The sequence below is a fragment of the Chlorocebus sabaeus genome, chromosome 3 (genome assembly GCF_047675955.1).
Source record: "Chlorocebus sabaeus isolate Y175 chromosome 3, mChlSab1.0.hap1, whole genome shotgun sequence".
In the NCBI taxonomy this organism is placed as follows: Eukaryota; Metazoa; Chordata; class Mammalia; order Primates; family Cercopithecidae; genus Chlorocebus; species Chlorocebus sabaeus.
The window spans coordinates 69,870,950-69,943,038 of NC_132906.1; the positions used below are offsets into that span (position 1 = coordinate 69,870,950).

A 72,089-nucleotide genomic window follows, 5' to 3' on the forward strand; every position below is an offset into this window, starting at 1 on the left:
ACGCCCAGGTGTGTATTGTCTGCTTTCATGTCTGTCTGGCTTAACCTCCAAAATCTATTTTTCCTCTTTTCTTCAAAATCACATTTCTCATATGGAAATTATTTCCTCCTCCAGTTTAATTAGCTTATATTTTTATGTTTTCACTCTTCACTACTCCTGATTCCAAGAGCAAAGCATGTTTTAAAATCAATCCAGTAAGTCTTAGATTTTCTGAGAAAAGAAATTCCTAGAGACAGAATATTCCTGCTCAGGCTTTTAAAATTGCTTTCCTAAATGTTTGCACTTAAAATAATTTTATTGACATGCTGTTTTGCCTCAATCAAAGTCGATGGATAATGATTTATAATTTAGTAGTCTCTCTTTCTATTATTTTTTTCAATGATATGATCTACTGAGCTTACGTGGCTGGAACTACAACCTGCATCTCTGAAATCTAAAACTTTAACCAGAGTTTTGGAAGTGGCTCAAACCAGGTCCCGTTTGAGATGAAGTGAGGGAGTCTGACTAAAGACGCTGTGTATGTTGCTAAAGATTATTAGCTTTAGATGTTTTCCTGTTAACCCTTAATGCGGTTACAAACTACATAAAGATTAGCAGAATGTGCAACATCTGAGCTGGCACCGTCTAGCTGACATTGGTCACACTGTGGAGTTCTCACTTGGAACTTAGCTCCCTTTGCAATTATAAATTCTAATGTGAGGTAATGGCTGAGAAGCACAGGAAAATCAGGGAAAGTTAATCCATACTTCAATGACAGAAATGCTTGTCTAATGAATTTTTGCTTGGCTTAAGTGAGCATAAAGCAGGTATCAAAATCTCCTTTTATTCAATATAATTTATATGCTAGGTAAAATTTGTTCAGCTTCGGTGGGGTCATGTTCAGTCATGAGGGACCATCGCATGCCTTAGGTCAGATCAATGTCAACTGCGGAGAACACTATTCTTGCTTATTAAGGTTTGTACAACCCACACTTAATAATTCAAGGGCTCATTAGAAACAGCACTGAACCTCTAAAAACAGCTAATCTCCCATGGATAAGCCATTGTGAAAAGCTAAATTCAAATGCAACATGACCTTCATTTTCTAAGACCTTTCACTAGTACTGTACCAGAAACTTCAATCTTATTTAGTCCCTCAATACCAGTCTTGCATATTCACAAGGCTTAATGTTAATACAGTAGTGTTAAATTAAATAAGCAGAAGTTACTAAGTATACAACTGAAACATAATTTAGGAAAATATTTTGTAACAAACAGCGAAGTTTTTGCCAGTCATGAGCAGCTGAGAATCAGTCAAGCACAGGCCACACATTGCTCAGACCATGCCCCAATAGAGCCAACACCTAGATGCATCCAATCAGGTGATGCTTCTACTTTGATTCTGTGTTCAGCCTATAAAAGCTCACCGTCCACCTCTTCTGGTTCTGAGCATTGCCCCATTCAACACATGAATTGTTCTTTGGCCAAATAAACTCTGTTAAACTTGTCTAAAGTTTTTCTTTTAACAAGAAGATACTGAGCTTTCCTGGAGAAAAGAGATTAAAAAAAGAAAGGAAAATAAATGGAAGAAAAACTATGAAACCGTACAACCCTTTTTACTTTTCTCAGGACAGAACGGCAGGAAAATGAAAGGTACAATGATGGGTGTATTACAAATAATAGTGAGTAGAGATCAGAACTTTAGTTAATGTGGCAAAATTGACCTGCTAATCTTTCATCCTTGCATTAAGTAGACTTAGTCCTGCAGTCACTAGTGCCATTGGACATCTGTACAGCTCCCCTGCAGGGGGAAAGCCAGACTCTCAACTTACCCTAGGGAGCAGCAGAGGCTGCATATGTCTTCCAAAGCAGTTGAATGCAAAAGAAGACCTAGGAGGCACTGAGTCAACCACACTCCATTTTTTTTTTTTTTTTTTTTTTTTTTTTCTTGAATGCATTAGTCAGATGTGTCTCTCCCACACATTTCTTTCCCGGGGCATGGAAGATAAAGTCAGTCCTTTCTAAGAAAGCAAGAGAAATAAGAAATAAACATTCTCGCTGTATAATTTTAATGTGGACAAAGGCTATGGTTTCTGTACTCAGTTGGTTGGTCTTTTTCATCTACTTTTAGCCAGTTATTTTGGGAAATATTTGAAAGGAGTAAATATTGTCCTCCCCAAAGCAAGCAAACATTAATTGTTCTTATTTTAGCGATTAGATTCTAACACATTTTCCAAACCTTCATCTCTTTAGAAAGCATGCCTGATTTAGCTTTAAAATAAAGTTTTCTAATAAATACAATTTGAATGTTGTTTTTATTTGGTGCTGATTGAGTAAACGGGTTAGTGATTTTTTTTTTTAACAGGGTCACTATATCTCTGAGAAAATTTGTGTTCATCCGAATGAGGTTGAGAAGTGGATTCTTTTTAATGAAATCAAAGAGATACAGGTTCCAGTTCCAGCTCCACTATGTGACTTTAGGCAATTGATGATTTCTGTGTGCTTTTATTTCACTTCTTTGAAAGGAACAATAAGAACTTCACAAGGCTATTGTCATGATTAAATGAAAAAATATATGAGAATTGCTTAATATACTGCTTGACATATTACTGAAGTAAATTTAGCGCTCTATTAATAATTATCAGCATCACTAAAGGCAAAAGGTTACTTTGTGATCTCATCTATAAACAACCTTTACATATATTATATACAGAAAAACTGATAGTTATTGAGGAGATTAATTTTTTCTCTGTCATTGTTTTCCACCTGTACAGCATATTATGGCTATTCATCACTAATCTGTTCTCCAGTGAGAAAATTTCTCCCTAAATTTATCTCTCTAGGCAGCCAAATGATAATAGTTAAAACATGTCTTCTAAGATATTGCTGCCTATTAACGTCATTGCAAAGAGTGTGAAATTCCTACATCCATATGAGCAGCTGTGTACTCAGGAATAAATGGCGCTGTGAAGAAGTATGTGCATCTCCTTGAAGATACAGTAGTAACTGTGGTGATATGAACAGGGCATGGGAAAGTGCACAATTCAGTCATAAAAATCAGAAGTAAACTCCTTTAAAGGGATAACCAGAGGATGAAAACCTTTCTATTTCCTAGTTTCCCTATGGAAACCAGAAGTAAAATTTCAGAAAGTTATTTACTGGACTGCCAATTAGATAAACTGATACTAGATAACCTTATTTTGGGTACATTTACCTGGGGACATAAGGTGGCAAATGAAGTGGAAGTTTTAGGGTCAGAGTTTTACAAAACTTCTTCCAGATATACAGGATTACAAGACAAGATGATCTTTGTCACTGCCTAAGGCCTAGATATCCCTAACAAAATATTAGTTCTAGAAAATTGTGAGTCAATGACTTCTGTGATCATTTTGAGCCTCTGGTCCAGTCAAAGGTGTTGTACTTAGTAATGAACAGATACCTTTAACACTGCTTCGGGCACTTATGGTTCTACTCAAATAAATACATGTTAGTCAAAAAGTAGAAGAACTATTTCAGAGATTTCTGTTACGATTGCTAGGACCATAACATTGGGAATATGTGTATTACCTAATTTAAGTGGATAACGTGGCTTTCCTCTCATCGTATCTGCCAATAATAGTTTATGATGAGAATGACAGTGACCCAACAACAGTGATGTTAGTGTTATTTTTCAAATCCAAAACACAAAATGCAGAATGCAAAGCCTTGCATACATGTGTAGAAAAATATTCAGTTTATGCAGATACTGTGTTTTAAGAGACCTGAATCCAATTACCATAATCTAGTATTCTTACAGAATTTCATTAGGAAAATGTAATCTTCTGTCAAGTATCCTTGAAAAGCTAGGTATTGAGATGGAACACAATGAAATTATTGTATTGTAATGAGAATGCTTCTTAATGCACACCTTTCTGAGGTTGCCCTTTTACTGAAAGAATATACTATTTTTGTCATTATTTGGCTACATATTAAACAGTGAAATTCTTGACTTGGTGTTAGGCAACGTTTATAGTTCCAAGACTTACCTAATTTTGTTTGGAATTAAGTTTCAAATACTCAGATGCAAATAACAAAGCATGTTGATAGCATTGCCTTTTAGTGGTAGTTATTATGCTAAGCAAACAAGTCATCAAAAAAAGCACTTGCTCTGGGTACAGAAAAATAGAGCAGAAACCTAGACTGTTAATTATTTTTATAAAACATCATAGAAGTATCATTCAAAAGCATTAAAAATCATATAGGAAAGAAAACAGCTCATAGTTTGCAAAACAATTTTAACCTGTGACATATATGGAATGATGTATGCTTTAGTCAATGTATTATTATTATTATTATTTTTATATAGAGTTTCACTTTTGTAGCCCAGGCTGGAGTGCAGTGGTGTGGTCTTGGTTCACTGCAACCTCCACCTTCCGAGTTCAAGCGATTCTCCTGCCTCAGCCTCCTGAGTAGCTGGGATTACAGGCATCCACCACCACACCTGACTAATTTTTATTATTTTTAGTAGAGATGGGGTTTCACCATGTTGGCCAGGCTGGTTTCAAACTCCTGACCTCAGGTGATCCACACTCCTTGGACAGGCAAATTTCTGGTATTACAGGTGTGAGCCACTCTGCCTGGCCCTAGTCAATGTATTTTTATTTTATATTCTAGCAGAATGTTTTGGTAGTAAAGCAAAGTGAAATCTCCACAGCTGATTTATTTCTTAAGATTCTGTATCAACAAATAAGGGCACAATGGAGAAAGCTATCTGCAGTGAGTGAATTTACATGTGACATTCTTAGTATTTATTTTAATACATTGGTTAGACACAGTGGGATGGCAATTTACATCAATTATTTGTTGGTTTATTTATGTACTTGGTATCAACCAATTATCTATTTTGTGCAAGTTATAAATTCTCTGCATTCTTAAAACTGGTCGAATTTTAGGTTAAAGTTAACCATACTTAATTAAAAACTGGGGAATGCAGAGGTGTCTCCGTGCCCATGTCAATGAAAGTGGAGACTGCTTAGTTCTGGACTCTCAAGTGGTTTCGGGCAGGGAAGCCAGGTTGGCCGCTCTGATCACCCAGAACACCCAGGTCATCCCAGCATAGTTCTCACAGTTTTACCCACGGCAAGATGGAAGCCCCTATCTGGCCTCTAATCATTCTGGGTGGAAAACTATTTTTACATTACTTCAAATACTGTCCCATAGGGTTTGGTTCACTGAATGAGTTGTAGTTGAACTGGTACACAAAAACATTCTGAGTATACAAATAAGCTCTAGCAATCAAGGGAAAAGGTCTCTGCTGGCTGAATTAAAAAAAAATCAAGGACAAGAGAACCTACTTGAGGTCCCAGAATTTAAACGCTGATATGGAGAAAAATATGATAGGCAAAATATCTGCAGTTAACTATCCAACTCTAACATTTACAGTTATATGTTCATCAGAGAGTTGATCATCTCTCCCCACAGGTCCTTCTCGGGAATTTCTATGAGCTTCAAGTCAATGGCCTATAGTTCAATAAATGTAGGACTATCTTCTTTATCCCTGCTTCAAAACATAGACTTTCACTTTTCCTCATGAAGACCCTTTTCCAGAAAGATGACAAATGTCATAATATGTGACAAGGCAATCTTGAAAGCAAATGGAAGAAAACTTGCAAAAATATCAAAATGAAATATCTCTTGTTTAATAATCATTGTTGAAGTATTTAACCTCAGAAAGTTGAAAAGAAAAAGAAGTGTTAGATGTAATAACCTATGATTGTTAATCACAGAAAAGATGAATTTTTTAAAAAAACTATATGGAATCTTAAAACCTTAAGGACATGATTCTCTAGTCACAGTAAAAATAAAAAAAATAATAAATCACAGTGGCACTCTTAATATCCTGCTCAAAATAACCTAAAAATATGAAAATAAAAGACAGAAAAAAATAGTTTTATGATTTTTGTACCTAGAAATAGAGTTATATAACAATTCAATCCCACAGCTATAAATGACTAGAGTTATTTTGAAAAGTTACATTTCACTTAGCATTTTAAAAAGTTTTCAGGAGAAACAGTATTAGCATTATTTTTTATTATTCATGAGATACTATATATACTCATATTTTGTCCATTGTTTTAGCACATTATTTTACTGTTATAGATAAATTATTTTTCATATGACTATTTGTATATACCAGCACTCAGTTACAATACAAATTTAATAACAATTGATCTTTGAAAACAATATACAGGAAGTAAATACCTTCATTCAGTACAGAAATTCTCTACTTACTAAGAACTTGTAAGGAAATTGATGTCTTGATTAATAATATGGGATTTAAACGGGAATGTTGTGGAATGTAATGAAGCAACAGTATACTTATCCATAATTTGGAATTAAAATACATGAAAGATTTATTCAGTGAAATAAATTTAAAGCTATACAGCAGTAAAGATCAGAATTAATTGTGAAGTACATTAAAGACTTATTCATAAGATGAAAATTAATGTTTTAAAAGGCAACTGAAGGACAGACTCCAATGTTTGCCAGGTAATTGTGAACAATGTTCTTGGAAAAAAGAGAAAATTTTTGAAAATGCATTTTGTAGGACATTCCTGAAGGACAAGGCTGCATTATCTTTCAAATAGCAGAAACCTTCAAAGTACAATATGCAGTTAAGATTTTAAAATATATTTTAATTTTTAAAATATTTAAAACTATCAAGGACATGTTTTTAAAACCTTACTTTGTCCTGAGAGCAACAGTATATTGGGGACTAAAAAACATACTGCCACCTCCATGAAACTTCTTTTCATTTATTTTGTTTTTAGATAAACCCAAAGGGAAAGAATTAATATACGTTTTCAAAATACATTTTTATGTGTATTTTCAAAATTATTCATAAAACACCTCTCATAAGGGCAATAACTTTGCCACCATCCAAAGACATTTATGTTGAGAGCAGCAAAGTATCAAATAACAGAAAAACTGTTGTGGTCCAGGAAGAAGAACATTGACACAAGTTGTAGTTAGGCTCTTCTAAATTTAAATTCAAGATCGTTTGCTTACTTTTTCTGGTACCTTAGGCAAGTTACTGAAATTCTCTTTTGACGCTGACATGAAATTTACATATAACATATGCAGATACGACTTCTCAGGTCTTCTACAAAGCCAGCTGCTGATTTGTTGTAATCCTCATCCATTGTTTTGTGATTGTGTGACCTGAGAAAAGCCGCCAGCATCTCAATCTGAAAAGTTGGAAATTGACACCGCCTTATTTGATGCCGTGAGGATTAGGTGAAGCAACATATGTAAACGTATCTAGCCCCAAAAGCATGTTCTCTCCCTGTGTCATATTCCTGCTCCTTCCCCTTTTTGCCTGTTTTTGGTTCATAATCAAAAATTCCTTCCCCTCTGCTTCATTTCATTTCTTCTTTAATCACCAAGAAAGGATGTTAAAACTAGAAAATCTGAGTGGCTTAAATGAGTCTATTGTAGAATAAATAATGTTTGTGTTGTTCTCCGTTCTGTAGGAGTAAATAATATTAAAAGGGCAAATTTTTAAAAATGTATGAATAAAGACAATTGAGTTCTAGTTTCCCCTGCCTCTGCCTTTAATCCTTAAGAGATGTGTACATTTGAGAAAGTTACATATTGTATTGAGTGGGAGAAATCTGTTTTTCTAATATATTAAAATAAACAGTTTAAGTAGGTGATCTTGAAGGCTTATTCCACCTCTAAATTTTGTATTATCATTAAATAGATCTCAACATCAGTGGCTTTCTATTTTCCTCTTCTCTACTATTTCCGACTTCTTACCTGATAACGCTGTCCTTAGTTTGGTTAGCCTGGTTAATACGATTCTGATATGAATGAAAGAAACCACATTCTGATCTTGCACAGGCCATAGCGGTGTTTGCTCCATTCCAGAAGTTACCAATAATGTATCCTTTAATGACACTGGGGGAGACCATAAAATATGAATGGATCAGCAAAAAAAGTTCCCAATTTTGGAAAAAGTACTTAGAGTGCACATTCTGCTAATATTATCTTTACTTATGTAGAACAATTGTATACTCATCATAAATAATACACAAATTTTACATCGTCGTAGTCTGTATCTTTTGAATATAACTAAGTAGTTTACACAAATTTTACATCGTCGTACTCTGTATCTTTTGAATATAACTAAGTAGTTTACACAAATTTTACATCGTCATACTCTGTATCTTTTGAATATAACTAAGTAGTTTTCTTTAAGAATATAATGACGAAAGATCTAAGATATACTGTATACACATATGCATATGTAATAAGTAAATATATTTCATATGAAGAATATTGATCACTGATGGTATACGGGTAAAATGGCCTGTGTGGGGAAAATTTAACCTTAGCATATATACCAATTTAATGTTAATACATATGTCAATTTTAGGTTAACATATAAGCATTTTTCTTCAGTGTGAATAACTAAATGAAGAGAGATAAATTCCTTTCTTCATCAACTTCAGTGCATAAATGCTGATTTGCATTTCAAGCATATACCGAGAGCATAGCTACTATTTGATTGGTATCTTTAATAACATATCTCAAGAAACTAAATGTTATAATGATTAATATTCAGATAAAGGTAGAATAATTGCATGTGATTAAAATTATCAGATTGATTGCTAGCCCCATTCTAATACAAACTGGTAAGTTTGATTTTTCTGTTGCTTGATTAGAATCTTTTGGATTTAAAAGGCCCAGAAATATAATCAGCTATTTGTCTACATTGCTAAGAATACTGTGTCTGAAAAATATAGATACTGTGTGACCTAATACAACTTTATTCCAGAATTAATGAGAAAATGTCCAGGCAAATAAGAGACTAACAATAAAAATGGAGCATGGTTTAAATGATCAAATTTGAATAATTACATTAACAATATAATTTGTTCATCCCAATAATTAAATATATATATACACACACACATATATATATATAACTCAGGAACTCTCCTAAGTTAAATGTAAATACTATTTGATCAGGGGGTTCAGATTGTTGATAGGCAACTCCCAAATCATATGTTAAATTCCTTTTGCAGAGAGTTGCAGAGATTTTATTTCAATAAAGTAGTACATAAAACTACTCAAAATAACCCTAAATAACTGAAATATCTAAGGTAAAAAGATGTATTGAGTAATGCATTGTGAGAATTCAAGAAGTGTATATGAAGAAAAAGAGGATGGTGGTCTATGTCACTAATGCAGGGCCCTGACTGAAAGCTAAATTTCCACATAGTTCTATGGAGTCCAGGCAGCTCGTATCACTCCTTTAGGAGATTTCAGGTAGGCGTCTTAGGTTTTCATTAGAATAGACTGTGCATGCTTCTTTTGCCATGAAAAGTGTGGGAGGTGATTAAAACTTGGATTACAAAGCAAATATTAAACACATATTTTCATACATATTATCTCAATTAAGCTCCATAATGAATTCATATGGGTACGCGTTATTTATCCCTTTTTAAAATATGAGGGAATAGAGGCTCTCTCGTTTGATGTGCAGCAACACAGGTAAAATTGAAATTCTAATAAGATTTCTGAATCTGAAATCCAAGGAATCTTTGCATTCTACTGACTTGTTTCATTTGACAAAGGCAGTATGTATCATCATAGAATGAAATATATGATAAGCCCCATTAAATATGTATACTGCCTGGCTTAACCAAGACTTACAAACAAAATACCTACATTGTAAAGGAATTACGTTTTTAGATAATTCAAAATAGGCTGAGTGTGGTGACTCACGCCTGTAATAACAGCACTTTGGGAGGCCAAGGTTGGTGACTCACGCCTGTAATAACAGCACTTTGGGAGGCCAAGGTAAGCGGATCACTTGATGTCAGGAGTTCAAAGCCAGCCTGGCCAACATGGTGAAACCCCGTCTCTACTAAAATTATCCAGGTGTGGTGGTGTGCACCTGTAATCCCAGCTACTCGGGAGGCTGAGGAAGGAGAACTCCTTGAACCCAGGAGGTGGAGGTTGTAGTGAGCCGAGATCATGCAACTGCACTCCAGCCTGGGTGACAGAGTGAGACTCTGTCTCAAAAATAAAATAAATAAATAAATGATACTTTTTTTCAATTTTTATTTTATTTTATTTTATTTTACTTCTGGGATACATGTGCAGAATGTGCAGGTTTGTTACATAGGTATATGTAACATGTGCCATGGTGGTTTACTTCACCTATCAACCTATCATCTAGATTTTAAGCCCTGCATGCATTAGGTATTTGTTGTAATGCTCTCCCTCCCCTTGCCCCGCCCCCCAACTGCCTGACAGGCCCCAGTGGGCAACGTTCCCCTCCCTGTGTCCATGTGTACTCATTGTTCAACTCCCACTTACAAGTGATAACATGTACTATTTGGTTTTCTGTTCCTGTGTTAGTTTGCTGAGGATGATGGCTTCCAGTTTCATCCATGTCCTGCAAAGGACATGATCTCATCCTTTTTTATGGCTGCATAGTATTCCATGGTGTATATGCTCCACATTTTCTTTATTCAATCTATCATTGATGGGCATTTGGGTTGGTTCCAAGTCTTTGCCATTGGAACTAGTGTTGCAATAAACGTAAGTGTGCATGTATCTTTATAGTAGAATAATTTATAATCCTTTGGGTATATACCCAGTAATGGGATTGCTGGGTCAAATGGTATTTCTAGTTCTAGATCCTTGAGGAATTGCCACACTGTCATCCACAATGGTTGAACTAATTTACACTTCCACCAACGGTGTAAAAGTGATCCTATTTATCCACATCCTTGCCAGCATCTGTTGTTTCCTGACTTTTTAATGATCACCATTCTATCTGGCGTGAGATGGTATCTCATTGTGGTTTTGATTTGCATTTCTCTAATGACCAGTGATTATGAGCATTTTTTCCTATGTTTCTTGGCCACATAAATGTCTTCTTTTGAGAAGTGTTTGTTCACATCCTTTGCCTTGATGGAGTTGTTGTTTTTCTTGTAAATTTTTAAAGTTCCTTATAGATTCTGGATATTAGCCATTTGTCAGATGGATAGATTGCAAAAATTTTCTCCCATCCTCTAGGTTGCCTCTTCACTCTGATGCTAGCTTCTTTTGCTGTGCAGAAGCTCTTTAATTTAATTAGATCCCATTTGTCAATTTTGGCTTTTGTTGCAACTGCTTTTGTTATTTTTATCATGAAGTCTTTGCCCATGCCTATGTCCTGAATGGTATTGCCTAGGTAAAATGATATTCTATGAAACAAAATGTTACATTTTCATTAAATGATAAACAAAAATTAAAGAATTCAATTCAGAATTTATATCTGCACACTTACTTGAAATATAAAAGTGTGCCATCAAAAGTAAATCACACAACTCGATAGCAGAAAAACAAATAATGTGTTTAAAAATATGGACAAAAGACCTGAACAGACATTTTTTTCAAGCAATTCATATACATGGCCAACAGAAATATGAAAACGTGCGCAACATCACTAATCATCAGGGAAATGCAAATTGAAATCTCTGTGATATACCACCTCACACCTCTTAGGATGGCTATTAACAAAAACACAAGAGCTAACAAATATTGGCAAAGGTGCAGAGAAAAAAAAGGAACTCTAGTAACTGTTGGTGGGACTGCAGATTGTACAATCATTATGGAAAACAATATGAAGTTTCCTAAAATTAAAGATAGAACTACCATGAACTCACCAATCCGTCTTCTGTATATGCAACGAAAGGAGATTAAACCACCATCCTGTAAAGATGCTGGTGCTCAAATGTTTATTGCAGAATTATTCACACTAGCCATTTTATAGAAACAACCCAAGCATTTATTGACTAATCAATGGATAAATAAAGTGTGGTGTATCTATACTTAATGGAATGCTATTCAGCCATAAAAATTCAGATCCTGCCATTTACCACAACATGTGTAGAACTGGGGGACAGTATGCTAAATGAAATAAGCCAGAATAGAAATAAAAATATTGCATGATCTCACTTATATGTGGAGTCCACAAAAAGTCAAGTATACAGATAGAGAATTAAACAGTTGTAACCATGAGCAGTGGGAAGAAGGGTGTGGAGAAAATGGGAGACTAGACATAGGCAAAAAGATAAAAAGCAGCAGATATCTAAAATGCATTTAGTCTAGATTTGTAATGCAGCATGAGGATGAATTAATTGAATTGCATTACATTGGGAATTTTTGTTAAATAAGTAGATCTTAGTTGCTGTTGTCACACACAAAAAAGTAACTGTATTATATGAGATGATAGATAAGTTAATTTGTTTCACTAAAGTAACCATTTTGCTAATTGTATGTATCTCATAACATCATGTCTTTAACCTAAAATATACACAAGAAAATTTATTTTTAAAAAGGTAAATAAGAGAGTAAATAAATAATATAATTGAAATGATTGAATATAGTAACTGTTATTTGATGAAACTGCCAAAATATCATATTTTTAACAAACATTGCACTGTGTTGAACATAAATAAAATGAGAATAAAATAACCATATCCAGCTTCTCCACAGAAAAACATTCATAATGAAATGGGAGAGTTCCCTTAACCACCTGGAAGAATATGCAGCGGGGGTGTGGCTAGCTCCTTTGTTGCCCCCACTGCTCAGATCTGTAGGGCAAGCATGCAGACAGGCAGGTGCAGAGGCTCTGGGAACTACTCTTGGGTTCTTGCCTCCCGCAGTGTTTAGGGAAGGGTGTCTACAACTCCTGAAAACCAAGTGGGTGTGTGTTAGAATATGCTCTTTCAACTTTGCCATGTGCAGATGGCTTGTGTTAATCAGCTCAATAGATCCTCTGCCTTATCACAAGGGCAGGGGGCCAGTGTAACAGCCTTTTCTGTATCCTGAGTTTTTGCCCAGTGTCCCAAAAGCATCAGATCATACTTGGGCTGGAAGAATGAGTGCAAGGTTTTATTGAGTGGTGGAGGTGGCTGTCAGTGAGATGAATGGGGAGTCAGAAGAGAGGGGATGGAGTGGAAAGGTGGTCGCCCCTGGAGTCAGGCTACCCAGTGACTAGACTCTTCTTTGACTGCCCTTGGACGAACTCCCCTCAGCATCCAGACATCCATCCTCTTCTCGCTTTCTCTACTGCATTGTTCCATCATCACTGTTCTGCTGATTCCAACATCCAGTCACTTGTGTCTGTGCCTGCTAAGATCTTGGGTTTATATGGGCGTAGGATGGGGGATGTGGCAGGCCAGAGTGGTCTCAGAAAATGCAACATTTGGGTGTGAAAATAGGAGTGCCTGTTCTCACTTAGACCTGTGGGCACAGGCCCGAGGGTAGAGCCCTTGCCAGGTGCCCACCTCTTCTCTACTCAGCACTTCCCTGTTCCCTTCCTATATCAATAAGTCATCCCGTTACTAGTTTTAGATAGTGCATATTTTGATACATAAATTTGCAATAAATTCAATAACATATTTTATACATATCTGGGCTTTTTGTTGTTTTAATAACTAAAGAAAAATTAAATGTGTTGGATCAATTAAGAACTCTTTAAAAATAATATAAATCAGTACAAACTCATTTGTAACTAATTTATAACTTAGTTACAATTCATAACTAAAACTGATAGTTAAAAAGAAATTGTAAGTTATAACCATTTGTAAGTAACTAGTATATAATTATACATCTATTTTTTGTTTCTTCATCTTTTTATCTTCGATGCACTCTTTTTCAAAGAAGAATGCTATTTAAATTTTTTATTAACTCTCGAAAATAAAATGAAACAAATTAAAACAAACAGATCAGGACATTTCTTCCTTGCATTATTGAAATGTACCTGAGCAAGGTGTATGCAGTTACAGTGACATCATTAACTAAATTTGTGAAATTTAGTTGCAAATTACCCCAATTATTTATTAAAATTAAAGTTGAATAAATCAACTTTGATATATCAACGGTATTCTTGATCCATAAAAAACAATGGAACTAAGTTATAGTAAATTTTCATAAAATATTTGTTTAAAGAATGAATGAATGAATGCATATATAATTGTAGAAAGTCAGCATAACTACAAATGCTAAATATATTTTTAAAAGAAAATGTGTGTGATTTTCTATTGCTTTATCAAAGTCAATTTTCATAAAATATTTTTTATGAAAGGCAGTCCCCAAGGCTAACCTACTTCAAAAATATACCTTATTAAGACAACCAAATCAGTGATCAAATGGCTCAAAATAAAAGAAAATTTCTAAGTATAGAAATTAAATATAAATTCCATGTAAAATAAATTTCTAAGCCAAAAATTTCACATAAATGTCTTTTGTGCAAATCCTAAAATCCAAAGTTTAACTGAGAATTTTATATACATGTATATTCATTTTTAAATTATATAAATAACTTTTATTAATAGTATATAATAAAAAATGGAAACTTTTAATTGGAGGGTGTCATTATTTATAAAATTGGAAAAACAAGGACAAAACCTGATGACATTATATATATATGTGTGTGTATATATATAGAGAAATATATATATAGATTACTTTGAGAATTCTTAATCCCTAGAGTGTGTGCTCACTCTGCAATAAGATATCATACACTCATAAATTTGTAATCCAAATTGGTATTTCTGTATACAGAAATTGACACTTTCATAAATAATTTAGTTTTTAGTCTTATAGTGGCAGAGTTGTTTGCACACTATGGAACGTAAATGTATTTTTTGGCACTATCCTTGATGTCAAGTTTTCTAATTTGGTTCCCAGAAAAAGACATACTTTTATAATATTCTTGGCTTATTTATGAGATAATAGTTTTGTTGATAAATTATTGTCCCAAGAATGCATGTCTATCCTAAAGAACAGATTTCTAAAACAATACAAATTTATATGTTAGTAATTTATAATTCATATTTGTTTTTTAAAGATTTCATAAAATTAGAGGTTCTTCCAGCCCTAAGTAGGAAAATCACATATCATCTAATTTTATTATTATAAATGCTCTGTTATTAATCATATACATGCCCATAACCCATATTTCTAGTAACAATTGAGGTTGCTATAAGATATGAAGAATGAACTGATGCAATGGATAATAAGTTTCAAAAGGAAAGAGGAGGCTAGATATAGTTCCCGTAGCATAATATATAGATCCTGATATTTATTGTCACAGTAATAATATAACAAAGTGTGTGTGTGTGTGTGTGTGTGTGAACAAGCCAAAAACTTAGTGACTTAAAACAATAGGCATTTATTTAACATATGACTGTGTAGATCAGCACTTTAGGCTGGTTTAGCTGAGTAGTTTATCTGTTTTCTACTAAACTCATTCACATGCTGAAAGTTAGCTGCAGAAATTAGAATGGGAGGTGACTGAGTCACATGCCTTTTATTCTCCAATGAGCTACCAGGCATATTTTCACAGAGACAGTGGAGGGAGAGGTTAAAAAAGTAATGTCCCAATATTAAAGTTCATTTAAGACTGTTTGAATTACAGTGGCCAGCATTCTATTGGCTTTAAATACACCTGATGGTGGAGCCCAAAGTCATGATGGAAGGGAACTACGAAGTTACACAACAAAGAGTGTGGAATCAGGGGCCACTGAAAAATGGAGAGTACTGAGACTATCAATATACCACAGTCTTCTAAGCTTTTAACTTAGCAAAAAGCCTATTATAAGACTTTAGGACCTATTATAGGATGTTAGGACTTATTATTATTTCAATTAGATGGGGCAAAGTACGTGTATAGGTGAAGTCTGCTGCCATTATTATCAAAAGAGAATTGAAAGATTTCAGAATTTTATGGACAGTGAAGGGTCAGGACGACTATTAAGTAAAATATGACTGAGATTTCAGTTACGGAATATGATAGCTGTATTAGTTCCCTAGGGCTTCCATAACAAAGTCCACAAACAAGAAAATAATTTTCTCCCCAATTCCTGGAGGCTGGAAATCCAAACTCAGGGTTAGTAGAGCTGTGCCCCTCTGACACCTGTAGGAGAAAATTCTTCCTTGCCTTTTCCAGCCTTTGGCATGGGCTGATAGTCCTTGGCATTCCTTGGCTTGTAGGTGCATTACTACAAGTTCTGTCCCTCTTGTCACAGGGCTGTTATTTGACTGTGTATCTTTCTCTCTTTAGATAGGGTTTCCTCTGTGTCTGGCCCCCAATTTCTCTCTTATCATAAGGACACCAGTTACATTTAATTAAGGGCCCACCCTACTCCAATACAGTTTAATCTTGACTAATTATATCTGCCACAGCTTCCCCCCTCCTCTTTTTTTTAGTACTTTTTTCTAAAGTACTGGAAGTTAAGACTTAAATATATAATTCAACGTGTAACAACAGGGTCATTAATAGAAAGAAGTCGTGGATAAGAAAAACAAGGATTTGGGGAAGGTATGAAGAAAAGATGAGGTTGAGTCAAAGAATTCTGAATTTAAGCTTTCAGAATAATATCCACAGACTTGGAAACCCAGAAAACATTTAGAAATGTAAGATTAGTTTAGAGACACAGGTGGGACTAGAGAGAAAACTATGAAACATATGCCAAGACAAACCTTTTTAATGGTAGATTGGGTGATAAATCTAAAGACCAATAGGAAAGAGTAGGCACACAATTCAAGAGGAATTTTGGAGAAGAGAGAGAAGCAGGAAGAAGTACAAAAATATGTATAATCATAAAATTAAGAAGAAAGTGTTTTACTTAGTCAAGAACCAAGTACGATACCTGAAACACACCAAACATTATAGATTGTTCAGGATGGACTTTGTAATACTTAAGCCTAGTATAATCTTAATAATTATTACTAAATTTATAAAGGAATCTAAAATTTTAAAAATCTCCATCATTACTTCCAAACGAAGGAATATTTTATTAATAAGTACAATAGTACTTAATATAATTTTAAGAGTTTCAACTAAAATTTTTATAAATAAAATTTATCAGCTTTTCTAGGAAGAATCATGAAGGACCAGGGCTAAGGAAAGCCAAGCTAACTTATGCTGATTATAGAATTCTACTTTATAGAACATATGGCCGATTTTGAAAGTTCGTAAATACTCCCTTGAACTGCCTAGTTTTAGTAAAGTATCCATTGGAACTGGAGTCGAAGATTCAAGTTAAAAAGAAACATATTTTATCATAGTTTTAAGGAAAAGAAAAAATGTTGAAAGGAGGTAACACTTTTCTGAATCTTTCAAACACCATTTTCATTACTGTTCTATCACTGGGAAGCAGATTATTCAAGGGAAATAAGAACAAGGGATTTGAAGCCAAACTATAAAAAATAATTTTAAATCCTGGAAATACTTTAAAAAATAAGGAATTAATTAAAAAGAAATCAAAGTGAGAAACAAATGACAGTTGCTCAAATGCCCATCTTTGGAAGTAATTAGCTTTTACAACTCGTCTTCCCAAGCATTCCTTAAAGATATTAATAAGCCTGTGGGTTTTGTTTTATTTCTAAGCAAATCTATTTGGAATTTTGTCACTGAAAATATGGTATTAAGGCATTAAAAAGAGCTAGTATTTTTAAAAAATAAAAATAAAAAGTAATTTAGTGGGAAAACATGAGAGTAACAGGCTACAGGAATACTAAGTTGCCTAATTTAATGTAAGCTAATGCATAGCTTTATAAAAAGAAAATACTAGAAATCTGCCTACAGTATTGCTACAAAAAGTATCTGACATGATGGGTATTAAGTGCTTGTTATTATAAAGTCAACATTTGTTAGATTTGTAAATTTTTAACTGAAAAATAGTCTCTGCTTGCCATTTTTATAACAAATACAACAAAGTTATAGAATCATATAGATAATTTTCTTTTGGGGGTGATTATTATATGAGTAGATAAAAGGCCATAATCTTCTATTTTAATTAAATTATTAGACTTCACTTTCTTTATTATTTCCACCTATGATCAATATGCCTTACATGACTGGATTTTCCCTGATAGATGCTGTTTTGTTTTCCTTTCTATTTTGTATTTATATTAGAGTTTTTATATTCTTAGGCATGCCTTTGACAGCCAACAAAGGGGGTTTGCAAAAATCATTATATCTACACCTCGAAGTAATTATATGTATTAGCGCCATATAACTTTAAAACTTAATAAACAGTTGTTTGGTTGTAAAATCATGGGTATGAAAAGTGAGGCAAGAAAGTCAAAGATTGATAGATCCCAAGAAATGAAAATGCTAGGTAAAAGGAAGCTGTATTTGCACTTGTACCAATTTACTTTAGCTAGAGGGTTTTCTGGGGATTCTGCTATTGGACAGAAGCCCAGGTCACTCTTGGCAGCTGCCCCATGACTGGGGCAGCAGCTGGTTCATATGCTTCTATATTGATTACCCTCCAGATGGAATGAAAGATGAAGTAATTATAAATTATTACAGAAAATTAGGTTTTAAATGTTGACAACATGATGAAAACACACTCCAAATCATGGTATTTCTTAATTGAAATGATTAGCATTTTATTTTCATTTAATATTAATAATGAGTATATTTTAAATAAACACCCAATCCTGTTGCATACACATTTTAGAAAACATTTATGCAGTGCTGTGATATTAAATTGAGCTCCCTGTCAATTCTTTTGAAGAGATGACAGATGCCCGTTTATATTCCTCTCAGCCTTGAAAGTTCTAGGACCCTCTCTGTGTTTGACTGGACACAGTTTTATTGCCTTAGAGTCTCACTGAGAAGGGAGGCGTTGCCTCAGATTCTCTCACAATGTAACTATTTGGCTGTGAGTCTTGATTATAACACACCTGCACAGTATTTTCTCAACAAATACATATATTATCATTGAATGGGAGCAGTACATTGGTAAATGCATACTAGCTTTGCAAATTTTAAATAGCTTATTTTCAAGGTTTCACCTGCATATGCATAGATTCAATAAATTGAGGAATAGTTGATATGTATCTAATATTAGAATACGTACAGTATTTTGGGGAGCAAAATTTAATGAAATACTCGAAGAAATTGCCTTTTTATTTTTGGAGACAAACATGCAGACATGATACAATAGGATAGTAATTACTAAACAAAACATGAACAAGAGCAGGGTAGTGTGCTGAAAACTTTTTTTCCCAGTTGCTAAAGTATCTTAGAGACCAGGATATGGCAGATTATTTGATAAGAATGTTTCAGGGAAAGAAGGCAGAGCGCGGCAAAGTAGGGAGGAGGAAATCATAAGACACTTCTCTAGTTTTATTTGAAATGTATTACACTTTCATTCAGATATTATCTAACCTGTATGAGGTTCCAAACCATTTAAATCTGTGTCCCAAAATATTAAAAAAATAAATACTACCGTTTTGTGAATATGCAGTTTTCTAAAAATCACTCATTGAGTAACTGCTGTACGAAAGAGAAGGCAGGTCCAGTAAACATAAAGGTAAATAAAACACAATCTGTCTTTGAGAAGCTCATTGTCCAATTGGTAGAAAAGCCATATAAATGATAGGTTTAGTACTAATGTTAAACTTACAAATTTAAAATTTTAAAGTATATGCATATTCATATACATGCATAACTATATGTTTAATATTGTGCATGTGTACTTATTACAAAATTATGGTGACATTGTCTTGGATATTCAAGTTACATACAAAATTGCTCAAAGTCTTGATTATAACATATTACCACCAATATTTTCTCACAATTTTTAAAATGCCGGTGAATAGAAGCAGCAATCTTACAAATGCATATCAGCTTCTCTATACAATTGTTTATGATTAGGGCATTCTTATCTTGTTGACCACATTCCAAAAGCAGGTACTACTACACGAACAAATAAAATTAGCATTCCATTATTTTATTTTTCTTTTCACATTAAAATACCTGATCAAATTTCACCAATAATAGAGAGATCACCTATTTCAACTATAGTGGATTTCTCTGTTGAGAAATAATCTTTCTTTACAAAAACAATTTCAGGACACCATTTTTTAAAAAGCCTGTATTCACATAACACCCTAATGACCATTTATAGAACTGAAACTTTACCAGAGTCTAGAGGCAGCAGATTTGTATGTGTTGAATAACCAGTTGGATGTCAGTGAAAATCATTTTGCTCCTTATGTAGACCGGATATAGCATGCTGAGGTGCTCTGTTAATACTTGTATTCTCAGAATTAAAGGTACATTAATCTAATTTTTTTTCAGGAAGCATAAACAGTATTTTAGAAGGTATATAACCTATACTTTAGCATCTTTAAAAATGATTTTAAATCTATTTGTCTATTTTCATCAGAAGCACTCATATATTGAAAGACTTTGATCAACAGAAAGATTATAAAAAGAAGCAGCTAATTAAGCTTTGTGAGCTTTATTTTTCCAAAATCTTACTCATTTTCCCTAACATAAATAAATTACACACGCTTTCCTTTTAATATGAATAAATTTCATCTATCCCAATCTAAAAACAGCCATATAATAACACTTAATATGAAATATCTATTTCTTTTTATTTTAGTACTTTAGCAAAAAATAAGACAATTCAAGGAAAACACCAAGATGACTCAAATATGTCCTGTATAATTCCAAGTGAAAAACACAAAAGACAGGTTTATAATAATAACTTATGACATTGAGATTTTATTAACCAAAACACCACTTACAATTCTAGTCAATTTAATTTTATTTTAAAGAAATATATTCGGCACTGTTTAGTAGTATTTTATAGGCTTACTTAGCAGATGTCATTTTTGTTTCATAGGTAACATTTGTTCCAAACTTTCAGATTCTACAAACATTTACCTTTCAAAGGCACGGACACTTGCAGGGGCCCTTGAAAACAGTATGCGGAGAATAGATAGGGCTCAAGGACAGTATCTCCAATTGAACTTTTAATGAACTCCCGTAGGCGCCAAGAAGGCGGACAAATAAGGAAGAGCATAGAGACAAGAAACTAAGCAGAAGGTTACATCTGGGTAAAGAAAGTTTGTTTTGCATTGTGTTCTTTCTGCTGACGTGGGGTTTATGGAGTATAAATAAAGTGAGGCGGAGGCTCTGGGCGCGGCCGCCATGTATGTCTTGTCCTGTGTTGTCTTGTGTGTTCATTCCTTTGTTTAGGAAACACGTGGACCCCAACAGACACTCCTCTTATTTTGCACACATTACAACACTTTGAACCTACAATGAAGAAGGCCCAATTCCATTAAGTGAACACTTGGACAATTTTGGTAAATTTCTAAAGAATTCATCTATATGGTATCCCTGTATTACTGATCAGTTTTTAAAAACACCTACTCTAAGCTATGCCTTTAGGATTTCCAATCTGGGTGGAAAACAATGTTTTTCTTACATATGTGATTATATGTGTTTTACGGCATTACCCCTAAGTATTGCCATCGCGATTATAGAAAATTACGTGCAATTCAGAGCTGTGCTAAATGTTAAGACAAACTTAGCTAGCTTAGATTCAAGATTTGATATTCCTAAGTCATTACTACTAATAAATTGGCTATGGTAACTAATTTTTATGAGGATATTTTATGAATGACTTGTTAGTATATTTGTCTTAGATGACCGAAGCAGTCCACTAAAGTGTTTTACTCTTTTCCTCTTGCATTTCTGCAAGGCGGCCCCTCTGTGTAGTTAAAGAAATCTTTCTCAAGTGTACTTCAAATCATGCCACACCGGGAATAAAATCAGAGACACAGCCCCAGTGCTTTAAAAGATGTAGTTCACATTTCTAATGATAGTTTACCAAGTTCTCAGCTGGCCCCATTTTCTCTGTCCATGTTTGATCTCTTGCTCCTAGAATATGAATCCATAGGAAAAAACATGAACTTTCACTGCTCTTTCCTGTCTCCGGGCCAGTGTACGTCCTTTTCTAGGCCTTTAATAATTCTCTTCCTCTTTGTTTTTTATCCTTCACAATTCAGCACACATACCACTTTTTACAAAAGTCTTCCCTCATCTTTCCAAGTCCTAAGCAGGCTTCCCACATAGACGTTCTCACACCTCCTTGTATTTTATACACTTGACTCACGGGTTAGGAGTGCTGACTCTTATGCAGTCAAAAATCAGCAAATAACTTTTGACTCATTAAAATCTTAACTACTGGGTGGGTGCGGTGCTCACGCCTGTAATCCCAGCACTTTGGGAGGCCAAGGCTGGCGGATCATGAGGTCAGGAGTTTGAGACCAATCTGCCCAACATGGTGAAACCCTGTCTCTAGTAAAGATACAAAAAGTTAGCTGGGCGTGGTGGTGCACACCTGTAATCCCAGCTACTCGGGAGGCTGAGGCAGGAGAATCGTTTGAACCCGGGAGGTGGAGGTTGCAGTGAGCCAAGATCGTGCCATTGCACTCCAGCCTGGGCAACAGGGCGAGACTTTGCCTCAAAAAAAAAAAAAAAAAAAAAAAAAAAAATCTTAGCTAGTAGTAGCCTACTGTTGACTGGAAGCCTTAAAGATAACAGTTGATCAACACATATTTTGTGTGTGATATGTTTGTTATGCTCTATTGTTATAATAAGGTAAACTAGAGAAAAATGTTATTAAAAATCGTAAAGAAGAGAAAACATGCCGGGCGCGGTGGCTCAAGCCTGTAATCCCAGCACTTTGGGAGGCCGAGACGGGCGGATCACGAGGTCAGGAGATCAAGACCATCCTGGTTAACCCGGTGAAACCCCGTTTCTACTAAAAAATACAAAAAACTAGCCGGGCGAGGTGGCGGGCGCCTGTAGTCCCAGCTACTCGAGAGGCTGAGGCAGGAGAATGGCGCGAACCCGGGAGACGGAGCTTGCAGTGAGCTGAGATCCGGCCACTGCACTCCAGCCCGGGCGACAGAGGGAGACTCCGCCTCAATAAATAAATAAATAAATAAATATAAAAATAAAGAAGAGAAAACATATTTACTATTCATTAAATGGAAGTGGATCATCAGAAAGGTTTTCATCCTCATCATCTCTACATTGATTAGGCTGAGGAGGAGGAGGAGTAAGAGGAGTTGCTCTGTCTGTCTCAGGAGTGGCAGAGGCAGAGGAAATTTTGACTATAAGTGAACCCACACAGTTCCAAGCCAAGTGGTTCGAGGGTCAACTGTACTTCTTGTTTCATTTCTTAGAAAATAAGTTCCATGAGGGCCATAGACTTGGATTTTTAAAATACCCATATCTGTATTATTAACATAGAAATACAAAATATAAGTATATGGCATATAAATTACACAGATTTTTTTAAAGCACCCCTTGTTCAGTAGGGACTCCCATGTATATTTCAAAAAAAAAAAACAAAGCAGAAGAGGGGAACAATCTTAAATCAGTGAATTTTATAATAGGAAATCTTTTTAGACATTAAAAAATCAGACTATATTTTGTATTGTAGGAGATAAAACTACAAAAATACGAGATAAAACTTTAAAAATAATTTAGAATTGGCTTGCGGGGGGGATATAGCTTCTTTTCTCTAACTGGTTGGTGGTGAAATTATACTGCTAATTGATTGTTTTAAGCCCATTTCATTGCTATTTTGACATGCTGAAAAATTTGCTGTGCCTTACAGTAAAGCATACCACACAAAATTAAATGAGGAAATAAGAGAGTAGAAAAATGAGGGCAAGGAAATATGTAAGGAGAGTCATAGTGTCCGAATACAAACTGAAAGCTGCAAAAACAATCATCATTACTTGAGGTGAGTGGAACTTTCGGTTTTCAGATTCCCAGAAGACAAAGCAGAAAGGGAATTGTTATTCGTAATAAAGATACTCAGTCCTATAAAATTCCAAGTGAAAAATGCAAATTAAAGAACTTATAATAACTTGTGACATTAAGATTTTATTAAGCATAACACCATTTAAAATTCTAGTCATATTCAATTTTCTTTTAGGAAATGTGTTTGATATAGTTTTACTAGTATTTTGTAGGCTTATTTAGCATATGTCACTTTTGTTGCATAGGTAGCATTTGACATGCTTAATTACACATATGAATTACTCAATAGCACAAGTTTTTTTGTCTAGTTTCTCATATACATTGCATGCTACTATATAGAGGAAAATATGCTCCTTGGCATGCTTGAAATAAAGACATTATGAAGTTTCAGAATTCCTTGCTTTAAAAAGTCTCTCCAAATAGGATGATGGCATAATACCAAAAGAGTTGGCTAAGTACACACCTGCAAAAAGCCTAAATAAGCAGCTCTCTTCTCTATTGCTTTGACTTAAAACAAAAATGAAATTAAAATTTGACAGCAGATGGAAGGACTATGCATCATTTTAGAATCTTCCATGAATATTGATTCTAGCAATAGAGATTTGTTAAGAACTAGATTGATTAGAGTTCAAAATACAATCTGGATTTATCAAAATATTTACATTAAGGGTATTAGCAAATTCTAAGAATAAAAGTTGTCTGGAATGGAGAACAGGGTGAGGTAATAGCATAACTTTGCCACTAATAAAGGCTAAGCAATTCTTCCTATTCCCAAACTAGCAAACAATGAACAGAAAAATGTTCATTGAATTGCTATAATTTTTAATCTAGATTTTTTTTATTTTCATAAACCCATACACATTATTCTCCAAACTGTTTAATGTCTTCTTCCACATCCATATCCTTGTTCTTGATTCTGTGTAGTTTTGTAAGTTTTTAAAAACTAAAAATTTTCTTTTTAAAGAATCATCCTTTTTAAAAATTTTTTATTACACTTTAAGTTCTAGGGTACATGTGCACAATGTGAAGGTTTGTTACATATGTATACATGTGCCTTGTTGGTGTACTGCACCCATTAACTCGTCATTTACATTAGGTATATCTCCTAATGCAATCCCTCCCCCCTCCCTCCTCCCCACAATAGGCCCTGGTGTGTGATGTTCCCCTTCCTGTGTCCAAGTGATCTCATTGTTCAGTTCCCACCTATGAGTGAGAACATGCGGTGTTATGTTTTCAGTTCTTGCAATAGTTTGCTGAGAATGATGGTTTCCAGCTGCATCCATGTCCCTACAAAGGACATGAACTCATCCTTTGTTATGGCTGCATAGTATTCCATGGTGTATATGTGCCACATTTTCTTAATCCAGTCTGTCACTGATGGACATTTGGGTCGATTCCAAGTCTTTGCTATTGTGAATAGTGCCACAATAAACATATGTGTGCATGTGTCTTTATAGCACCATGATTTATAATCCTTTGGGTATATACCCAATAATGGGATGGCTGGGTCAAATGGTATTTCTAGTTCTAGATCCTTGAGGAATTGTCACACTGTTTTCCACAATGGTTGAACTAGTTTACAGTCCCACCAACAGTGTAAAAGTGTTCCTATTTCTCCACATCCTCTCCAGTACCTGTTGTTTCCTGACTTTTTAATGATTGCCATTCTAACAGGTGTGAGATGGTATCTCATTGTGGTTTTGATTTGCATTTCTCTGATAGCGAGTGATGATTAGCATTTTTTCACGTGTCTGTTGGCTGCATAAATGTCTTCTTTTGAGAAGTGTCCGTTCATATCCTTGGCCCACTTTTTGATGAGGTTGTTTGTATTTTTTCTTGTAAATTTGTTTGAGTTCTTTGTAGGTTCTGGATATTAGCCGTTTGTCAGATGAGTAGATGGCAAAAATGTTCTCCCATTCTGTAGATTGCCTGTTCACTCTGATGGTAGTTTCTTTTGCTGTGCAGAAGCTCTTTAGTTTAACTAGATCCCATTTGTCAATTTTAGCTTTTGCTGCCGTTGCTTTTGGTGTTTTAGACATGAAGTCGTTGCCCATGCCTATGTCCTGAATGGTATTACCTAGGTTTTCTTCTAGTGTTTTTATGGTTTTAGGTCTAACATTTAAGTCTCTAATCCATCTTGAACTAATTTTCGTATAAGGAGTAAGGAAAGGATCCAGTTTCAGCTTTCTACTTAGGGCTAGCCAATTTTCCCAGCACCATCTATTAAATAAGGAATCCTTTCCCCATTTCTTGTTTTTGTCAGGTTTGTCAAAGATCAGATGGTGGTAGATGTGTGGTATTATTTCGGAGGGTTTTGTTCTGTTCTGTTCCACTGGTCTATATCTCTGTTTTGGTACCAGTACCACACTGTTTTGGTTACTATAGCCTTGTAGTATAGTTTGAAGGCAGGTAGCATGATGCCTCCAGCTTTGTTCTTTTGGCTTAGGATTGTCTTGGCAATGTGGGCTTTTTTTTGGTTCCATATGAACTTTAAATCAGTATTTTCCAATTCTGTGAAGAAAGTCATTGGTAGCTTAATGGGGATGGCATTGAATATATAAATTACCTTGGGCAGTGTGGCCATTTTCACGATATTAAAGAATCATCTTTTAAAGTTTAAATCATTTCCCTTCTTTTAGAGTTTTTATTCATATCTGCTATAACTTCTGTTCTTTTTTTCTTGCATCATGTTTCTACATTTGTTTTGATCTTTACTAAATATTGTAACTTCAGCTTATGCATTTTATTACCATTTGTTTTCAGCAAGATTTACTAATTACAGAGCTTGGTTTTATCATAGTTATAGATTGTTTTCCATTTTAAAAATACACTATTATTTACATCTCAAATTTTAAAATCAGAAATTAGGAAGTATTGCTGTTGCCCTCTAAATTTAGCTAACGTTATCACTCTTTGACTTCTCTCTGTAGATGATCATACTTTTTAAATAAAAATAGTGCCTTTAAATTGATATTTTAGATGCTTATTTAATAGTTCTTTAACTTTCATCTAAAAAGAATCTTTTCAATTTTTGTGTACTTCTTAAGGCAATTCTTTTGTTTTATTAATTCTATATTTATGCTAAAAACTTTCTATCTCTTATTTTTATTTTATTTTTGGTGAATATTCAAGGCCACACTGAATACTACATCAAACATATACATATGAAACGTTTAAAAAGTTTAAATAAGTTGTGCTCATTTTGGTAGCATATATACTAAAAAGTTTATATAAGTTGTATAATTTCTGCCACTTCTTTGAGAATTTTTAATTTTTAATTCATAAGAAAGTAACCTTTCACTGAATATGAAAATGTCACACCATATTGTTATTCAACTCTGTAGAAATATTATTTACTATGTAAATTCAAGTTGAATGTATCCTTCTCGGTAAAATTTTGTTTTACTTTATATTTATGGGGTTTTATATTTCTTTAGTTTTGGAAGTGCAAGTATTTGCTGTGATAGGTCTAGTTTCTTTCCTCAGAAATCATTCTTTCTCAATTTCTGATAATTTAATTTTCAATGTTTCTTTCACTTCTTTTTAAGAAACATGGATTATTTCTAGGTGGAAAATTCATTTTCTCTGACACATACCCAATACATGGTTCTCATAGTTGTAAATTCTATTTTTCATATTTGCACTCTAAGGAAGTTGAGCCTTCACATGTGTTTTATAAGAGTTACAGATTCTTTTGACGGTGGACACAACACAATGACACTTAGATAGATGAAAGGCAATTTTTCTTTGTTATTTTTGCCTCCAAATGAGAAAAGGCTGTCAGACCGGGTCACACAGGGAATTATACCAGGGACAGGGCAATATCAAGCTGGAATCCCCAGGAGTAGCTTGTATATGGCAAGTGAAATAAGGTTAGCTACATTTCGATGAATCCCTTTGTATGTCTCACTTAAAAAATTGTCCAGGTTCTGGGGCATAGAGCCTGTCCTCTTCTCTTGTACTTGGAAAATCAGAAAATAAGTAGAATTGTTGATGCCCTCTTAATTTAAATAAAGTTATCACACTTTAACTTCCCTCTATTGGGGATCATGCTTTAAAAATAAAACTAGTGACTTCAGATTGATGCTATTGGCTAACAGTAGGGCTGTGAGGGTGGGTGCATTGTGGAAGGTGTATGAGAGCCCAGTAAGGGAAGTGGTTGGGGTGTGAATTTCATTAGCTGGGCAAGAAGGTGAGCTGATTAACGTCTAACCAAATAATTTCTAACCTCTAACCTCATAACTGAATCAAGACAGCATTTTAAAAAAATAATATCACAGTATTACTAGGCAATAGAACAAAACCTAAATTCTGTTCTCTTCTGTTTTTAATGTGGATATGAAACTAACTAAAAATTTGGAATCTTACTAACCTCTTTTTCTATCTTGTTACACAGCTTCTGTTAGGACCTGGGGTGTGTATTTGTCTATTAATTTCTCTACCAAATTTAGCTATATTTAGGGGTAGAAAACAAAGAAAATTTTTATCACAATACTATGTGGGAGGACATGCAAAACTAGTAACATTTGAGGATGAGTTCTCTAGATAAAACCTCTAGTTAGTGAATATGGAAATTATAATTGTCCAACATTGTTATTGATAACATTTTCTTTTTAGGGAATTTTGTGACTGAGATCTTTTGTCTGAAATTAAGTTTTCGTGTTATAAGTATCATTATCTATATGTACTATTTTCTGTATCCCCCGTCACAGATCACTACTGAACATGCTATAATCAATACTCTAAATAATGAAGTGTTAGTTCATACATAAATTTCACATTTTAATGCTTTCAAAGCCAATTCAGAGTATGATAATGCATTGGTTTTATCAGAGCATTTAAGTGAACAAAATTTACTCTTTCATTGCCTATGTAGTCATGATTCAAATCATCTTCTACATATGAGCATATATTTGAGAAAATATTTTATAAACTATAAATGTACCATAAAAATGTTAGACATTATTATTCTGGTTATTTTATCTGGCATCTGGACGTGAATTAGATTTAGTAAGATTTGTACTTGGGAAATAACTTTATTATTATTTATATCAAAGGATCACAAATAAATACATGTATATACATATATACATATGTGTGTGTGTGTATATATATATACACTTTAGTCCTTCGATTGTCAGACAGTGTTCTGCTGATTTTTACAAAAAACTAGTCAGATGACTTAGGAATACTCCAGATTCCACTACTTAGCTAGTTCATTCAGTGACTCATTTATTCTCTGAGCTTTGCTCTGCTCCTCAGAGACTTGTATAATTTCAAAATTAATTAAAAACTTGTAATCACATAAACCATCTTCTTCTAAAAATCATCTTCATTTTTAAAATGATGTAACCATGACATAGAAGGCTAAATTGGACTAAACAAAATGTGACAGTATTTGTAGTTAAAGCGCTTGAATAACCCCAGTCTTTTGATCTAAGCATGTTGAACTGTATAATATGCTCTGTTTTATAGTTGCACTGAGGTAGAATATAAAAAAGTCTGGAAGCCATAACATGCTGTAGCATTTGAAGGTTTATTTATTTAATACTAATGATAGTTTGGTATTTATTTATTTATTTTTTTTAATTTATTATTATTAAACTTCAAGTTGTAGGGTACATGTGCACAACGTGCAGGTTTGCTACATATGTATACTTGTGCCATGTTGGTGTGCTGCACCCATCAACTCGTCATTTACATCAGGTATAACTCCCAATGCAATCCCTCCCCCCTCCCCCCTCCCCCCTCCCCATGATAGGCCCCGGTGTGTGATGTTCCCCTTCCCGAGTCCAAGTGATCTCATTGTTCAGTTCCCACCTACGAGTGAGAACATGTGGTGTTTGGTTTTCTGTTCTTGTGATAGTTTGCTAAGAATGATGGTTTCCAGCTGCATCCATGTCCCTACAAAGGACACAAACTCATCCTTTTTTATGGCTGCATAGTATTCCATGGTGTATATGTGCCACATTTTCTTAATCCAATCTGTCACTGATGGACATTTGGGTTGATTCCAAGTCTTTGCTATTGTGAATAGTGCTGCAATAAACATACGTGTGCATGTGTCCTTATAGCAGCATAATTTATAATCCTTTGGGTATATACCCAGTAATGGGATGGCTGGGTCATATGGTACATCTAGTTCTAGATCCTTGAGGAATCGCCATACTGTTTTCCATAATGGTTGAACTAGTTTACAATCCCACCAACAGTGTAAAAGTGTTCCTATTTCTCCACATCCTCTCCAGCACCTGTTGTTTCCTGACTTTTTAATGATCGCCATTCTAACTGGTGTGAGATGGTATCTCATTGTGGTTTTGATTTGCATTTCTCTGATGACCAGTGATGATGAGCATTTTTTCATGTGTCTGTTGGCTGTATGAATGTCTTCTTTTGAGAAATGTCTGTTCATATCCTTTGCCCACTTTTGGATGGGGTTGTTTGTTTTTTTCTTGTAAATTTGTTTGAGTTCTTTGTAGGTTCTGGATATTAGCCCTTTGTCAGATGAGTAGATTGCAAAAATTTTCTCCCATTCTGTAGGTTGCCTGCTCACTCTGATGGTAGTTTCTTTTGCTGTGCAGAAGCTCTTTAGTTTGATGAGATCCCATTTGTCAATTTTGGCTTTTGATGCCGTTGCTTTTGGTGTTTTAGACATGAAGTCTTTGCCCATGCCTATGTCCTGAATGGTACTACCTAGGTTTTCCTCTAGGATTTTTATGGTATTAGGTCTAACATTTAAGTCTCTAATCCATCTTGAATTAATTTTCGTATAAGGAGTAAGGAAAGGATCCAGTTTCAGCTTTCTACTTATGGCTAGCCAGTTTTCCCAGCACCATTTATTAAATAGGGAATCCTTTCCCCATTTCTTGTTTCTCTCAGGTTTGTCAAAGATCAGATGGCTGTAGATGTGTGGTATTATTTCTGAGGACTCTGTTCTGTTCCATTGGTCTATATCTCTGTTTTGGTACCAGTACCATGCTGTTTTGGTTACTGTAGCCTTGTAGTATAGTTTGAAGTCAGGTAGCGTGATGCCTCCAGCTTTGTTCTTTTGACTTAGGATTGTCTTGGAGATGCGGGCTCTTTTTTGGTTCCATATGAACTTTAAAGCAGTTTTTTCCAATTCTGTGAAGAAGCTCATTGGTAGCTTGATGGGGATGGCATTGAATCTATAAATTACCTTGGGCAGTATGGCCATTTTCACGATATTGATTCTTCCTATCCATGAGCATGGTATGTTCTTCCATTTGTTTGTGTCCTCTTTGATTTCACTGAGCAGTGGTTTGTAGTTCTCCTTGAAGAGGTCCTTTACATCCCTTGTAAGTTGGATTCCTAGGTATTTTATTCTCTTTGAAGCAATTGTGAATGGAAGTTCATTCCTGATTTGGCTCTCTGTTTGACTGTCACTGGTGTATAAGAATGCTTGTGATTTTTGCACATGAATTTTGTATCCTGAGACTTTGCTGAAGTTGCTGATCAGCTTAAGGAGATTTTGGGCTGAGACAATGGGGTTTTCTAAATATACAATCATGTCGTCTGCAAACAGGGACAATTTGACTTCTTCTTTTCCTAACTGAATCCCCTTGATTTCTTTCTCTTGCCTGATTGCCCTAGCCAGAACTTCCAACACTATGTTGAATAGGAGTGGTGAGAGAGGGCATCCCTGTCTTGTGCCAGTTTTCAAAGGGAATTTTTCCAGTTTTTGCCCATTCAGTATGATATTGGCTGTGGGTTTGTCATAAATAGCTCTTATTATTTTGAGGTATGTTCCATCAATACCGAATTTATTGAGCGTTTTTAGCATGAAGGGCTGTTGAATTTTGTCAAAAGCCTTTTCTGCATCTATTGAGATAATGATGTGGTTCTTGTCTTTGGTTCTGTTTATATGCTGGATTATGTTTATTGATTTGCGAATGTTGAACCAGCCTTGCATCCCAGGGATGAAGCCCACTTGATCATGGTGGATAAGCTTTTTGATGTGCTGCTGAATCCGGTTTGCCAGTATTTTATTGAGGATTTTTGCATTGATGTTCATCAGGGATATTGGTCTAAAATTCTCTTTTTTTGTTGTGTCTCTGCCAGGCTTTGGTATCAGGATGATGTTGGCCTCATAAAATGAGTTAGGGAGGATTCCCTCTTTTTCTATTGATTGGAATAGTTTCAGAAGGAATGGTACCAGCTCCTCCTTGTACCTCTGGTAGAATTCAGCTGTGAATCCATCTGGTCCTGGACTTTTTTTGGTTGGTAGGCTATTAATTATTGCCTCAATTTCAGAGCCTACTATTGGTCTATTCAGGGATTCAACTTCTTCCTGGTTTAGTCTTGGAAGAGTGTAAGTGTCCAGGAAATTATCCATTTCTTCTAGATTTTCCAGTTTATTTGCGTAGAGGTGTTTATAGTATTCTCTGATGGTAGTTTGTATTTCTGTGGGGTCAGTGGTGATATCCCCTTTATCATTTTTAATTGCGTCGATTTGATTCTTCTCTCTTTTCTTCTTTATTAGTCTTGCTAGTGGTCTGTCAATTTTGTTGATCTTTTCAAAAAACCAACTCCTGGATTCATTGATTTTTTGGAGGGTTTTTTGTGTCTCTATCTCCTTCAGTTCTGCTCTGATCTTAGTTATTTCTTGCCTTCTGCTAGCTTTCGAATGTGTTTGCTCTTGCTTCTCTAGTTCTTTTAATTGCGATGTTAGAATGTCAATTTTAGATCTTTCCTGCTTTCTCTTGTGGGCATTTAGTGCTATAAATTTCCCTCTACACACTGCTTTAAATGTGTCCCAGAGATTCTGGTATGTTGTATCTTTGTTCTCATTGGTTTCAAAGAACATCTTTATTTCTGCCTTCATTTCGTTATGTACCCAGTAGTCATTCAGGAGCAGGTTGTTCAGTTTCCATGTAGTTGAGCGGTTTTGATTGAGTTTCTTAGTCCTGAGTTCTAATTTGATTGCACTGTGGTCTGAGAGACAGTTTGTTATAATTTCTGTTCTTGTACATTTGCTGAGGAGTGCTTTACTTCCAATTACGTGGTCAATTTTGGAGTAAGTACGATGTGGTGCTGAGAAGAATGTATATTCTGTTGATTTGGGGTGGAGAGTTCTATAGATGTCTATTAGGTCTGCTTGCTGCAGAGATGAGTTCAATTCCTGGATATCCTTGTTAACTTTCTGTCTCGTTGATCTGTCTAATGTTGACAGTGGAGTGTTGAAGTCTCCCATTATTATTGTATGGGAGTCTAAGTCTCTTTGTAAGTCTCTAAGGACTTGCTTTATGAATCTGGGTGCTCCTGTATTGGGTGCATATATATTTAGGATAGTTAGCTCTTCCTGTTGAATTGATCCCTTTACCATTATGTAATGGCCTTCTTTGTCTCTTTTGATCTTTGATGGTTTAAAGTCTGTTTTATCAGAGACTAGTATTGCAATCCCCGCTTTTTTGTGTTCTCCATTTGCTTGGTAAATCTTCCACCATCCCTTTATTTTGAGCCTATGTATGTCTCTGCGTGTGAGATGGGTCTCCTGAATACAGCAGACTGATGGGTCTTGACTCTTTATCCAGTTTGCCAGTCTGTGTCTTTTAATTGGAGCATTTAGTCCATTTACATTTAAGGTTAAGATTGTTATGTGTGAACTTGATCCTGCCATTATGATATTAACTGGTTATTTTGCTCGTTAGTTGATGCAGTTTCTTCCTAGCCTTGATGGTCTTTACATTTTGGCATGTTTTTGCAATGGCTGGTACCGGTTGTTCCTTTCCATGTTTAGTGCTTCCTTCAGGGTCTCTTGTAAGGCAGGCCTAGTGGTGACAAAATCTCTAAGCATTTGCTTATCTGTAAAGGATTTTATTTCTCCTTCACTTATGAAACTTAGTTTGGCTGGATATAAAATTCTGGGTTTAAAATTCTTTTCTTTAAGAATGTTGAATATTGGCCCCCACTCTCTTCTGGCTTGAAGAGTTTCTGCCGAGAGATCTGCTGTTAGTCTGATGGGCTTCCCTTTGTGGGTAACCCGACCTTTCTCTCTGGCTGCCCTTAAGATTTTTTCCTTCATTTCAACTTTGGTGAATCTGGCAATTATGTGTCTTGGAGTTGCTCTTCTCGAGGAGTATCTTTGTGGCGTTCTCTGTATTTCCTGGATTTGAATGTTGGCCTGCCCTACTAGGTTGGGGAAGTTCTCCTGGATGATATCCTGAAGAGTGTTTTCCAACTTGGTTCCATTTTCCCCCTCACTTTCAGGCACCCCAATCAGACGTAGATTTGGTCTTTTTACATAATCCCATACTTCTTGCAGGCTTTGTTCATTTCTTTTTCTTCTTTTTTCTTTTGGTTTCTCTTCTCGCTTCATTTCATTCATTTGATCCTCCATCGCTGACATTCTTTCTTCCAGTTGATCGAGACGGTTACTGAAGCTTGTGCATTTGTCACGTATTTCTCGTGCCATGGTTTTCGTCTCTTTCATTTCGTTTGTGAGCTTCTCTGCATTAATTACTCTAGCCATCAATTCTTCCACTTTTTTTTCAAGATTTTTAGTTTCTTTGCGCTGGGTACGTAATTCCTCCTTTAGCTCTGAGAAATTTGATGGACTGAAGCCTTCTTCTCTCATTTCGTCGAAGTCATTCTCCGTCCAGCTTTGATCCGTTGCTGGCGATGAGCTGCGCTCCTTTGCCGGGGGAGATGCGCTCTTATTTTTTGAATTTCCAGCTTTTCTGCCCTGCTTTTTCCCCATCTTTGTGGTTTTATCTGCCTCTGGTCTTTGATGATGGTGATGTACTGATGGGGTTTTGGTGTAGGTGTCCTTCCTGTTTGATAGTTTTCCTTCTAACAGTCAGGATCCTCAGCTGTAGGTTGTAGCTGTAGGAGATTGCTTGAGGTCCACTCCAGACCCTGTTTGCCTGGGTATCAGCAGCAGAGGCGCAGAAGATAGAATATTTCTGAACAGCGAGTGTACCTGTCTGATTCTTGCTTTGGAATCTTCCTCTCAGTGGTGTACTCCACCCTGTGAGGTGTGGGGTGTCAGACTGCCCCTAGTGGGGGATGTCTCCCAGTTAGGCTACTCAGGGGTCAGGGACCCACTTGAGCAGGGAGTCTGTCCCTTCTCAGATCTCAACCTCCGTGTTGGGAGATCCACTGCTCTCTTCAAAGCTGTCAGACAGAGTCGTTTGCGTCTGCAGAGCTGCTGCGTTTGTTATTATTTACTGTGCCCTGTCCCCAGAGGTGGAGTCTACAGAGACAGGCAGGTTTCCTTGAGCTGCTATGAGCTCCACCCAGTTCGAGCTTCCCAGCAGCTTTGTTTACCTACTTAAGCCTCAGCAATGGCGGGTGCCCCTCCCCCAGCCTCGCTGCTGCCTTGCCGGTAGATCACAGACTGCTGTGCTAGCAATGAGGGAGGCTCCGTGGGTGTGGGACCCTCTCGGCCAGGTGTGGGATATGATCTCCTGGTGTGCCTGTCTGCTTAAAGCGCAGTATTGGGGTGGGAGTTACCCGATTTTCCAGGTGTTGTGTGTCTCAGTTCCCCTGGCTAGGAAAAGGGATTCCCTTCCCCCTTGCGCTTTCCAGGTGAGGCAATGCCTCGCCCTGCTTCAGCTCTCGCTGGTCGGGCTGCAGCAGCTGACCAGCACCGATCGTCTGGCACTCCCCAGTGAGATGAACCCAGTACCTCAGTTGAAAATGCAGAAATCGCCGGTCTTCTGTGTCGCTCGCGCTGGGAGTTGGAGACTGGAGCTGTTCCTATTCGGCCATCTTGCTCCGCCCCCCGATAGTTTGGTATTTAAATAATTTTTCCTCATGATATCATTTCTTTAGTAGTTACTGTTATTCTGATCAATCTTAGTAAAGTGAATGCTTGAAGAATATATTAACATTAACAAAATGCAAGCAAGATAAATTTTACATCACCAAATAAAGAGCAAATCCTACAAGACAAAAACAATGTCAGAGCTGTCCTGTTATCATGAATACCCTTCACCTAATGTGTTTATAGCCATGCCTGTTCATAGATAACAGCCCTAAAAACCCACCTACAACTTCCAAGGAAAGACTCCTACAGCCACTCACATACACAAATAGAGAGTGAAAAAATACCCTAAAGCTCCAAGTATAATGGGAAACACTGAATATATTTTAAAATCCCACAGACATACTTAGAATTGAATAAGAGTAAAATAGATTGTAAATTACTGATGGATAGGGTTCATTTCAAAGATGATCCTTCAGATTTTCAATGTATATTTAAAACTTTTATGGAAAGCTACAGGCTGAATATTCAGCTATAAATATCCATCTGACTTGTGTAAGGTGGTAACTGCTGATCCAATTTTTTAAAAATTGTCTTTTAACAAGCAAACCTCTTTTCTGTTGAAAAAGCATTTCTTCTAGCATGTGTTCTATATGCTTTGTTTCCTCCTTTATGCATTTCTCAACAAGAGTGACCCAGATGTGAAAGTGGTAGCATCATTTATAAACCTCAGCATAAATTAACAGTCAAATTGATATATGATTTTTATTTATTTCTCTATTTCAGTATATTTTGTGACAATCTCTTACCAAATAGATTATTAACAATTCAATTTTATAATCTGCTAGTGCTAATTATAAATCATATTTATATGTGTGTGTGACTTATCGATGTTTTGAAAATACATGTTTTATTCCAAAATTTTAAATTATTTAAACCATTTCCTAGACATAGCAAACTAAAAAAGTAAAACTTTCTGGTAGATTTTGCAGTTTAAGACCCACACAGAAACTAAAAGGCTTTAAGAGTCTTACAGGAGTTTTGAAAAAATACTTTCAATCAAAACTAATTCTACTGCTCACTACTTACCACAATAACATATGTTCAATGACTAATTCTGAATGCAACTTACATTTTCTGAATCCTAACAGGGTCCTTTGTGTTTAGAATCACTAGATAATTCAAAAGTGAAAAAGTTCATTCATCCCATAGCTACTTACACATATTTGAAAAAAAAGTAGGAGAAGTTCAAAGTATAGAATTTGTAATATATGGTAAATAGATTTTTGGCCTCAATTATTTTTATTCCTTTCTTTACTCCTTCCATCAATCCATCACAGATCCTTGCCCAATTGAGAGAAAATGTTGTGTTTTCATGGCTTTTATTTGCCAAGAGTAATATTTCACAAATACTTTTCTGTTTAAGAAAATAGATCTTGTCATTCATTTCCTGGATATTTATTACATATGTACTATGTGCCAGGCACTGTCCTGGAGCTACAGTATGTTAAAATATCAACCACAAAAAAAGATGCATGATCTTTGTTCTCCTCAAATTCACCATGTAGTAGATAAGACAAACATAAATACTTATAAAAATGCATGTAATATTATAACCAAGAAAAAGCCTTGAAGGAGAAGTGAATATTCCTGTGACGGCATAAAGGTAGTTGAACAAGTCAAGGAGTCAAGAGGAAAGATTTAGGAGACGACTGAACTGAGTTCTGAATCTAAATAAAGAAAAAGAGTTGTGATTAACTTGAGCAGAAAGATGGGAAATAGCTTACACATTAGTATCCTCTATTCTCCAATCATGAGATTCCTATTTATGTACGTCTAATCAATACGCAAGAGAACTTTTTCCATCAACTTTGTTAAAGGTATTCTCATGGACACTTCAAGTAAAATATGAAAAAGAGAGTTCACATGCTTCTTAGACATTGACATGCATACATGTTATTACTGATATTCGTGGCTTTCATTTCCAATGTGGCATTTCTAACAAATAATTGGCAAAAATCTGTTAATTTTATTTCATTGTTTTCTTGGTGGTCTCTAAATTGTAAACAAAAGGTAAAATTCAGAAAACTCTATGGGCTATATTTAATTAAATATAATATGCTTAATTAAAATAGATTACTATGTACCTGTGAATGGCATTTTTCTCTGATGGTTAATGGTTTTCCTATTCACAGGCTTTATTGTCAGGATAAAAAAGGTAGCAATACATATAAAGTATATCTAGATCAGGAGCCATAAAAATAATTCCTGATTTATTCCAACATTTTCCTGCCAACATATACTGCATATTCTCCTTATATACTAAAAATTCACTTGATACATGAAAAAAAAAAATTTAGTACTGAGTTCCTTAGACATAAATTTTCCAATTCATAATTGAAAACGTATAATGGTTAGTAGAGCAAATAATTTAAACTTTCAGAGCCTCTATGCTTTCATCTAAGGAATGGTTATAATAATAGTTTAATAAAGTTTATCCAATAATTAAATTAGGCAATTTATTTTAAAATCTTCTAGCATATTTGCTTACAGAAATACGCACTCATTGTTTGTAGCCTATATTTGTAACTTAATATATACATAACACAAAATGTATAATTGTTATTATAACTGATAAGAATTGTTCATTACTTATTTTATAATTAAAGTCTGGGGGTTTTGACGGCCGGTTAGGGCAGTTTAAAACTCCCTGAAGGGAAACAGAGCCTCTTACTCACAGGAAAGAGAGAGGTGGCAGGGTTTCAGAAGAGAGGAAGACCGGACAGTTTCGCAATTCATCCACACTCACCTTCCAGGATCCCGGTCGAGGTCCCCAGTTGAAAAGGGAAAGGCTCCCTCGTCCCCTCTCAGGGCCTTTGATGGGGGAGTGACTGTTTTCTTCAGTGCCCCGCTGCTCAGACCTCTAGGGGAGCACACAGACAGGCAGGCAATGGGGCTCCTACCCCAGGGCAGGGTCTAAGGGTGAATGTTTACAGCTCCTGAAGCCCCACTGGGCATGTGTTACAGGATACTCTCTAGTCTGCCATCTACAGGCGGCTCGTGTTAACTAGCTCAGTTAGGCCCTCTACCTTGTGGCAAGAACAGAGGGCTTTCTGTATTCTGGGTTTTTGCCTTGGTGTACCTGAAGAATCGGATCACACATGGGCTTGGAGAATGAGTGCAAAGTTTTATTCAGCGGAAGTAGCTGTCCGCCTGTGGGGCAGCCAGAAGGGAGATGGGTTTCCCCCGGAGTTGGGGTGCTCGGCAGGCCCGGCAGTCCTCTGACTGCCCAGGCCAACCCCCGCCTCCTCCCGCTGCTCCACGGCCTTCTGGCTTCTGGGTGCCTGTCAGCGTGTTCTTCCGCTGGCCTGCTCCAATGGACGACCAGTCGTTTGTCGTCTTCCCCGATGTGTTGCTCATCAGGACATCCAGCCACTTGTGTATCTGCCTGCAAGGGTCTCGAGTTTTTATAGGCCCAGAATGGGAGCGTGGAGAGCCAGGGTGGTCTTGGAAAATGTGACATTTGGGCGGGAAAGCATTTGTGCCTGTCCTCACCTAGGTCCCTGGGGGTTGGAACCCTAGCCAGGGACCAGGCTCTCCTCTTCCCAGCACTTCCCTTCCCCTCTTCATTTAAAGGGACCACGCTCTTCCCTTCCCAGGACTCCCTTATCAATTTTATAATTAAAATGAAGTCCACCAAAACTCCTAATGATGAAGTGTTAGAAAAATTCTTATTAATGTAAGAAACATTATAAGTATTACCACTCTCATTACTTCAGTCTAATATTATTTTAGATTATTCAAAATAATGGAATTAGACAAGCTAAATAAATTAGGTGAAAATATGAAAACATTGAACGCAAATGAACACTTTTTTGGGTAGATAAGATAATTTTGTATAAGGATACAATAGAGCTGATTTTTAAACTTAACCAGCACAATATTGCATTAGACTTAGTTTTAGCCAGAGTATTCTATACATTTGTCTATAATTGGTGGGAATTTTAAGCCACTGTGCAGTTCTTCCTGATTATGCACTCGTTACTTTATATCAGCAGTTTGGAATTGGTCATGGTGGGAGTATTTACATCACAGAAAATTTAAAATGTCACAAATTAAAGTCTACCTCCCACTCCCAACCCCAGAAAGCTGGCTGTCAAACTTTACTAGCACCCCTCTGCATCAGACTTATGTTTAGCCAAGCAAAGTGTTCTATATATCTTACTGTAATAATTTGTTTATGGATGAGATGTGAACTGAGAGCCTAAGATGAACATATCAGAGAACTTATTGCAATATTTCTTTTTATTTTAGATTTTTGCCAAGGTTTTGGGAAAACGTGCTCTCTTCTTGATAGAGTTTCAAAAGCAGTAACTTTGGAATCCTTGGCTTCTGGCCACCCGTATAACTATCTCACGGAGAGGTCCTTGCCAAGAGATGGAAAACAGAGTCCTGGTAATGTTAATTGTCTCCCTAGATAGAGTTGTACCGGAAGTCAAACTAAACTCAGATTTTTGCATACATAAGCCAATTGTTTGTCTGTTTTTCTTTATTATTTGATTCTGCATTCTATCACTGTTAAATAAATTTTTCCTGAATATCATTTATATATTAGTAACAAACTCTAAAATATTATTTGCTCCAAGACTTTAGAAATAGATAATGAGGTAGATCTTTTCCTGACACATTTTAAGATGAACAATGAAGACTGTTTTCACCTTTGCTTTGTGGTGTGGAGGTAAAAAATAAGGAAATTCCCATTTATTTTATTTTTGGAAGAAAGATAGAGTATGGAATACCTCTGAGTTCGAAGGTTTACTTTACATATTTGGATATCTCCTAGATTTTTTCCATTCCTCCCATTGCTTTTCCAAAGCCGAAACTTTTTATAGGAACTTAAAGTAGGTTATTTGAGGGGAGAAAAGTTGCTTTAAATTATTCCCTGTTGATTTCAGATGCTTAACACAGATTCTAGAAAGTCTTACTTTCTCCCAAGGAATAACTAATACCCTGTGGTATTAGGCAGGCTCTTTACACAGTAACATCATGATCATTTTTAGCAAAAGGAAATGGTCTGTGATTATTGAGCTATTATTTCCCATGAGTCCTCAAAAAGATGGACTAGGGAAAGCTAATCAGTAGTTTTGTCAGTTTCTTATTATTAGTGTGATCATCTGATGTGTTGGAATGTACAGATTGCCTATGGGGAGAAGAGTGTCATTTCTCTTTGGAAAAATAACCTGCCTAACTTACCTTTATAGAACCTCAGGAAGTCTTTATTAACTTACAATTTTTAATCATTAATACAGGCTTAGATAAGTAGGTTATATCAGCAAATAGGATTTCAATTTATCTAAGACCATAGTCACAAGATTCATGATTTTTGTTTGTGGAAGTGAGTCTTAAATATCTTTGAGAAAACTAAAGTGATGATGAGATATTTTGGAGGTTCATCTTAAAATTTTAGAAGAATACGGTAATAGTAATTTGTTCGGATTTCTGGTCTGTGATGTAAGAAGCTTGCAAATTGTCACTCTATCTCAAGTAAAAAGCTGAGGAAACTGAAAAGTCAACAACTCTTCTTATTTTCAAAAGACAAGGGACACAAGTGGTTTGGAGTCAAACCACTGTCCCCGCAAATTGGAGAGACTGACAGATAAATGCAGAGAAATAAAATTTACCTGATAGACACTCACCAGCTGAAACCTCTGTGGAAACCAGTGCAAGGGTGGAGAAACCTGAACTATAATTGATGAACTGCTAGAGGTCCAGTAAGCACAAGTTTGAAAGTTAAAAATTCCATAGTAACACAGTCATGCAGGTTGAGTCCACACACTTATAAATTTTACCTCCAAGAATTCTACCAGATCCTCATAGTGAATACTGAAAAAAAACAATCATCTCATGCTGTCCACACACTCATAAATTTTACCTCCAAGAATTCTACCAGGTCCTCATAGTGAATACTGAAAAAAAAATCAGGTCTTGCTTCCCAGCAGGAAGAGGGGAAAAGGAACCATTTTGAAATACTCCAGAGCTTTCTGTTTTCTGTAATAAAGCCTGCACAAGGAGGGGCTATTTAATAAGAGCTTAACCTGCAGTAGTTTTCTCAGAGCCTAACTTACCCGGAGAAATGAGGAGACCCAACTTCATCAAGCTCTAGTCTTCCATGTGGAGGAAGGGAAAGACCAACTTCAGCCAAGTCAAACTATGCTGTCCCCAGAAGGGGAGAATAGGGGAACAAAGAAGCACATGTGAATTTCACAGCTGAGAGGCACAGGCTCACTATAAAACTGAGACCTAGTCAAAGACTATAGAACCCATTCCTTCCACCTACACCTTGCCACCACATTACTAAAGACCTACTAATAAACTTAATTTTTACCCAATACATCATTTCTGACCATCAGGGAAAAAATTACAAGGCCTACTAAAAGACAAAAAAATACAGTTTGAAGAGAGAGACCAGGCATCAGAACCAGACTCATATATGGCAGGGATGTTGGAATTATCAGACTGGCAATTTAAAACAATTTTGATTAATATGCTGAGGTTACTGTTATGTTTTCTTTCTAATTTGATCTTAAAGTCTCACTCTTGAGAGTGCTCATAAGGCAAAATATTCCCTTTCCAGAGGAAAGTAAGTTTTGGATGTGTTGGTGAGCTGAGACACAATGAGGAAGTGAAACAGAAATGCTTGCAACAGAAAGAAAAAAAGATTACAGATTCCTGAGAGGTTAGAAGTGCCATCCAAAGGGAAAAGGAATGCTGCAGGTGACAAGGAGTTCAACCAGCAGGTGGGAAGTGAGAAAGAAATAGAACCTGTAAGTCTATGCCTTTATTTATAGGCATATGGGTTTATGGACATCCCTCAGGCTTCGTCATGGGATTTGTAGATCGCTTAGTTTAAAAACACATGTGAAGGAATGGAGTTATTTACAAGACTCTGGTGTTAACCGTTATGTTTGATCATGGTCAGCAGCTATGAAGTGTGTTGAGTTGTGGATCTGTTAGATAAGAAACAAGCGGACTATATTATCCATAACCACTAAGTGAGGGGAAGTTTTAACTAATCCAAAGGTGACAAACTATGACTGGGTTTCAGAAAAATTAATGTCAGGCTTAAAAATGGATGGTGAGGCAGCAAATATATCACACAAATTTATAAGAAAAGAGCTCTAATGGATAAAGTAGACAGTTTTCAGAAACAGGAAAAAAAAGTAAAGAGATGAACATTTTAAGAAAGAACAACAACAAAAAGGCTGGAGATAAAAAATGTTATAACAGAAATAGAGATGCCTTTGACAGGCTTGTAAGTAGATAACACAGGGATGAGGAATCTCTGAGCTTGAGGATACCTCAGTAGAGACATCCAAAAGTTTAAAAGGAAACAGGAAAAAAAAGGCAGGAAAAATAAAACAGAATAAAACAGACCACAATATCTAAGAACTGTGGGATAGTCGCATAAAGTATAACCTAACTCTAAAGGAAATAGCAAGAGAAGAAGAAAGTAAGAAATAAACAGAAGAAATACTTCAAACAATAATGACTGAGAATTTTTCCAAATTAATGTCAAATGCCAAACCACAGACCCAGAAAGCTCAGAGAACGCAAAACAGGATAAATGTCAATAAAACTACACCTACACGTATCATTTTCAAACTACAAAATAAATAAATAAATAAATAAATAAATAAGTAAATAAATAAATAAAGATTTTTTTTTTCAATTCTGAAAAAAACCAGAGGAAAGAAACACCTTTCCTAAAGAGGAGCAAAAATAAGAATTCTATTCAACTTCTCCCAAAAACTTTGCATTAAGAAAAGAGTGGAATGAAATATTTAAGACATCAAGGGAAAAACCTCACCAACCTAGAATTCTGTACCCTGCAAAATGATCCTTGCAAAGAGAAGGAAAAATAAAGATTTTCTCAGACAAACAAATATTGAGAAAATGCATTGCCAGTAGATCTGCCTTAGAAGAAATCACTGAAACTGAAACCAGGAAATCAATAGAGAAAACAAACCCCAGAGCTGGATTTCTGAGCTCACTAAAGTTAGCCTCTGTCCAGGCTAACTATGACAAAAAGTGGAGAGGACATAAATCCCTCATGTCAGAGATAAAAGATAGATATCACTTCAAACCTCAGAGACATTAGAAGTGTAATGAAAGACTATTATGTACAACTTTATGCCCACAAGTTTGATAACCTGGATTGACTAACTCCTGGAAAAGCACAACCTTCCAAAACTCACACAAAATAAATAGATAATCTGAATAGCTCTCTATCTATTACAGGAATTAAATCAATAATTAATAGTGTTACAAAATAGAAAGCACCAGACCCGGAGGCATTCACTGATGGATTCTACCAAACAATCTGGGAACAAATTATGCCAATTCTCTATAACCTCTTGCAGAAAATTGAGGCAGAAGGAATACTTGCCAACCCATTTTATAGGACCAATGTAACCCTAAAACCAAAACCAGACAAAGACACAAGAAAATAAAACTAAAGACCAATATCATCTATAAATATAGGTGCAAAAATTGTCAATGAAATCTTAGCAAATTGAATCCAACAACATGTAAAAAGAATTATAAATTGCAGTAGGCAAAGCTGGTTCCATATTAAAAAATCAATTAAGAACAACCCCCAAATGCTAAATTTGACTGACTTGAAAAGCCTATTAATGATAACTAGTTGATATTTAGTTTCATTTAATCATCCCACACTGTACACATGTATCAATGTGTACTGGATTCAGAGAAAATGAAACACTGGATGCAGAGAAAATGAAACACTTATACAGTGTTGTTAGGATTGTAAATTAATATATCATATATGGAAAACAGTATGGAGATTTCTTTAAGAACTAAAAATAGAAGTACCAGTCAATCCAGCAATCACACTACTAAATATCTACCCAATTGAAAGGGAATCATTATATAAAAGAGAGACCTCCATTCCAATGTTTATCACAGCACTATTCACAATAGCAAAGTCATGGAATCAACCTAACCATCCATCAGTGGTTGACTGGATAAAGAAAATGCAATACATGTACACTATAGAATGCGATGCAGCCATACAAATAATGAAATCCTGTCCTTTGCAGAAACATGGATGGACCTAGAGGCTATTGTCCTAAGTGAAATAACTCAGAAACCGAAAATAAAATACTACATATTCTCACTTAGAGTTGGGAGCTAAACAACGGGTACATATAGACATCATGATGGAAATAATAGATACTGAGGGCTACAAAAGAGGAGATGTTGGGAAAGGAGATGAGGGTTGAAAAATTATCTATTATCTATTAATAGATATGTATAAATTATTTACTGGGTACAATGTTCACTATTTGGGTGAGGGTACACTACAAGCCCAAACTTCATTACACTAAGTATCTATGTAACAAACATAAATCTACAATAATAATTAAATTAAGTAATTAACAGTTGGAATAGTCAAGCAACATCAATATTGTTGGAAAATAATGATGCTGATCTAAATCATTTTGAATCTTGTTAGCTGCATTTGGATATAATAGTAGAGGTAAAATGTATTTACTGTAATCAAAATAAATTAATAATAAAGTCAGAACTTTAACATGAATAAACACACCAAACAAGATGATTCAAATAATGCCCATATATTATTGGGCAACAGCTACTGATTTATGATTAGTATTTCAAAATAATATAAATATCTATGTATATCTTCAAAGAGCAAAGAGAACATAAGTAATATAGTGATTTGTGTAGCATATTTAAGTTTGCATTTATTTGAAGGGATCACTGATTTTCACTGAGAACTAGAACAGGAAATTATAAAAGATGCTTCTATGATGTAGACAGGACAAGGCATGGCAAGAATGGTTTCATAACATTTTATTCTAATCAACATACTATCCCATTGGCCTTTAATCTCCCTTCTGCAACTGAGGAGACCTCATATTATCCAGTTTACCAGTCATCCATTCAAGAATGGCAACATTCCCTTTAAAATGGATACAAATGATGACTGACACATTTTTTTTTTCCTGGCTTCTTTAAAGGTTTCACCTGTTTTGACTTGTATAGTAAAATTTTTGCAAACTATCATGGTAGATATTTTAGTTATTTAAAAATTTTATAGTATATAAGGAATGAAAAGTTAAATTGCTTGATTTTAGGTAAATCATGAAAAATTATTGATTTCATTTAAATACAAACTTGAATAATTCTATTTTGACTTACTTTCCTATTTAGTTAATAATGTGCTATTTAATTTGCTTTAAATTTATCATGTAATAAAATATATGACTTGTGCAGAAATTTGTGAAATAGCAAATTGGCACAGACTTCGTTTGGGGACAACTTATAGAAGTTGCAAGCTACAATTAATAAGTCATGATATCAAAATAGACAAAAGTTATTTGTATTAACTAACATTTGAGTATCTTGCATTTTGGACAAAAATAATCAACCTGCAATAAATTTTATATTTAACTATAAAATAATGAGACAAGATAAAAAGTTTTAGGCTATTGTTTGTAAGCATTTCACTGAAGTTAATATACATTTGTGCCTCATTTGACTCTGTTGTCAGCTTATCAAGAAGACTGTAAGGAGAGAGAGAGACATATTAAAATGGGTGATGTTTATTTCTAATAATGAAAAGCCAAATTGTATGAAAACAGAAAAACACTATCCCCCATCAGTTTATACCTTTATGATTTGTCAATTAAAATACTGTAAATAAATATCAATTAACTAATTAAGTTATATCAAGAAGCTAGAAAAGAATAGTCATATGATTGTATTATTAAATGTAGAAAAAGCATTTGACAACATCAAGATCCATTCAGTATAAAAACTCTCAGTTACCTGGGAAGAGAGGGGACATCCACAATGTGATCAATAATATTTACGAAAACCTACAACAAACATCACACTTAATGATGAGAAAAGCGAAGTTTTCTCACTGACATCAGGAACTTATATGTGAGATCAGTCAGTACTGTCAGCCCTTCATGTCCTCAGGTTCCATATCTGTGGATTCAACAAACTGTGGATCAAAAATGCAGTATTGGCTGAGTGCGGTGGCTCACGCTTGTAATCCTAGCACTTTGGGAGGCTGAGACAACATAGAAAGACCCTGTCTCTACAAAATCGAACAATAATAATAAAGAGTTTACTTGTCAATTAAACACAAATAAAGCTGGGGAGGAGGAGATAGATAATCTAAACTGTTATCTCAGTATTTTGTGAGACAAGCACAGCACAATCATACCTCTAGTTTACTGAGGAGGTAATGAAGCTTCAAGCAGTTTGTCTGGGTTGCTCCAATGTTATGTACTAGCTAACCTTTCTTCTTACTTCCAAACAAGTGACCAGAGAAATCTACCAAAATATCTGGAAGAAATATAGATTTTATAGAGAGGTTTCCAGATTACTGGGAGTCAGAACTTCCCAGGCCATGACAGACAAGGCACCTGTGCACCAAGAATGAGAAAAATTTCTCTGTGATATCCAGTGTATGTGATGAGTTTTTTCTACCTGAATTTAAAAGGTGCCAAAGTCATCCTTAGAACTCATAAATGGTGAAAGTGACAAGGAACAAAATAAACAATTAACTAGATGATCAATTCTCATAGTGTGGTTCACAAACTCCTGAGTGTCTTTTTAGTGTCCTGTGTAACAAAATGCAAGGACTTCTCTTGCATATGAAAGTACGTGGTTGACACTAGGAAAAAGCAGTTGTGCAATTGTTCCTGTTGTTGGCTGAACTAATGGCATTTATAGATGGAGCAACATTTTTACTTGAGAGAACAATTGATAGCTAAACCATGGTTATTGTGACTTGGGTAATAAGTAGACATTTTTTCCCCAAATCAGTGAAGTCAGTCGTTGCAAAAACAAAAACAAAAACAAAAACCCAGCAACAACAACAACAAAAAACATCTCACAGCATTTCTGACAATAACACAACATGAGCTTTTAAGTATTAGAATAATGGAAATCTTATGTTCTCTATTTTGAGTTAACTGGTGTTTCAGTGCATGTAGTCTTTCTGATGAGATTGGTGGTTTTAAAAACTGTGTATTTTTGCCATTATATACTGAAAAGATATTACAAAATCGTGCATAAGTAGAGTATCTATTCCAAGTGTAAGTGGAATGTAACAGAGTTTGAGAAAAGTTGACTGATAGTGTCTCAGAGCCTTCAGTGCAACTAACGCTTATGAAACTACAACTTGTTTAGTATCCTCAGTTAGCTGAAATGCCATTATGATACTCCTCATTTTCCAAATACATATCCATGTGAGGCTGTATTCTCTTTATCTACTTCAAACAAAACATCAAATAACAACAAATTGAATGCAGAAGCAGATATGAGAATATTGTATTTTATTATGTCAGTCCTTAAGGAGATTTGCAAAGAATGTAAAACACTCATGTCACTACATCAATTCATTTTGGAAGATATAATTATGATTCAGAGAAAGTATAATTTATGTTAACATGTCATGAGTAAATGCGTTATTTTAAAGAAATTAATATGTTATTTTAAATTTCTCAAATTTAATTTCGAATACAGCAAATATTTGTAGGCACAACTCATAAAAAAGAGATCTTTGATATCTTCAATTATTTTTAAGACATAAAAGGAAAAAAATTTGAGAACTACTGCTCTAAATGAGATTGTAACTATTTTTTTTTCCTGTAAAGTGACAGATAGTACATATTTTAGGCTTCTTCGGCCATAAAAACTGTTGCAACGTTGCAGTTCCACTGTTGTGCAAAAGCAGGCACAGACAATATTTAATTGCATGAGCATGGCTTAATTCCAATAAAACCCTTTCTGCAAACTTTTTGTAAACAAGTGACTGCAGAATTGACCAACAGGCCATAGTTTGCCAATTCTTGCTCTGAATAATAGGACTTCATAATAAATATAGGGATAATTAAAACTGTTCTTTACAAAAACCCAGGAAGTTATTATGCTCTATAGAACAATAAGAAAGACTTACTGATAAAATTAGGTTGAAGAAATCCAGACAAATGATAAAAGACAGAGGTATTTCATTCTGATTTAGTCAGTTTTCAGCAGATATGTGTGAAGAACTGCTTGAAATCTTGTCCTGTGTCTGACCCACTCATTTTTGTGAGGCAGCATATGGAAAAGTGCTAATTATAAAATGAAAATCAAATAATGACTCTCTCACTAGATAGGCCATGGACAAAATAAGTACTAACAAAACACTAAGCAACAAAACACCACACATTTAGAGGACACGTTCTTCAAAAGAACTATCTGGAATCTACAATTGTTATGATGAAAACTGCAACAATTTATAAAAATACATAAAAGAGTCTCAGTAAATGGGTACTTTTATTTTTTGCCATTTTTTTTACAATTGTCACATTGTTTATGATGAACATATTATTGATTTCATAATAAAAAACATGGGCAATCTAGTCGCTAGTTCCACATCTAATAGTAAAACAGAAGACACATTTTTATATATAAAATATGACTTGTTACTATTATTAATTAAAATATTGGGTAAGTTCTATCCAAATAATACAGAAAATAGGAATAATCTAACAGTCAAAAAGATGAGGCAACAATTTTTTTTTCAGCACCATAAAAATGGGCAATAAGAAATATTCTTTAAAAAAAAATTTGACTTTTTCACGCAGTAACTTCGCCTCTGGAAATAATCATTTTCAGAAAATAATCAGATTACAAAAATACATCCATTTATTGCCCTTTGATTTATCTGTTTATTGCTCTTAGTAATAAATTGCAACAAAATCTAATTTTTGATGATAGCTTAATGTTAAAATTATGGGTTTCTATTCACTATCTCATTGTTTGTTAAATATATTATTTCTTAAAAACATTTCAGTCCAGTTTTTGCTCCAACATCCCACTTTTTATAATTCCACTCATGAATCCTCATTCTCCATTGTTAAATCCTATAACCTATTCTCAGACCTCATTTTACTTACGACTTTTCAGCAGAACTGAGCTACCACTCTGGATCTCTCCTCCTAGTTACAGTTTGTTCCCTCAATATACAGAGCACCACTCTCTTGGTTCAGCTACTGACTCACTTTCAGTTTCCTTTGCCAACTCCTCTTCTTTCCAATCTCTTCTCATAATAAAACCTCAGAGTTTGATCCTTGGTCCTATTCTCTTTTTCTATATTCTCTTCCTTGGTTATCTCATTTGGTTTCATGGCTTTAAATATTATGTTTCTGTCAATTACTGCCAAATTCTGGCTCCATATAGTGACCTCTCTTTTGAAACTCTGACTTATATATTCAAGCTGGTTTTATTGGTGTCTTTACATGGATACTAAATAGATATATAAAATTCAGTTATCCAAAACAACTATAGATCTTTCTGTCAATGTTGGGAAGGACTACAATTAGCCAGTGTGGACAGCATGGTAGCCTGAGTCTAGAGAGACCTGGCAGACCACATAAGTCTTGGTATTCTGTTTACAAGCTATTTCTTTTATTCTAAGAGCAGCAGCAATCTTTTATGTGAAAAATCTCTCCCCCTTCTCTTGCTATTAGTCTAGTGTTGGTAGAAATAATTGCTATGCATTACAGCAAAACAAAACACTGGTAGAGTTTTAATAAGAGAATTTATATGATAACATTTGCCTTACAAAATAAATCATTTTGGCTATCATGTACACAATGTTATACTATCAGTTACCAGATCTTATTGTTTCTGTCTAACTAGGATTTTTCTTTTGCAGGGGCAGCATCTTATTGAGTATACAAAACAAGGACCAATGGTTTGGGCACAATTAAGGAGGTTGCTTGTACTGCATGTCCTTCCAAATTGCTTGCTCTTTCTTTAGAAGGTACCTTAAAGATAATTCTTTCAGGAGGCAGGTGACTTTGCATATCACTTTTCTCTTTCCTAATAGGCCATCATCATGTTTTGGAACTTGTGGTCTTGAAATATAAGAGTAAAACTTGCTCATAAGGCTCTTATGCTCTTAAGACCCTCCCTAGGTCTAGAGGAAAAAAATCATCTTTTATTAATAGACGAAATTAATTTTCACATGTTTCTTTATCAAAAAGTAAATAGAAACTGTAATTATAACTTTATTTCAGGAAACCCCAAGAAAGCGTTATATTACAGAGAAGATACATTTGTATATAGAACACAGATTCAAAGCTCTTCATGCATGTGAATGGGGGTGTAAATAAAATTTGCCCCCAAAATATAATCATTTCCTAGTAATGGAATTTTGATAGACCGTTATAGTATTTTTTCCCTTATTTTGAGAAATCTTAAAATGGGTTTCTCCATTTTAATCAGTTTAAAAAGTTAAAATCAGATTTTAACCATTTAATCTTAAATTGCCAGATATATTCTTTTTTTTAAATTAATTTATTATTATTATTATACTTTAAGTTCTAGGGTACATGTGCATAACGTGCAGGTTTGTTACATATGTATACTTGTGCCATGTTGCTGTGCTGCACCCATCAACTCGTCAGCACCCATCAACTCGTCATTTACATCAGGTATAACTCCCAATGCAATCCCTCCCCCCTCCCCCCTCCCCCCTCCCCATGATAGGCCCCGGTGTGTGATGTCCCCCTTCCCAAGTCCAAGTGATCTCATTGTTCAGTTCCCACCTATGAGTGAGAACATGCGGTGTTTGGTTTTCTGTTCTTGTGATAGTTTGCTAAGAATGATGATTTCCAGCTGCATCCATGTCCCTACAAAGGACACAAACTCATCCTTTTTTATGGCTGCATAGTATTCCATGGTGTATATGTGCCACATTTTCTTAATCCAATCTGTCACTGATGGACATTTGGGTTGATTCCAAGTCTTTGCTATTGTGAATAGTGCTGCAATAAACATACGTGTGCATTCATACAGCCAACAGACACATGACAAAATGCTCATCATTACTGGCCATCAGAGAAATGCAAATCAAAGCCACAATGAGATACCATCTCACACCAGTTAGAATGGCAATCATTAAAAAGTCAGGAAACAACAGGTGTTGGAGAGGATGTGGAGAAATAGGAACACTTTTACCTTGTTGGTGGGATTGTAAACTAGTTCAACCATTATGGAAAACAGTATGGCGATTCCTCAAGGATCTAGAACTAGATGTACCATATGACCCAGCCATCCTATTACTGGGTATATACCCAAAGGATTATAAATCATGCTGCTATAAAGCCAGATACATTCTTACTGTCCTTGGGTACTCGGACTATTTTAGTAGTCTCTAAGCCCTAGAGTACTCACTGGGTAAAATGAGGACAATCGTAATATTTATATAATACTATCAATATGGGGTACAATTTACATGCTGCATATAAAGCATATTTCTATGCGGACTTACAAGTACACACAATTATAACTATTTCTGCTGCATATAATTGTTATTACTACTAATATCCTTATAGAATTTTTAATATGACTTTAATTTCTTATTCTAAAACTAAGCAAGGAAGTCTGAAAGGTTTTAACCAAGGTTTAAATGAAGGCAGAAGATAAATATGTGCTTCTACGTGACATGAAAGGAAGGTGATATTGAGCAATAAATAAGGCATTTGAAAAACTAAATATTAATAAATGAAAGGCATATTTGATACATATTGCAACATATTGGGAGACATTTTATAGCGAACATAAATTTTCAAAGATATCTCTCATTTTGTCATAAACAGCCTCAGACCCTTACCCATACAATCCACATCTATTTCGTGTGTATGTGATGGCAATATTTTTGCAGATGAGTTATCTTTCCAAAATAAAGCTCTGAACATGTTATTCCTTTATTTTGATAATATTTTCAATGACTTCCAATTCCTTACAAAATAAAATCCAATTTATTTTGTCTGGAACTTTTCCTATAGCTCAACCTGGTTTTAGTGCTGGATCTGTCACTACTCTGAACTCAACATGCTTTTTGCTTCCATCATGAAAGCCCCGTATGCCTTGGCTAATGTAATTTCCTCCTTCCTTCCAAAAAATTATCACGTCCTCTTAATCTTTTTGTAACAAAATCTTACCTACTCTTCAAGATTTGGATTAAACGTCACTGCTTTTACCAAACAACACCGTATTTTCCCATTGTCCTTTCTCTTTTTCTATTAGTGCATGTATCACATTTTACCTTTTCAAATAGATTATTGGGTACGTTGTTTCTTAACCTTATTCTAAGCAACTTATAAAAACAACCCCCTTCAATGCAAAAAAGCACATTGTTTTGCCTGCTTAGTCCCCAAGTTAGAGTTTGTTAAGTTATTTTCGTAAGTGATTTACCCAGTTACTCTATCAAAGTAAGTTCTTACATCTTCAAAATGAGGGAGTTGGAGATGATCCCTAACGCTTCTTCCAAATATAGTGCAACATCATGGAAACAGTTAGCTGTCCTGTCTTCAAACAAGAACTGGGTAATAAGATTGCCTCCGAGAGCTAAATCACCCCACAATAGATGTAATTAGCCATCTGTTGGGAGTAACTCAGATTGTCTCTAAATGTATTACTAAAAAGTTTTGGAATTCCTAAATTCCCATCAAAGTAGTATATAATCATCTCAGGAGGCATTACTGGAAGGGGCCAGTAATTTCAGTAGAAACCTAATAGACCGTACAAAATGTCTCATGGTGTAGCAAGTAGGTGCTTAGAAAATGTAAGCACAAAGAGTCAAACCCTGACACATTCGTTAGTACTTTTAAGAACAAGCCTGTGTATTAAACCCATTTGATCCGAAGGGCCCATACATTAATGTATAAAAATTTTTTCATTCCTTTGTTATTTCATTTTCGCCATGCAGTTGACTTCTCACACAGATCTGCATTAAAGGAGGGAAGATGATGGTAATGCTTCTACAAGCATTTCAGTTAGTGAAGGGACTCGTATTGCAGAAACTTAAAATGCAAATAGAATTAAAGTAAAACTCTGCTGACAAATTCAAGAAAGCCTTTGAAATCTCTCTCCTGCGTCACCTCACCCACGTAAAGACTGGCATTCACCATATGACAGAGTAGCCTTGAATGACCAAATATTTGCTTTAAAAGATTACTTTTGATTTCTTGTTTTATCCAGGTGGTTACTTTAAGTTAGACATTCCTATACCTCACTTCAATTACAATAACGTAAGTATACCTAAATTTTGAGAGTCCTGAAAGGTAGAAATGCCACTTGACTTTATGCTACAATTTAAGTATGAGTGAGTGAAGAGCTAATTCTCTAGCAGACAAACATCAAAACTTCTTCTACTAAGTACCTTGAGGTTTCTGAGGGCTATGTGTACAAATTAAATGCAAGTTCAAAATGTACTCCTTTTGGATAAAGCTGAGATTATACATTATTCTTTGCTAAACAAGGGTAATAATGACATCCAAATTGCCACGAACCTGATGGATCTATGTAGCTCCTGCATGAGAACATATCCTGAAATATATAGGATCAGTCGTGTCACATTCAAAATTATTATTATGTTTCTTGTGGTAAATAAAGGGAATTATGGGCCGAGTACAATGGTTCATGCCTGTAATCCTAGCACTTTGGGAGGCCAAGGCAGGCAGATCACGTGAGGTAAGGAGTTCGAGACCAGCCTGGCAAAATGGTGAAACCCCGTCTCTATGAAAAATACAAAAATGATGGTGCATGCCTGTCCTCGGGAGGCTGAGGTAGGAGAATCGCTTGAACCTGGAAGGTGGAGGTTGCAGTGAGCCGAGATTGCACCACTACACTCTAGCCTGGGCAACAGAGTGAGACCCCATCTGAAAACGAGAGAGAGAGAGAAAGAGAGAGAGAGAGATACAAGTAATACATGTTTGCTAAAAATGAATGACAGCACCGGACAGACATGAAATCCCCATCTAGAGGTTCTTATCAATATTATTTGGGAATTAGCATCTAGGACATGGTAGAGACTCAATAAATATCGCTGAATAAGAAAGAAAGATATTTTTCTATAAAATCCTCACATTAACTCCATGAGATATTAAAATTACCCCTGTAAAAATATGACTTTACAATCGGTAAGGAAGCTGAGTTTTAGGAAAAGACAGTTTAAGTACCCAGTCCTAGGAAAATCAATTACGCCGTGGCTGGGTGAAGTTTCCACCCAGCTGAGCTGGATCCAAAGCCTGCCTTCTTTTCCCAATGTTCATGTTCCAAAATTACTTCCTTTAAACTTCTCCTTCCAAAACACTTATTTCAATATTCTTTTAAATAAAGCTGCCACTAGAGAATAGCAATTGATACAGCATTTATGTGCCATTCAAACTGTAACATATACTTTACTAAATTCAATTCTTCAGCAGTTGGAGATTGATGGAAAGAAGGTAAAGTTAAGCCATATCCAAGGTAAATCTTTTGACATTTTTTTTAAATTGTAACAGGTCTTTTTAAAATTATTTTATTATGCTTTAAGTTCTGGGATACATGTGCAGTACATGCAGGTTTGTTACATAGGTATACACGTACCATGGTGGCTTGTTGTACCGATCACCCCGTCATCTACATTTGGTATTTCTCCAATGCTATCACTCCCCTAGCCCCGTATCCCCCAACAGTCCCCGGTGTGTGATGTTCCCCTCTCTGTATCCATGTGTCTCATTGTTCAACTCCCATTTATGAGTGAAATGACATGGTGTTTGGTTTTCTGTTCCTGCGTGAGTTTTTTGAGAATGATAGTTTCCAGCTTCATCCATGTCCCTGCAAAGGACACGAACTCATCTTTTTGACTCAGCAATCTCATTACTTGGTATATACCCAAAGGATTAGAAATCATTCTACTATAAAGACACAATCACACGTATGTTTATTGCAGCACTGTTCACAGTAGCAAAGACTTGGAACCAACCCAAATACCCATCAATGATAGACTGAATAAAGAAAATATGGTACATATATACCATGGAATACTATGCAGACTTAATTTTGAGTATATGTGTTGACACATATATTCATATAAAGTTCTTCTCTAGTCTCATCTCACTGTTTCATGATCATTATCAGCATTGTATCATGCATTTTTTTTTACATTTATAATATATAAGGTTACAAATTCTTTATAGCCTATAAAAATTTTCCAGAGACATTCTGAATAATGCTTACCATAATCATGGCTGAGATATATAATAATGCTCACGGTACAGATAACAATTCAGATTCAGGAACTTAAGATACTTAACAAAAATTTAAATTAAGTTTTATAGGACTTTCCAAATTCATTTCCCACATGTTCACTGCCTCCGATTTGTGATATATGAAAGATATCATGGTACAATTATATAATCTTTCCCAAAAGACAAGTGACTAAAACTTAAAATTTTCCTTTTTATGAGCAGGTGGGCTTAGATACTAGATGGAACATTTAGAGGATCAATCATTCCACAAGAGCATAAAAAGTCTCCCAGGTTTGCCACTGTTGGCCTTACTCAATTTTTAAAAAATGCGTTGCCCTGTCTTTTTCAAATTCTAGCTATATTTTGAATTATATCAGATCCTATTTATTTCTTTGAATCTTAAAAATTCTGTTGCCTTTGCATTTTGGATATCCTAAAGTCAAAATAATGTTCTAAGTGGTTTTGCTGTGCACATTGGCCCACTCAGAGAGTGTGTGCAATAATACAAATCTGTCTGAAGATCACCTCTATTAATGCCAAACCACAATAAAAGTGATATTGAGGAACTGTAATACAAAAACAGTTACTAAGCACCTACTAAGGCCAATGATCTATGGTAGATGTTTTGACCAAACAAAATTAGTGATTTCAATCTTCAAGATATATATATTCCACTTAAAGATTTAATGGAGGTGTCTTTCTCTTGCTGGAATAGCATGCTAATGAGAGAATGAGCTGGCAGTTGCTACTTTTCTACAGAGAACATTATCAAACCATTTACAGTTTAGTCATGAATTAGTCACCAGTGAAGATGGTTATATAAAATCTGCTTCAGCGATTCAGATCCGCGAAGTCAGCCTGTATCATAAAAGTGGCAACAAAGTCAAAGATCCACGGAACTGAAGGAATCATAGACTTCTAGCACTCATCTTCAAACTGAGAAACCTATACCTGTCCAGCTCAACACCTGCAACTACACATGCCAAAAACCAAGAGAAGAGAATAAATGAATGAATAACACAGATTTTCCCAAATTGCCCAATGTTTGTTGGCATGAACTGCTACTTTTTAAATACACTTGCAAGTATTCTAAAAAATATAAAATGTTTTATGGTCATGGGTTTATTAAACAATTATACAATTTATTATGCAATTGTAAAAGGAAATGTTTTGTCACTAACTCAAACCCATATATTTTAATCTTGAATAAATTCATAGTGGGTAAGACATTTTCCAAACTCACTCTGATTTCTTTCTCATGATATATCAATATACTTTTATTAATATGTATGATAACTGTTTTTTTTGCCAATTTGGATGTTATTAAAGTAATATATTTTTTTCATTACCACATAGGTGGGAAATATTTCATAGTTTTAAAAGAGATAACTTCTCATTACGAATGTCTAGTTAAGAATATTACATTTTTATAACATTGGTAAGCCAATTTAATGTATTCATGATAAAGAAACCACTTATTTATCATACTCACAAAGCACCTTATAATAAAACTACAGTTTTACTAGTATATAAAATTATAAATATCAGATAACAGTTTTCGTTAGCCTAATGCACAGGAATAATAATTCACTTTTTTCTAGCCACTGGAAAGGTGGCCAGAGGGAAATGGGTCTAGGGTTTTCTGTAATTGTCTCTCTTCTTATCAGAGAGTTTTCACTATAAAACATATCTGGACATGATGAGAGCTTTGGGGAAAGGTAAAAAAGTGAAGATGCAGAGAAGCAATTTCATGCTCTATTGGATATATGTTGATACAATGTAACATAAGACAAATTTCTTTCTCAGTAACACCAGAAATTATACACTTAAAGGAGGTATCCTATTATCGTGTTAATATTTTGCTCTCTCTTACATCTTCTTGGTATTTTTTTCTGATCACTCTTACCTTCTTTACAATTAGTATGAAAACACTGTTCAAAATCATTTATTGAGCTTGATATTTTTTGCCTAAACCCATAACCCTGTGGCTTAGCAACTTAAACCTGTTTCATTAAAATTAACTGTCTACCTATCATCTGTGTCTGTCTGTCTATCTATCTATCTATCTATCTTCCTTCTAACATCTATCTACATCATCTATTTTTCTATCTATCTATCAGAAATAGATAGTAAGATTCATATTATTAAACTGACTAGTTGATAGAAGGTGGAAGGCAGGGGACAGGGGAAATGCTTTTATATATTAAATTTCTTTTGCATGCTGAGAAAATTTCCACATTTTCTCATAGTATCTTAACACAAAATATAGCTATTTCCCTAATTTTGTATATGAGAGATCTGAGGCCTAACGACTTTGTTAACTTGTCTGAGATATTGATCAAATCTGTATTGTGTGCCTAAATTTTACTGCCTCCAAGGCTTATGTTCTCAATTTGCTGCTTGTCCTCTGATATTTTATTCTGATTGCACAAATGGTGTATGACTTTATTTAAAAAAACAAATAAAACTTTTTTTAAAAGCAATAAAATTCCACAGAGTGTAATCATTGAAATCAGTGAAGGAAGCAAAGTGAAGAAAGGAGGGACAGGTGTTTTAAGAAAAGGTCCCTGTCAGCTACAGAGCTGGAACGGAAGAGCACAGAGGGAGAACGGCACAGGAGAAGGTGACTCCAAGTGAGCAAACTGCTCTTGTTAACCCATAAGTTGGTCTCCCCAAGCTGTCTACTGTTCTTTGCCTCTCTGTTGTTGGGGCTTATTATTTCTGTTCTGTTGTTGATGATAGCTTCTGCACAGAGAGTAAGAGTAACTGCTGAAAAACTACTAGTGTGGAAGTCAACTGGGAAATTCGGGCAGTAATCCCAGAGTAAGGCAATGGAGATCTGAATTTGTGAAATGTCTGAATATGGCAAATGAGGGAAGGATCTGAGGCCAATGAAAGGAAATAGATAGGAGTTTAGCGACTGCTAACCGTACAGATTTTAATTAAGCCTGTGATCTGGACAACAGAGCAGATTCAAGCAATCCTCTTACTACCATGGTAAGTGTCTAACCTCTTTATCCTCATTTTCCTTTCTGTTAAAGAGTGCGACGTTACCTATTTGTAGTGTTCTTTTAACGATAAAAATAATAACATATTATGGAGATTGCATTAGAGTTTAGCATATTGTTAGTGCCTAATAATAATGTTTTTTTCCTCATCAAGAGAGGAAAGTTAAATCTAATGTATTATAAAGACCTAACACAGTGTTTTCGGAGCAGAACTTTATCTGTATAGATTTTTATATCAAACAAAACTTGACATTGCATACTTGTGTCTACTCTGAATTCTATAAATGAATTTCCATTGTATTTTTATCATTTGAGCCACAGAAGGCACATATTTTATTTAAATTTTCTCTTTTGCATCTTTGAAAAAATATTCATCAATATTTTTTAGCTTTATTTCTGTAGGAGACACAATGATGAAAGATAAAATTAAGTTATAAAAATTTTTCTTTTCCTTCTTCAATTTTGCTTTAAATTTGCTCAATTTTGATTCAATTTTTCTTTAAATTTTGCTTTAAATTTTGCATGACATATAGCTAAAGAATTAATTACGATAAACTATTATGAATTTATCATTTAAACTGAGCTTAGGATGGATTGAATTAAAAACCATATCAAGTATAATTCGAGAGAAAGGAAAATGGTATCAGACTACAGAATAGCATGGCATATTTCTCCATTAAACTTGAAAAAGTAAAATTATTTTATATATTTGGATTTTACATGTTTTAGGGAAAATACTAATAATAACGTTACTGTTACTATTTTGAGCACAGTAAACTTACATCAGATGATACTGTATAATTTACTAAAAACTATATTTTCATTCTCAATTCTTACAGTACTACCATAAAAGCACACAAATGTCTTCAATTTAAAGATGACAAATGTAATATCTGGAAGGAAAAATGAATTGCTCAAGTTTACATATTACTAATAGATAAATTCTATGTTCAGGTACAGATATTCTGATGCCCAATCTAAAATTCTTAAATTATACTACATTTCCACGACCTTATTTTAGTGGACTGTCAGTGAGAAAGAGAACTAGATGAGACTATAGGAATGAAAGCAAAATGGAAACATTTTAAAATGTAAATGGTTGTTTCAAAACTGATAATAATTTTTCCATATGCTCAAAATGTTGAGCAAATGTTAAACTCCTTCAATTAATTGGATGTGTCAATGTGGCCATGTGTGTGTCAGTAAGAGTCAGCGTTATTCAAAGAAATATATATATATATGTATACATATATGCGCATGTGTACCCATATGTGTGTATATACATATACATCTTGTTGGTTGTGTTTCTTTGAAGGGCTACTATATACAACTTAAAATATTATTTCCATAGGTTTTTAGGGAACAGGTGGCATTTGGTTGCATGAGTAATTTCTTTATTTACATGAGTAATTTCTTTAGTGATGATTTGTGAGATTTTGGTGCACCCATCACCTAAGCAGTATAGACTGAACCCAATTTGTAGTCTTTTATCCCTCACCCCCTTCCCATCCTTTACCCCTGAGTCCCTGAAGTTCATTGTATCATTCTTATGCCTTTACATCCTCACTGCTTAGCTCACACTTATGAGTGAGAACATACAATGCTTGATATTATATTTCTGAGTTTCTTCACTTAGAATAGTAGCATGCAATCCCATCCAGGTTGCTGTGAATAGCATTAATTCATTCCTTTTTATGGCTGAGTAATGTTCCATCATATGTATGTGCATGTTCACATATATATACACACATACATGTATATACATATGTATGTGTCATATATATATGCGTGATATATGTGTGTGTGTGTGTGTGTGTGTGTGTGTATCTCTCTCACAGTTTTTTTATCCACTTGTTGATTGATGAGTATTTGAACTGGTTCCACATTTTTGCAATTGCAAATTGTGCTGCTTTAAACATGAGTGTGCAAGTATCTTTTTTGGTATAATGACTCCTTTTCCTGTTCCTTTAATAAAATATATTTATCAAAAGCAATTGGCTCACACAATTATAAGGACTGGGAAGTCCTAGGATCTGAAGTCAGCAAGCTGGAGATCCAGGGAAAAGATCTGAGAACCAGGAGACTTAATGGTGTGAGTTCCAACCTGAAAACTGGCAGATTTGAGACTCAAGAAGAGGTGACCTTAACTCAAATCCAAAGGTAAGAAAAAACTGATGTCACAAACAAAAGCAGTGAGGCTGGAGGAATCCCTTCTCACTCACAGAAGTGTCAGGTTTTTTGTTCTACTCAGCCTTTCAACTGATTGGGTGAGACTCACCCACACTCAAAAGGGCAGTCTGTTTTACCAGTCTACTGACTCAGATATTAATCTCCCCACAAAACATCCTCCCAGTCATACTTAGAAAAATATTTGACCAAATATCTGAGTATGCTTTGGCCCAGTCAAGTTGACACATAAAATTAATCATCACACGATGTTAAAATTGTTTTGTCCAAATATTTAATTTTTTAGCTATTTAATAGAGTTGGATGCAGGGTGAGAAGACTGCACCCATAATGGAAGAGGGAGACCAGTCTCTGGTATATACTGATGAATTACAATGTCTTCTTAAAATTTTGTGGATTTCCTTGTCCTTGAATGTGTATATAATGATGGTATCACATCCCCAGTACCATATAACTATAAACATTGTCCTTAAAACTATTATGCCATTATTAAATAACCTAATAATCTAGGAGCAGTTGTCTGGAATAGGAGTCTAGATATTCATACATCACCCAATGGTGATGAACAGAGGTTCTATGGTTGTAAGATTAGATAATACTCAGAACATTAAGGAAAACACTCCCTCAGCTATGCCATTGGTATACATGTTGCATGCAGGAAGGCTGCGTGATCTATCATGAAGCCCTTCTCCTCCCTTCTCATGCTGTAAGCCATGGCAGGGGAGACTCAACATTTACGAAAGAAATGGTTACTTCATATACTGTTTTAATAATTGTGGGAATAAAATGGTTTTTATGACTTTGGAATTCAAGAAAAAATTCAGAACTTTGGACATAGAGGAAAAGCATAGAAAGGCTCAACCTTTATTTTCTTTTTCTATCAAGGGTCCACCTTATTCTTTCTATTATAAACAAAATCTTTACTCTGGATTGAAAAATTCTCTTTACTTTGGAGAGTTACTTGCTTTCTCTTTACAGTCATAATCTAGTTACCCCAAAAAGAAAAATCAAGGAGGAACAGTACGGTAAGTGTTATATTCTAGACAGTTGCTGTTTGCTATTTCTATGTGATTTCAGCTATGATTATTAGACAGGTTTCCTTTTTTGATGTAGCAGAGATGATTAGTAAAATTACTGAGGCTTCATGCTATGCAGGTTGAGTTTCCTTAATCTGAAATGCTTGGACCAGATATGTTTTGCATTTCATATTGTTTTTCAGATTTTGGAAGAGATAGATAGATGATAGCTAGCTAGCTAGCTAGATGATAGATAGATAGATAGATAGATAGATAGATAGATCTATACTCAGTATCTTGGAGCTTGAAGATAGGACCAAGTCTAGATGAAAACTATTTATGTTTTATATTCACCTTATACATGTAATTTTATGCAATATTTAAAAACAATTTTATACAAGAAACAAAGTTTGTGTTAGGTACATATGTGTGGAATTTTCCACTTGTGTCATCGTGTCAGTGCTCAAATAGTTTCAGATTTTGGAGCATCTCTGATTTTGAATTTTCAGATTAGGAATGCTCAACCTGTATAATATGTTTAATTAAGTTCGTATTTAACTTCTAAGAAAATGTCATTAGGTCTTCCACAAGGAAAATGTAGTCACCTTTATAATTACTGTGCCTGAAAAATTTAGTTTTTTCTATCTTTGCTCCTAAGTTTCCTTATAATTTTGGACATGGAGGAAAAGCATGGAAAGGCATGGAAAGATTTAAGGCTAAATCTCATTCATAAAATGTTATCAAACAACATTTGGAAGGGAGCATATGAGTATGGAGGAAACAAGCATAGTCCAAAGCTTCACCTCCTAACTAAACAGAGGCAGGCTGAGTATTACTTGCCTGGAGGTATTTTTTATTCACCATTTAGTGAAGTGAGCTAGAAATCACTTGAAATGGCATTTAGACAGTAACACTCAACATTTAAGTTGTGGGCTCAACATGTCAGTGTTCATAAAGTTCAAGGTTTCATTGTTTCATTCCAGCAGATTCATGTATGTAAGGTGTTATGATTTCTGTTTGGAGTTGGTCTTGTTATCTCTCTGTTGAGAGTGGCCACAAGCCAAGATAACCACGCTCTAGGAGACACCTCACAAGAGGGGAAAGTTAGGTTTGGTGTGTGTGTCAGTCAAGTCAGACAAAATGAGTAGGTGAAATAATGCATAAAACAGAGGGTGGTGGAGAACTCAATTAGTGGGTGAGGAGGGAGAGAGAACAAGAGAAAAAACCATTGGGACTATGTTTTAATACAGGTCCTTGGAAAATATCCCTTAGGTTTCCCATTGGGGGTTGTGGATTCACTATTTAAAGCATACACACACACACACACACACACACACACACACACACACACGAAGAGATCAAGTTATTTACATGACCGTGGTGTTGATCATTAAATTTTATCATGGCAGCAGCTGTGGAGTGTGTTCTGTTAACTAAAGGAAAGAAAACCAAGCGGTCAAAGAATTATAGTTAGTTTTTTATTCAGAAGTCTTCTGATAACTATGGACCAAGGCCTGTAGCCTGGGAGCTGTTCTGTCAGACTGCTCTGGCACAGGGCATAGGCATTTCAGCTCGCTGCTTATATATAGGTAGTGGGAGTTCAAAATCACATCAAATTTGCTCGGAAGTTACGTTGAAGCAGAATCACATCAACGTTTGGAAGAGTACGTTATAGATTCTTATAACACACTGTAAGATACTTTGGTTATAGATTAGAGAAACATAATCATTAATCCCATCAGACATCATCTTATGTGAAGGAAAAGGCAAGCACTACGGTTAACTTTCAAAGGAATCTAGTGATTCAAGGAAGAGATGTGGGGTGCCATGTGCTAGATCCTATTTTGTCTTCAAGGCATTCCTCCAGAGACCTGCATTTCATCACAGAGTCAGGGATCCAAGCCGAAATGAGCAAACATGGCTTCTTACATTTACCGCTTTGTCTCACAGTTGGGTTTTGTGTCAGTGGGATAAGTAAAGAGTGGCCTTTATCATAACCGTATAGGGAGAAACAATTTTAATTAGGCCAAAGGCGTGCCACTGGGTCTCAAACAACGTATGTCAGGCCTAAAAATGAATGCTAGGGCAGCAATTATATATATTTAACAAATGTATGAGAGAAAGCATTTCACACCTTACACTGTAGACAGGTAGGAACAACCTGAAACAAGGGAGAAAATTGTAATTAATATTACTGTTTAAGTGGTTAGACTAACAGAATTTCAAATTGGGCATTAGGTCTGTAGAGTTTGATGCTTTTACTGCAGTTTGTTCAGGGCATAGCGTGGTCTCTTCCAGCAGGATTCTAGCCTTGATTTTGTATTTTTGTTTTTTAAAGATTCTTTATAATAAAGCTTATATCCACATTAGAAATTATGGCATGGCTCCCCGGAGTTAACTCATTAGATTTTTTTTCTATCCTTTCATAAAGTCTTGAAATGTTCAATTAATGCTTTGAAATAATCAAGGGCAATAACATCTAATATACTGTGAACATTTTGCAAGTGGCAGCCACCGAAATAGCAGAAGGTTCATGAGCCTACCCATTACAATTTATCCAGAAAGGGTGAAACTAGCTCTTTGATTTGTAGATCTCATGTTGCTGAGAACTACGAACAGAGTATCTGTCCATATTATTTCAATGTCTGTACATTTATAGTCAATTTATTTTCAAAGTCTTGTTCTTATATTCTGCAGCTCCAGCTGAATTTCAGAAAAGAAAATTATTGCTGAATCTGTTAGTATTTGGCCTGTAAAGTTCCTGTTATTGTAAATGGAAAATATAATCCTAATATGAGAATGAAGTGCTTTAAATATATTTTCCATATAGTAAATCTATCAGGTTTTGTGCCTAGATGTTATTAAGCTATATATACATACTGATGGTAAAAACATATCTCCAAATCATTTCGGATTTAATATTTTTACATGATTAAGAAGGGTGACAAAAATTGTTGTTATTTTCTTATAAAATATAACTGTATTTTGAGCTTGACAAAATAATTACAGTGCTGATGCACACTGGAAAAAAGTGAAATAAGCCATTTGCAGCTAATCCTTTCCATAACCTCAATTGTGAGTAAAAGAGAAATGTGAGCCCCTTAGTGTGACTACCCAGGCATTTAAGATTGTCTTAATTAATTTGAATAAGGAAATCACCACGATAGTTCCCAGAAGCTCTTATCTGATTTGGTGGCCTGAGCCTGGAGTAGGACAATGTCAGGAAAATTTGCCAAAGGGAACTAGTTGGTGGATATTTATGAGAGCAAAGTTGTTCGTAGAAAATAAAAATCGGCATTGCTTTAGCAATAATTCATTTTCTCATTTGGAATCATGTTATGATTTTTGATGAGTAACATGTTATAACAGCTACAGCAAAAAATGAGTTAAGGCATGTAAAAAGGCGTCAACAGAAAGACCATTGCAGATATTTTACTCGACTAGAGGTAAAAAAAAGCTCCACTCCTTCTACAATCATCCAGTCATCTAAAGTCTAATGAACAATTCAACAATTAAGGGCAAGTAATCTTTCCCTTAGGAGACAAAGAAAAATTTCCATAACTTAATGAACAACAAAAGTCTCAAGGCCAATATTTTTGAGAATGTCAGTATTAGGAAACATGAAGATAAAATATGAGATAAAACTTTTTAAGAGGCCTTTATAAGAACTCAATTCAAAGTTGTACAGTGTAACCAATACTTTCAGACAATCAGAAAGTTTTTGACCATGGTTATTGAATATAAAGAAGAAAAGTTGGTAGGTGTGAGGTGAGGTTGTAGAGCTGTGCTACTGGACATATCATGAACCCAGCATTGAAAGACATGTTTGAGTCTTAGGAGAAATGCTGATGGCCTGTGTAGGGCAACTTTAGTTAGAGATAAATCTAGGCGATCGATAGAAATATGCTAATGCTACTGGTTCCAGGAAAGAAGAACAATAAGAAATCGTAGAATAATAGTGAATAAACAGTGGACAAACACAGCTTAAATAAAAACTTTCAGTCTACCTGGTTAGGCTTTCAATCTCTCTCTCTCTCTCTCTCTCTCTCTCTCTCTCATTATTTCCCTTATGTTATCTGGTTTGTAAACATTCTTTTGAATTTTTTCTGAATTACCTCATTTTATAGATGCTACAGATGTTGTTTAGTATGAGATGGTCTTCACTATCAAATTCTAAAATCACACCTCTAGCCTTATATCACTTTTACATCAGTATTCAATATAAAGCACAATGTAATATACAAAGTATATTGCACCCCTTGTCACATAAACTGCAATTCCGTAAACATGTCTTCGTTCCTCAGACTTGGACATGCTGCTTACTCAGAAATTCTCTCTCCACTCAAGCTCTAAAAGGAGCTGAAATCTTCATCCCCAAGATTTCATTAAAATACTACCTCTTCTCGGAATTAACCTCTGACAACTCAGGGTGAAATCTGAGTTCTTTGTGTTTCCAAGTAGATACGTTTCCTCACAGTACTAATAACTCAAGTAGATTGCACTTCTGGGATTTACTTTTTTTTCCCGTTTTTTCACTCAAGTATGAATTGTTTGAATGCAGAGACAATGTTTCATTTCCATAGCCTTGATGTCTGTATTAGAGAGTCTGAAATGGATTCAAAAGCTCAGACTACTACTCATAAAAGTTTTCTTCAAAAATCAGGGATTAATCACCAGCCATGACATGTGCCCCAAATCCCCAAATCTCTGCTTTAGAAAACCTCCAACAGTCTCTTCTTTCTGCAGATGTGGACTTTCTGTATCTTTGTTCTGCCTCTCTCAATGCAGAGTGAAAGGAAATGAAGGAGGATAAGTGAGATTTAAGTTAGGCTGTTTTGTCTCTCCAGTAGCCACCCTATTTATGTAAAAAAAAATACACTCAGATGTACTCTTCCTGTATAACAACTTCCTTTCAATTGTCATTTTCAAAGACTTTTGAGAGGCATGAAGGCTTAAATGCAGTTTGATCAAGCCAGTAGGGGAGATTTTTCTCTCCGTGGGATGTTTTCTTGCAAAGACCTTTTATCTGAGCCAGCCTGTTCTCATGCATTGTGTATCGTCGTGTCTCTTTGCACAGGGAGTAGAGCAAATTCATCATACTCATGCTACCCAATATGCAACAGCACATAAAAATTTAATTTTGCTACAGTATGTATACATTGTCCTACAGGGATACAGATGCTAGGCTCAGCAGGAGAGATGCTGTGAGATGCAATAGAGCAGGAGTTCAACCTGCTGTAAGGAAGAGGTTAGAAACTGCCTTAACATGAATCAAGGCCAAAAAGTTTCCTGTATTAGCTAGAATACATTAGGACTTTGTCTCATCAATATAAAAGAGAGTGATCCCAGTTCAGTAAATAGATTTACTTCAAAAGTGGCCCATAATAAAAGATGACAAAACAAATAGTGGGATAATGGTGGATATCTTTAAACAGATTATGAGACATTTGTATATGGCAGGATAGCTCCCACTGTCATCATCAGTAAATAACTTAGCATTAACAGCTCTTAGTTCTTCAAGTACATTGCAAGAACGCTCGGAGTGAGCCACAAATACTAATTTACATCATCAAGCCAAGGCATTATAAGAATCCTTGAGTGTAAACTAATGATCTATTTTTAGGTTGCGTTTCTTTTGTATACATAGCCAAGTAATGACCACAATTACAGAATGCTTTGAGTGTTCAGGAAGCTTTCTCAAATACTATGCATAGAAATGCATATTGGTACAATCTTTCTGGAAAGCAAACTGGCTTTTTATAAAAATAATTGATAAAATATTCATTCTTTTTTTACCAGATCATTTAAATTCTAAGAATATACCCTCAGGAAATAAATAGAATTATATTCAGATTGGATGATGATAATGCTTTTCCCAGATTTATGCATAATGAGAAAAGTATAGCTAACGTAAATGTTTAAAAGTAGAGAAATGTTTAAATAAATAATATCCAGTTATATAAAATGACTATCAGGTAAACATATCATCTTTAAAGAATATTTAATAACAGAAGAAAAGATAACAATTGGGAAAATATATTTTAAAAATTTTAAAAATTAATATTTACAATATGTACATACTTATACATACAAGTAAGCACTAGTGTATACTTCCAAAGAGTAAGTTAAGAGTTAGATCGATTTTTTTACATTTCTCATATTTTCCAAATTTCCATAATGGCCTCTATTACTGTTAGGACTAGAGAAGATGCAGTGACCTTTAGAACACTTCTACATCAAAACATCATGAAGTAGGTATAATACTTGTAAGACTGACTTCAAGTAGCAAGTAACCGGAAATATAAAAGACCATCAACTTCAGGGTAAGTATTTAAAAAGGATAAACTCTGATTAATATTTTTAAGGGTTTGTCTTTTATAAGTAAAAACATGATAGTCTGGTTACATCTTGTTTTTTAAACGTTTTTAACATGGTCATAAAACCTTGTTAAATTCCTTTTATTTTACTCTCTGCTGAACACAAATCTTAAACTGCTTTTATTTTACTTTCTGCTGAACACAAATCTTAAACAGATGACACTATTCATTTGTTTAATTACATACTTTTCATGCATTGTTCTTTCAGTGAGGCAAGCAGTTCAGTTTGGGATACAAACACTATTACATGTGAATGGATCTTGGCCCTCCTATCGACATCCCAGAATAAATATTTGATTGATTCTGATTCCATTTCATACCTAAACATGCAGTTTAGGCAACACAGATTCTAAGAATGCCTCAGCATGATACCAGAAGAATTATGATTTGGTCATGTTTTTATAGGGATAGAGTATGGCGGGTATAAAAATTAGTTTGAGTTAGGAACATTAAATCCAAAATTGGAGCCAAAGTGAGGAAAAAACTGACACATTTTTGAGACATTAGAAATGTGATCACATAGGAAATCAACTTTATTAGTTTGGATTCATTGCTGGAATGACAATTTTCAATGTCTCACATGGCAGTATGAAATCTTTATATTATAATCACTTAAAGGTGGTGATAAAATACACATATATATGTGTGTGTACACGCACACATTCTAAAGTATAATTATATTATTCTGAATAACTATTATTCTGAATAGCATGTATTGTTCTGGGCTGTATTATTCTTAATAATATTGTTTTATTCTGGATCATAATATTGGATTATTCTGAATAATGTATAATTATGTATAACATGGATAATAATTACTGTGTTATTCTGAATACCATCTATATACATTTAAATCTTTATTATCAGAAAAACATACTGCCTATAGTTGATAATAACCATGCTTTCCTTATATATGGCAGTATAAAGTGAACATTTGTGCTCATAATTGTTTTTAATTAGGTAAAAACAGATAGTGCAGGATGAAAGTTCATCAACATACAGTTGATTACTAAATACAAGTGATTTTTCTAAAGATGTGTACATATGTTTGTGTGCAAGTAAGACAATTGAAGGATATAACCCTCTACAGCCAGTTATTTAGTAACATTGCCAACGCTGGAGACTGCAGAGGAAGTTGAATCGAAATCTCCAGTGGGAAAGATAATTCAATTTGAAAATGCAAAAATCATGTAAGATCATTTTGATCTATGATATATACGTATATTCTTTTGCTCCTGGAAAATGTTTGAAGTAGAAAATATAAATCCCTAAAAAAGGACATTTTTTCTTAGACTGACATTTAAAATATAGTTGTATTTAAATAGATACACAAATATAAGTTCATAAAATAATATTAAAATTAATAAACATATTTAATATAAATGTAAAAGTAGGTGCTTAGTTTTCTTTCTGTATTTTCATTCTGATTATATATGTACATACATGTATATATAACATATATACATTTGTGTTTCTATGTAATATATCTGACACAGGATTTTTTGTGCCACTTCGACAGCTCGAAACTTCTGTGGCTGGTGGAGTCTCTTTTCATTTGTTTCTGTCACCCTGGGATGGCATAGCTGCCTGGCACTAGTGGATAACAAAGGGCTACAGTGTTACAGTCTTTTTCATACCTGCATTTGGAGGGTCCCAGGTTCTTGTCCCACATCCAAGAAGAATGAACTTATGCAGAAAACCAAAGACTGATCAAAGTGGAGAAGAAGTTTATTGAGCAACAGAAGAGCTCTTGACAACAAAAGGAGACCTAACAAATAGCTCAATGTGTGACTGAGTCTGCGTGTTTTTATGGGCTGAGAATGGGGGAGTGCATGCTGATTGGTTTGTGAGTATGCAAAATAAAGCTTAAAAAATGCACCACTCAAAGATGGACACAACAGTGCCAAAAACCAATTAGGGATGGATAGGTATTTGTACAATAGGTGAAGGGTGGGAATCAATCAGAGGGAAGTTCTCCAAACTGGAAGAGAGCTTCTCAATCCAGTCGATGGATTTATCTGAGATTTGCAGCTTGGTTTTCAGGCTTAACACTGTCTTTGGCTTGGAGATCAGATTTCACTGAGGAACAGCCCTTGTCTGCCCAGAATTTGTCTACCTCCTGCTGCTGTCATATCCACATACATTCATACACACACAGAGACACACAGAAAATGAGAAAGGCAGTAAGTTAGAAGATAGATATTGAGAGACAAAGATACAGAAAAATCCTGAAAAGGATGTTTCTCTGTATGGATGGATTTTCCCTATGAAGAAAGGATCCTCTTCTTTATACATTATGTTCATCCATTTACTTATTCATTATTAGGTAATTATTAATTTTATGGTATGTGATGATTTAGACTTTTGGAATATAATGAACAAAATTTTATTTCTATGATCAATACATGAGTTATAGTTTGGAAAATCAATGTGCAAATTAAATGTCAAAAACTGACTGATGCTTAATTTTTCCAAATAAACAAAATAGGTCACATTTTAAAATATATTATAACTTACATAATATATCACATACACATGTATGTGGAAATAGATCTAAAATTTACTATAACTATTTTTTTATTTTGTAAACTCAGATCATATTTGTCGTAAATGTATCTGCAGTTAGGACTTCAGTATATATTTGTGGCCAAGTGTAGATGTTAATTCTCACTTTAGTTTGTTAAAGTTAACGTTAGAACTATTAGAAAGCTAACCCAAGGGAAATTCTCTCTGTAAACAATTGAATAGATTACAACATGATATGCCAAGTAGCGCTAGTTATCAATTCATCACTTCTTGCCTCCAAATCCAAGTTAAACTGGCAGTTCTGCAAAACTGGGGGTAGGCCTCTAAATATATATGTATGTACGCCCACACATATGTATTTGCCATATGGCTAGATATTAACCTTTGTCAAAAAAGGAGGATGTAGCGACAGCACTGGACCTTCTCTCCAGGTTCTAGTGTGCTTCCGTTGGCACCAAGGGGCTTTTCTGGTGCCTTCAGTGAAATGCATGCCTCGTCCAGTGCTCCACACCTGCAGCATGTGTGACTTTCTTGTATTCTTGCAGAAGGGCAGCGTCTCCAAAACCTGTATCCTCTCTCTAGGTCTGGGATCCCGCAGAGAAAGCAACTGTGCCATCGTCCAACTTCTTCAGTACACAGTTTACAGAACTCAGAGGCTAACAGATTCCTCTGGCACTCTTTCTGGGGTGGTTTTGGAGTAAAGTGGTTCGGAGTAAAGTGCCATCAGCGCGACATGCTCTCATGAGGAGCTTTTTCTGGCACCCTGGAGAGCAGATTTCCTGCCAGTTCTGCCATCAGAGAACGACTGACACCTCTGTGATATTCAGTGAGCCATGGCCATGCACTCTTCTACAAAGGCTGGATCTAAGTCCTGGAGAAGGAGCAGGTTTGCCTCGCATGTTCCAGCCCAGTCCAGAAAGTAGCGGTTGTACTTTCTGTCTGTGCTCTCGTGTTCTTTGCAGTTCTCTTTACCACTCTCTACACCTTACTAATCAATACCTCTTTATTCCAACTGCCTGTTAGAGTTATTCATTCTTTATCTCAAACTTTCCTTGTTCAAATTACTATGTGGTTTCTCACATCAAATAGATATATTATTGAATAATTAGAATATAATAACCAGACTAAAAATGATGATGTGGTTAAGTTCCATTTACTGATGTTATTTCACTTTCCTTATACTAGACAAGTAGTAAAACATGGAACCTGAGAAAGTTACAATCACTTCAGCGCCCATATATGTATTTTAAAAACAAGATTGTTGAATTAAGAAGCCCTGTTGATGGTGGTCAGAATGGTGGCCATCTCCAAACCAAAATATATAGTTGGACAATTCAGGATGTTTCTCTGGAAAACTTAGAAAGACGTATCTATCTTCAAATATTTGAAGCTTTATTATATGTCTGAAAAATAAGATTTGCTGTAGAATTCCATGAAGGGAGCAGTGGGTAGTACTTATAGAAAGACAAATGTTGCCATAATAATAAGGAAGAACTTCTAA

General features: G+C 35.0%; 1 long non-coding RNA gene across 1 annotated transcript; it reads right to left on the reverse strand.

Moving 5' to 3' along the window:
- Positions 1-5,862: 5,862 nt before the first annotated feature.
- On the reverse strand, positions 5,863-38,390 carry LOC103214645 (uncharacterized). The gene is made up of 3 exons (XR_489655.3): positions 38,155-38,390; positions 7,777-7,917; positions 5,863-7,205 (listed from the first exon to the last, which is right to left on the reverse strand). It is a non-coding gene; the product is annotated as an uncharacterized lncRNA (long non-coding RNA).
- Positions 38,391-72,089: the final 33,699 nt, after the last annotated feature.